Below are 71,771 nucleotides of genomic sequence, written 5' to 3'. Positions count from 1 at the left end.
CCCTTTACTCACAGTCACCGTGGCCGACTTGCTTTCCGTGTTGATCGGCTCACTTACCACCGTGGCAGAAGGGACAATCCGTGCCTGTTGCTGATGGAAGACTTCGTGTTTGAAATCTTCCTCCTTTCTTGGTCTGCAGACTCGAGTTTTCTCTTAGCAAAACGACGAGGGCGGGTGCCTCTTCTCGACGCTCGTTTACTTCTTCAGAAGTATTGTTGCCGCAGGGTAAGATCGAACTCGTCGCCACTGTAAAGTCTGTGGGTTGTATAGCGAAGTAATACACAGACTACAAGAGTAACTTAAACAGGACTTTACTATTCGAAGGTCAGGGCGAATCTGCCCAATAAATTCTGCCACAGCACTTATATACCGGTGTGGTCACCGTCGGTATTACAGTATACAGCAGCCAGGATAAAGTAGTGCCACACCTAAAATAGTTCTCTTAAAGGTGGACGGTTACATACAATAGTTCTCTTAAAGGTAGAACAGTTACATACACTACACCTCTGATCTCCACTTTACCTGCCATCTATTAGATCAGCATGGGTGCCGCTTATGCTGTCTCACCTTGGACCTCAGAATCAGACCAAGATGAGCCCCAGCACCAACAACACCAGCCACACCAGCAGCAGCAACTACATCAGCAGCCTTCTGCTCAATGACCTGATGCTCACAGGAGAGAGAGGGGATCAGCACAGGGCTGCACCACGCCGGTGGCGATACCCCCAACACAAGGTATGCAGGCAGAGGATGAGTTTCCTGGACATGACTGAACAGCAGTGCTTCAGGAGGCTCAGGCTATCGTGCCAGGTCGTCGCAGACATTTGTAGCTTGCTGGAACAAGACCTGCTGCCCAGAGGACCTGGTGGACAGCCCTTACCAGTGGCTGTCAAAGTCAACACTGCCCTCAACTTCTTCACCTCAGGCTCCTTCCAGGGATTTGCAGCAGACAATTTCAGGATCTCGCTGTTGGCCGCCCATAAATGCATTACTCAGGTGACCGATGCCATGTTTCACAAGTCAGCCAATTATGTCAACTTTGCCCCTGATTAAACCAGTGTTACTGAGCGGGCGCTCAGCTTTGCAGCTCTGGATTGCTTCCCACAGGTGCAGGGCATCATCGACTGCACACATGTGGCCATCAAGGCACCCCAGATCACCCAGGAGTGTTTGTGAACCACAAGGGCTTCCACTCCCTCAATGTGCAGCTCGTCTGCAACCATAAAAAGATCATCTTGCATGTGTGCGCCAGATTCCCTGGCAACTGCCATGACTCCTTTGTGCTGCACCAGTCCACCCTCCTTCAGCTCTTCACACCTCCAAACAGACTTACTGGCTGGCTGCTTGGAGACAAGGGCTATCCACTGAAGGCGTGGCTGATGACACCGTTGAGGAGGCCTAGCAATGAGGCTGAGGAGGGCTATAATGACAGCCACATAGCCACCAGATGTGTCATAGAGCAAGCAATCAGCATGCTGAAGATGCGCTTCAGATGCCTTGACAGATCTGGAGGAGCCCTTCCGTACACAGCAACCAGGGTCTCCAGAATCATCGTCATAAGCTGTGCACTGCACAACCTAGCGCAGCAGCGAGGATTAGAGCTACAGGAGGAGCAAGGCGCAGAGCGCATAGCCTCTTTGGAGGAAGAGGAACCTGAGGTGGAGATGGCACCAGCAGTGGCGCACATTGCTGCCCGGGAGGCCCAGGATATCCTCATATTGGCCCAATTTACTTAACTTGCACCAGTTCACTCATATGGCTCCCAGATGCTGTAATAACTTCCCCCGCCACCACCCAACAACACCACAAACAGTCCTACAATGACAAAGCTATTCCTGTCAACCAAACCCCCATTGCTTGAAGTTAACCAATGTCTCACCATTCACTCCATGTGACAAAGCCACTTCCCAGGTAGCAGGCAAAAATGGACAAGCGGAAAAGTGGTGCAAAGAAATAAATGTATGTGTGTCATTAATAGAACTGAAACTTAACACTAACATTTTGGCAAACACACATGTGCAACCCTTGTGCATCTAGAATTGTGTCTTTTTTCATTTCCAAGTGCCTCTACGAGGTGCAACCCCTGTGGCTTCAGCAGAGGTAGAGGCAGGCTGCTCACTTCCCTGCTGTGACTGCTGTGACACTTTTGGTGGATGTCCTCAGGGTTTCGAAACCTGTGAGGGCCCCACCAAAGACTGCTCCTCCTGCAACTGTGCAGGGGCAGACGTGGTGATCGGGATCCAAGGCAGCATGTGGGGCTGTGAGTGAGGGGGAGGGAATGCGGGAGAAGTGGGAGCACTTTGAGCAGAGCCCCCACTTCCATATCCCCTCTCATCAGCACCCCTGTCATGGGCCACCTGCACTTCCCTGCTAGCAAGGAGCTGGAGAGCACCTTGCTGCACATCAGTGGGGAATTAAGGCCAAAGTCTGTGTTGGTCTCCCTTCGAGAGATGAGTTCAGTAAGAGTCTGCAATCTGTTGTTCACAGCAAGCATGTTCTCGTTCAACTGGCGCATTTGCTGCTCCAAGCAGGTGGCCATCCTTTCCATGGAACAGCACATTATCACCATGGCTTGCGAGATGGTGGTGCTCATGTTGGAGATGGACCATTCTCTGGGTGCGCATGGGTGTGCTGACGGTGCACACTCATATACTGGAGCTTCCTCTGAGGAGTCGTCTTCCTCTGCCGGCAGGACAGTGGTGTGGCGGGGGGTGGGGGTGGGGGCACTTGATGGACCTGTGGGAGAGTAAAGAGATGAATGAGAAATGTAATAATGAGAATGTGCAATGTTACCATGATGCACATGATGACATTTCAATGGCTGCTGACATCAAGTCACCATGAGTGACTGTTGAATGCCATGTGGCTGTATGATATTTCATTCTGTCACCAGGTTGCTGGGAGGTCCCACTCTCTCCATCTCCCACTGCCAGCAGCTCTGCAACTCTACTGATTTCCAGCGCCTCCTCCTCTACAGGAGTCAAGTTGGTGTAAATTGGAGGGCCACCACCGGTTCTCTGTCTCTCCCTATTTTTGTGGGTTCTCTCCTCCTACAAGGAGGGAAAGAAGAAAACTTTAAGTGAGAGTGATGGAATGAGTGTAAGCAATGGATGGGCTACATCTGTAGAGGGTGACTGTGAGGGAGTGGTGTGACATTGCCAAATGGCCTTCTTCTGTGGCGTTACTTCCTATGATTGCATTAGGATGAGGGGGAGAATCAGTGGTGGTTAGTCAGAAGGGAATGTGAGTAGGTGCATAGAGAGTGAGTGATGGTTGCACCTTGCAAGGTAGGTTGGTGTAAGGATTGGTGTGCAGGAGTAGGCTTGGGAAGGCAGAGTGATGGAGTTGGGGTGACACGCACTCAGGATGTAGTTGAATGTGGCATTGTACTCACCTTTCCTGATCTCATGAGATCATTAAATCTTTTGAGGCACTGGATCCAGGACCGCCTTACGACATCCCTGCTGCTGACCTCCTCCACGATCTCCAACCATGCGCTCTTGGTCTCACTGGAAGGTCTCTTGCACCCATCCCCAGGGAACAGGATGTCCCTGCATGCTCAAAATCCCTGTAGCAGGACTTTCAGGGAGGAGTCAGAAAATCTGGGCGCTGCCTTCTGCCGCGGGGACTGAATGCTTCCCTCGAGCATCAGATGGAAAATCTTTCGTTTCTGAACAGTACCACCTCTGCCAAAGAGCTCTGATTCTCCTCCAAAAATCTTCAAGTGTGATATGTGGAAGGCTCCTTTATATATCTGAGCTCAAGGCGAGTCATCGATGACATTATCAGACCCGCTCCATTTAAGTGGCCGGGAAATCCGCATGCCTAACTCAAATGATCCAATTCAGTTAAAGACAAGGTGAACAGCGTGCTGCTGAGTGCTGCCTGAGGGCTGTAGTGATCAATAACATGTCATTCTGTGGTGGACACTAGGTGGAGCAGTAGAGCTGTATATAGCTGTATGTATAAAACTACACTACCCAGCTATACATACATTAAGACTACATTACCCATGAGGCTAGGCTACCCACAAGGCAGCTTTCAAGATGGCAGCCTGCAGACAGGAGCACACATGCAGCATCACTACAGATACTGTACCTAGAGAATGTGTACTGAATAAATGACTAGCTAGAAGCTAGCAGTGTTCATAATAAGAATGTCTATTAATTAATGACCATAACATGGTACCAGGGTGCTGAAGATCTGCTGAAAATTGTGAAAAGCGACATGGAGAATTTGAAGCCACCAGAGCGTTTGAATTTCGAGGGAAATGTCGACTACAATTGGCGGATTTTTAAACAACAATTCGAACTCTACATTGCAGCCATCGGATTCGGTACGAAGCCAGATGCAAGGAAGATAGCGTTGCTGCTTACGGTTGCAGGCCCACAGGCGATAGAGGTATTTAATACATTTGTATTTAATCCAGCGGAGAACAGAGAAAAATTAGAAGATGTGCTAAAAAAATTTGATGCACATTGCTCTCCCAAAACGAATGAGACGTATGAAAGATCCATCTTCCGTTCTCGGACACAGCAACAAAATGAGACTTTTGTTAGCTTTATAACTAATCTGAAACTGAAAGCACAGACATGTAATTTCTCTGAGCTCAAAGCATCCATGATTCGTGATCAGATTGTGTTTGGTATTCATGATAATAAAAGTCAGGGAACGTCTGTTGAGAGAAACCGAACTAACATTGGAAAATGCTGTGACAATATGCAAAGCCAGCGAGCTAGCTCGAAATCACGCGAAGACTTTTCGTGAAATCAATAATGATGCGAATGTAATGAGTGATAATGCTGCTGTCGGTGCTGTGTCCTACAAGGGGAAGAAACGTGGGCAGAACAGAAATGAAAAGCAATCGGAGGATGAAATTTTTAATTGTAAACGCTGTGGTTACAAACACCAGTTAAGACAATGCCCAGCATTTGGAAAAATGTGCACAAAGTGTAATGGAAAGAATCACTTTGCCAAACAATGCTTTTCAAAAGTAAAAACGACGAAAGGGCAACGAGTTAATGTGATTGAGGACACTGATTTAAGTGAGACATTTTTTGTAGGAATGGTGTCATGTGACGATATCAAAAAAGATACAGAAAATGTGCAGCCCTCAGAAATAGACAATGCTGAACATAAAGTTAATGCAGTAAAAGAGGACAATGGAGTTTGCACATTCTCCCCGTGTTTGCGTGGGTTTTCTCCGGGTGCTCCGGTTTCCTCCCACAGTCCAAAGATGTGCGGGTTAGGTTGATTGGCTATGATAAATTGACCCTTAGTGTTAGGGGGATTAAATACGTGGGGTTACAGGGATAGGGTGGGATATGTGTTGATGTAGGGGTTACGGGGATCGGGTGGGATATGTGTCGGTGCAGGCTCGATGGGCCGAAATGGCCTCTATCTGCACTGTGGGGTTTCTGTGTGATTCTGTGTGTGAAATGGATTATCCCACTGCAGATAAATGGAGCATTAGTTACATTGAAACTGGACACTGGGGCAAAAGCAAACTTATTCAGTATGAGTGACATTAACAATATGAAAGAAAAGCCCAAAATACAGAAAAAGTCAGTACTACTGAAGGACTATAATGGACAGAAAATAGATAGCTTAGGTGTATGCAGACTTAAAGTGACAGTCAAAGACAAAGTGCATCATCTCATGTTTTCTGTTGTGGCTGAAAGACTTGATTCACTATTAGGTGACAAAGCTTGTGAAGACTTAGAACTGGTCAAGAGAGTCTACCGTATAAACTGTGCCATAAGCAGACCAGATGACTCAGGTAATGAAGCAGAGAGCCCATCAAGGATGAAAAGGCCAAAGGGTATCCATGTCTTCAAAAAGCCTAGTTTCTCCAAGAAGAAAGAAAAAGACATTATGGAGAAAGGCGATGCAGACATAGAAATCGGGCAAGGGGACTGTGACATACTTGAACATATTAGCATCGAGAGGGAGGAGGTACTAGCGGTTTTAACAGGCCAAAAAGTGGATAAATCCCCAGGCCCGGACGAGATGTATCCCAGGCTGCTGTGGGAGGCAAAGGAGGAGATTGCAGGGGCTCTGACACAAATTTTCAGAACCTCTCTGGCCACAGGGGATGTACCAGAGGACTGGAGAACAGCTAATGTAGTACCGTTATACAAGAAGGGTAGCAGGGATAAACCAGGGAATTACAGGCCAGTGAGCCTAACATCTGTGGTAGGGAAATTATTGGATAAAATTCTGAGGGACAAAATTAGTCTACACTTGGAGAGGCAAGGATTAATCGGGGATAGTCAGCATGGCTTTGTCAAGGGTAAATCATGTCTGACAAATCTGATTGAATTTTTCGAGGGGGTGACTAGGGGGGTGGATGAGGGAAATGCTGTGGATGTGGTTTACATGGACTTCAGTAAAGCTTTTGACAAAGTCCCGCATAGGAGACTGGTCAAGAAGGTAAGAGCCCATGGGATCCAGGGTGCCTTGGCGCGTTGGATCCTAAACTGGCTGAGTGGCAGGAGGCAGAAGGTGATGGTCGAAGGTTGCTTTTGTGACTGGAAGCCTGTGTCCAGTGGGGTACCTCAGGGATCGGTGCTGGGTCCCTTGTTGTTTGTGATCTACATAAATGATTTGGATGAGAATGTGAAAGGTATGATCAGTAAGTTCGCAGATGACACGAAAATTGGTGGGGTGGTAAATTGCGAGGAGGAAAGCCTCAGGCTACAGGACGATATAAACGGGTTGGTCAGATGGGCGGAAAAGTGGCAAATGGAATTTAACCCTGAAAAGTGCGAGGTGATGCATTTTGGACGGACAAATAAGGCAAGGGAATACACAATGAGTGGTAGGACCCTAGGAAGTACAGAGGGTCAGAGGAACCTTGGTGTACATGTACATAGATCCCTGAAGGCAGCGGAACAGGTAGATAAGGTGGTTAAAAAGGCATATGGGATACTTGCCTTCATTAGCCGAGGCACAGAATATAAGAGCAGGGAGGATATGATGGAGCTGTACAAAACGCTGGTGAGGCCACAGCTGGAGTACTGTGTGCAGTTCTGGTCGCCTCACTATAGGAAGGATGTGATTGCCTTGGAGAGGGTGCAGAGAAGATTCACCAGGATGTTACCTGGGATGGAGCGCCTCAGCTATGAAGAAAGACTAAACAGGCTGGGGTTGTTTTCCTTGGAGCAAAGAAGGCTGAGGGGGGACCTGATTGAGGTGTACAAAATGATGAGGGGCATAGATAGGGTAGACAAAGAGGAACTTTTCCCCTTAGTAGGGGGGTCAATAACAAGGGGGCATAGATTCAGGGTAAGGGGCAGGAGATTTAGAGGGGATTTGAGGAGGAACTTTTTCACCCAGAGGGTGGTTGGAATGTGGAACTCAATGCCTAAAAGGGTGGTAGAAGCAGGAACCCTCACAACATTCAAGAAGCATTTGGATAAGCACTTGAAATGCCATTGCATACAAGGCTATGGACCAAATGCTGGAAAATGGGATTAAACTGGACAGGGATGGATGGGCGGCGCAGACACGATGGGCCGAAGGGCCTCTTTCTGTGCTGTAAAACTCTATGGCCTAGAAATTGGGTTTTGGCTTAGCCAGGGCTTTAGCGCCGGAAGTTAGTGCCGGCGCTAAGTCCCCCTGCGCGCGCCAAAAATTCAGCAGGGCCGCGCCCAAACGGCTGCCGGCGCTACTGAAGGGTCTTTGCGGCGGTAAATCGGCGCTAACTGCCGTTTCGCGCCGCAATTCCGGCGCTGCGGCACCCGATGCAGTGCGGCCGGCTCGGGAAGTGCAGGCCTCCTCCTTCCGTTAAGGAGGAGCTGCCTGCACCCGGCCGCGGCCCGCGCAAATCTGTCTAAAAATGAGCCCGGCACCTCGGACAAGTGCCGGGCTTGCATCTGTTCCGGGGGGTGGGGGGGAGAAGTCCGGGGAGGGAGCTGCGGGCAGGCGGCCGGCGGGAAAGCGGCCGGCCGCCGCGGGGCCTTTAATGCGCCGGCGCAAACTCATGCAAGACTCTGTTGCCAGAGTCTTAGTTGCGGCTGCCACGGGCGAGGCGGCCGCAACTGAATTTCGGCGCTAGGGCCCGTCGGCATGGCAACCGGGACGCTGCGCACACCGATGACGTCATCGGTGCCGGCGCAGCGCTACCGGTGCAACGCCGATTTAGGGCCCCAGGGAATTTTTAAACTGGCCATAACTCTGGCGCTAGTCCCTCTAGCGCCTCAAAAGCGGCGCTAAGGCTAGTGAATTTCTAGGCCTATGACTCTATGGCCTAGAAATTGGGTTTTGGCGCAGCGACAGCTTTAGCGCCGGAAGTTAGTGCCGGAGCTAAGTCGCGCTGGGCGGGCCAAAAATTCACTAGTTCTGCGCCCAAACGGCTGCCGGCGCTGCTGAAAGCTGTTTGCGCCTGAAAACTGGCGCTACGCGCTGAATTGCGGCGCTATTCCGGCGCTGCGGCGCCCGCTGCGGTGCGGCAGGTTCAGAAAGTGCAGGCCTCCTCCTTCCCTTAAGGAGGAGCTGCCTGCATCCGGCCGCGGCCCGCGAAAATCATTGTAAAAATGAGCCCGGCACCTCGGACAAGTGCCGGGCTTGCATCTGTCCCGGGGGGGGGGGGAGAAGTCCGGGGAGGGAGCTGCGGCCAGGCGGCCGGCGGGAAAGCGGCCGGCCGCCGCGGGGCCTTTAATGCGCCGGCGCAAAGTCCAGTAAGGCACCTCTGCCAGAACGTTGCTTGCGGCTGCCACGGGCGAGGCGGCCGCAAGTCAATTTCGGAGTTCGGGCGGGTTACCATGGCAACCGGGACGCTGCGCACAACCGATGACGTCATCGGTGCCGGCGCAGCGCTAACGGCCTAACGCCGATTTAGGGACCCACTCAATTTCCAAACTGGCCATAACTCTGGCGCTAGGCCCTCTAGCGCCTCAAAAGCGGCGCTAAGCCTACCGAATTTCTAGGCCTATGACTCCAGGGGCTAGATTTTCAGTAGCTTGCGCCAGCAGTTAGCGCCTTAAGAGAAGTGATTTCCGGGCGCTATGCGTGTAGCGCCCGGGCGCAGCGCAGTTTGCGCTCCGCCCCAAATTAAGTTGCCCGTTAGCGCCGGCGCAAAGTTTAGCGCCCGCCCGGATGCGCGCGCAGAAAATGACGTCACATCCTCGTGCAACGCCCTTTGGCCGCCCCGATTGCAAACTTCAGTCGGACCGCCCCATTGTGCGGCGGGCGGCCGGAGCGTTTGGAAAAAGGAACGCAACACAACCAGCGCGGGCCCCGGGGGGCGCTAATTAAAGGGAACGTCCTCTCCAGTATAAAGGCCATCCTTTTTTCAGAAAACAGTCTTGTGCAATGCATTTCTGGAGACACAACAAGGAGGATAGCTAACTGGTTTCAAGCAGCAAGAGCCAGGTATTTTTGGACTCAGGCAACAGCGCTGCAAGTGGCCATTTGGAAATTAGAGTGTTTGCCAGGATTTGATGGGGGTTGCATGGGGTGCCAACGCGGAGCTGCAGCTCCATGTCCGTAGGGCTCGCAGACGCATTGTGAGAGGGGCAGCCCTGGCTAGAGGCAGAGGGGGCTACAGGCGTCGGCCACGTAGGCCTTACCCAGTCAGGCTATACCGCCAGCAGCGCTCCTACCTAAACATGAGTGCCGCGCGATGTGTTAAAAGGCTCCGATTCCGAAAGGGGGTGATTGCAGAGATCTGCCACCTGCTTCGCCGAGATCTGCGGCCAAAGCTCAGGTGCAGGACGTCTCTGTCGGTGGAAGTGAAGGTGACAGTGGCATTGAACTTCTATGCCACCGGCTCCTTCCAATACGCTGCTGGGGACATAGCAAACATCTCCCAGTACGGCGCGCATCGCTGCATCCGCCAGGTGACCGAAGCACTGTTCAGAAGGAGAAGCCAATTCATCTCCTTCCCCATGGCCCTGGAGAGCCAGCATCAGCGCGCATTGGGATTTTCCAGACTCGGGGAATTCCCCTTGGTGCAGGGCGCCATTGACTGTACGCATGTGGCTTTGCGGGCCCCTCTGGAGCATGGCGAGCAGTATCGCAACAGGAAGGGCTACCATTCTCTGAATGTGCAGCTGGTCTGTGACCACAAGCAGCGCATCATGGCAGTCAATGCCAGCTTCCCAGGCAGCAGCCACGATGCCTTTATCCTGCGGCAGAGTACTGTGCATGACATGTTCCAGGCACAGCCTCCCCCAAGAGGATGGCTACTCGGGGACAAAGGCTATCCTTTGTGCACCTGGCTCATGACCCCGCTCCGCGCGCCCAGGACCGCTGCTGAAGAGGCCTACAACGAGAGCCATCAAACCACCCGCAACATCATCGAGCTAACTATTGGGGTCCTCAAGCAGCGGTTCCGCTGCCTTGATCGCTCCGGAGGAGCTCTCCAGTATTCGCCGGACCGGGTCTCCCAATTTGTGGTGGTTTGCTGCATGCTACACAACCTGGCTATCCGCAGGACTCAGGCACTGCCACCTGACGTTGGACCAGCACCTCAGGAGGAGGAGCAGGAGGAGCATGAGGAGGAGGAGGAGGAGGAGCAGGAGTACGTTCCCAGGAGGGAGCGACCAGGGCCAAGGGCCGCACGACGCCACCTTATTACACGGTACTTCTAAGCCCCCTGTCAGGGAATGGCCAGGGGCCATGAGGGAAGATGAATGCAGCCGCTCCGCAAGCCCTCAGCCGGCGAAGCCAACAAACACTAAGAAGAACAACCATGGAGACTGCATGAATAAAGATAATTTTTTATTACACAAAAATGAAAAGCCCTTCCCACATGAATCCCCAAAAACAATAAACGGGCCCCACAAAAAGCCCAACAAACGACTCACTCCCACAAACTGGGGAGGAGCCACTCCACCTTTATTGAAACCGGGCCTCAACGTCGGCCTAACGCAAAAAAAAAGCCCTCCAAAAGCACAACCATGGGCAAAATAAAGATGGCCACCGCCATATTAAAGGAAAGCTGGCCACACCCTCTACTGAGTGGCCCGCGAGGGCGAGACCTTGGCCAGCATTTTGCCTCCCCTGCCCTGCCTGCTGCTCCTTCGCAAGCTCTGCCCAGTGGCTGCTGCGAGGCTGGGGGAAGGCGCCTGAGGCTCAGATGCCCTTCCGCCAGATGCCGCTGGGGGGCGGCCTACACGGCGTTTGGGCCTCGAGGGGCCGTCTGCTGAGTGGCGCACCTGAGACTGGCCACCATCAGCTGCAGCCGCTTGCCGTCGACGCCCCAGAGGGGGAATGGCGGCGACGGATGGCGCAATGTGGGCCAGCTGGCGTCTGGGATGCGCTGGCTGGTGCTGTGGCGCGGTGGCACTCGGCCGGGCCCGCACTGCAGGATCCGCAGCAATCAGCCGACGGCCGGCTTGCTGGGATGGTCCAGTGCGGCGCCTGCCCTGGCGATGCCTGCCTGAGACAGCGCATGTGGCAGCAGTGAGTGGCCCTGTGGTCCTGGTGTGCGCGCGCATCACATCCGCCAGGGTCTTGACGGCATCAGTTAGCATGCGGCCAGTCGCGGCAGTTGCTGCCCCGAACTCGCGCACACTGGTCACCAGCGACTCGATGGCCTCAGGCACGCGCCCCACCACGCTCATGAGCTCCGTGTGGCGCCGGTCCGAGTCGTCGGCCATCTGATCGAGCTTCCGCACCTCCTCCGAAGTGAAGGTGTCCGGACTGGAGTCGCGACTCTCCCGCTGGGGAGGAGGGGGCCGAACTAGGGGACCCTTGCCGCGTTGGTGACGGCGAGTGTGCCGAGCAGCAGCACTCCCCTCTGATCCTTCCCCCCTTTGGGGGGAAGGCCGCGGGCCACGCGCACGGCTGCTGGGTGGCTGGACGCCACTGGTCCCAGAAGCTGCATTGCCCTGCGACAGTTCCTCCAGGCACTCGTCCAGTGAGGAGGTGTCAAGCATTTCCTCCTCTCCTGCGGGACGTGACTGTTCCCCCGAAGGTCCGGCTTGCTCCTCCTCCTCCTCCTGGTTGGAGGTGCTGTCACTGGCAGCCTCAGGGTCCTGGTCGTCACCAGCTGAAAGCAGGAATGCACAAGAGTAGCTTCAGAGTGAGGAGACGGCGTCAGCGAGGGAGTTAGGACTGGTGGGATTCAGCGCATTGGTGGGACAGTGGCAAAGGAGGTAGCTCGGATGGGCCAGTGCGACGCGAGAGGGCCAAAAGGCGAGGTCCTTACCATTGCCGGGCAGTGGAGGGTCGGATACACCGCACGCTGTGGGGACAATCACACGGGCTCCCATGAGCACACACACGCGCTCCTCCAGCCGAGTGAGCTTCTGCAGCTTGGCGCGGCCACCCCTGGCACGGGCCTGGCGATTAAACGCTACTTTAGCCTGCAAGAGAAAGGACGGGCTGTAAGTGCGCAATGAAGCCCTGATGTAGTGTGCACTGCCTCCCATGGTGGAATAGCTTGGACAGAGTGAAGCCCTGATGTAGTGTGCACTGCCTCCCATGGTGGAATAGCTTGGACAGAGTGAAGCCCTGATGTAGTGTGCACTGCCTCCCATGGTGGAATAGCTTGGACAGAGTGAAGCCCTGATGTAGTGTGCACTGCCTCCCATGGTGGAATAGCTTGGACAGAGTGAAGCCCTGATGTACTGTCCACTGCCTCCCATGGTGGAATAGCTTGGCCAAAGTGTAGAGTGCCGAATGGCCATTTGATGCTCATGACTGTCCCAATGCTGCTGGCTGAGGACTGGCCAAAAGGACTTTCAGGTCCCTTTGCCCATCATGTCAGGTGTACATGCAAGAATGAGGAGGAGACTGGAAAGGCTACTCACCCTCACAATCCTGGTCAGATCGTTGTATTTCTTACGGCATTGTTTGTGGGTCCTGGGGGCCTCGCCGGTGAACGTCACCCTCTGGGCGATCTGCTTCCAGGCTTTGGTGTAGTCGTGGTGGGTTGGATTCCTCCCACTCTCTGGAAACAAGATCTTGCGCCTCACCTCCAGAGCTGTGACCATTATGTCCAGATCACCCTCTGAGAAGCGCAGGGCACGCTGACGGGCCTTCTCTGGCGTTGCCATGACTCCCTGGGGCTGAGCAGTAGTGTTGAGGCCTCTTTGCAAGGCTGCAGTGTGCAGGGCGTGGCAGCAGACCAATTCGTCCCTTCCCCCTTTAAGAGCTGGTCGGCACCACGGGGTCTGCTGTCAGTGCAAAAATGACCGCACCCGTGCTGCGCCCCGCCTGGGCGCTATCCCTCTGGACTGCCGGCTTAGCGCCTAAAGAGAGTAGTGGAACGCCTCTTTTAGCGCTCCACCAACCTCTTAGGGCGAAGCCACTGAATTCCCGGCAACGGGGCGCTACTTTGGGGCGGGCGCTAACTTCGGGCGGGCGCTAAAGCTAGCGCCCCAAAACTGCCTATACTGAAAATCTAGCCCTATGACTTTAAGGTCAAAGAGAAGCCAAAGGAAGAAAAGCACAATGAGGAAAAAAACAAGGAGAAAAAGTCCAAAGATATAACCGCAGCAGATGTTGTTAAGCAGTGGAAAGAGAAAAAGAAAAAGAAGAAGCCTGCACCAGAGCAGGAAGCAGTTCCGGTGGATACTCCTTCTTCCCTCAGGCCAATCTTTGGTGTTCCATTAGCCGAGGCTGCTGAGAGGACTATGCTGTATGATGGGATCCAGCTGCCAGCAGTTTTTCGAGAGTGCATTGACTACATTGAGAGTTATGGCATGAAGAGTGAAGGAAACACTGAAACCCTCTCCAAGCAAAGATCGCAAGGAGACCTCGATCTATACAAGAGCAGATTGATGACAATGCCGCAACTGCATCTTGTCATTCACCACCAGAACAATCTCATGAAGACACATCAGACTTACCCGTGTTGAGAAGATCCACACGTGAAGTAAAAGAGCCTGATAGACTTAATCTTTGAGTACAATGTAAAGCTTTGAAAATGTGTTGACTGTTTTGAAAATGTTTATGTTTATAGAGCACTAACAAAAGTGTTACTGATATTATCTTTATTGTTTTCTTGAAAGTTGAGTGATATTGATTTTGTTAAACCTCCAAAGAAAGGGGGATGTAGTGATCAATAACATGTCATTCTGTGGTGGACACTAGGTGGAGCAGTAGAGCTGTATATAGCTGTATGTATAAAACTACACTACCCAGCTATACATACATTAAGACTACATTACCCATGAGGCTAGGCTACCCACAAGGCAGCGGTCAAGATGGCAGCCTGCACACAGGAGCACACATGCAGCATCTCTACAGATACTGTACCTAGAGAACGTGTACTGAATAAATGACTAGCTAGAAGCTAGCAGTGTTCATAATAAGAATGTCTATTTATTAATGAACATAACAAGGGCGACCCGCTACACAGCCCAATTTGTTGTCAACCTCTGAGGGAACAGCATCAGCAGAATTCAGCGCACCCAGCACCAGCGCAGAGATGCACACCTCGGTGGGTCATTCGCGAGATAGAGTAGTGTTGTCACCTGGTGTATCACAGCTCACAAGTGAGCATCAGCAGATGGTGGAGACAGGGACAGTAGTGGAGCGTCCTCATCAGAGGGCGTGGGGCGCTCCTAGCTCTGCTCAGTTGCATGTAGACGCTGTGCCTCTGGGGCCATCCAGAAAGAGGGTGGTGCTGGAACATCAGGAACAAGTGCAGGAGTCTCTGAATGAACATCGTGACTCTTCTAAATAGATGGTCTGCTATGGAGGATAGATGGGCATCTAATGAGGAGAGGAACCAGGGGTACATGGACAGCCCCGTTATGAGGACAGTCAGTACAGCGACGGGAATTTTATATTCAATTTGAAAGTGATCAGAAACTAGGGACTTAAATCTAAACAAAGCAAACTATGTAGGTATGAGTGGTGAGTTGGCTACGGTAAATTGGGAAACTACATTAAAAGGTATGATGGTAGACAAGCAATGACTAGCATTTAAAGAATTAATATAGAGCCCTGGTGAGACCACACCTGGAGAATTGTGTACAGTTTTGGTCTCCTTACCTAAGGAAGGATATACTTGCCATAGAGGGAGTGCAGCGAAGGTTCACCAGACTGGTTCCTGGGTTGGGGGAATTGTACTATGAGGAGAGATTGAGTAGACTAGGCCTATATTCTCTAGAGTTTAGAAGAATGAAACATATCATTGAAACATATAAAATTCTTATAGGGCTTGACAGGGTAGATGCTGTTTCTGTTTCTCTCTCCATGGATGCTGCCTGACCTGTTGAGTGTTTCCAGCATTTTCTGTTGTTATTTCAGATCTCCAGCATCCGCAGTATTTTGCTGTTGTAATAGATGCTGGAAGAATGTTTCCGCTGGCTGGAGAGTCTAGAACCAGGGGTCACAGTCTCAGAATAAGGGGTCAGCCTTTAGGACTGAGATGAGGGAAATTTCTTCACTCAGAGGGTGGTGAATCTTTGGAATTCTCTAACCCAGAGGGCTGTGGAGGCTCAGTCGTTGAGTATATTCAAGACTGAGATCAATAGATTTTTGAATATTAAGGGAATTAAGGGATATGGTGATAGTGCGGGAAAGTGGAGATGAAGTCGAAAATCAGCCATGATCTTATTGAATGGTTGAGCAGGCTTGAAGGGCTAAATGGCCTACTCCTGCTCTTATTTCTTATGTTCTTATGTTCTTCTGTTCTTAATGCATAATTCACAACAAATATGCAGTCCTTTAAGGCAGAAAAACCCCACAGGAAAGGTGGTCCAATCATGGTTAACAAGAGAAATTAAAGATCATATTAGATCAAAGGAAGAGGCTTATAATGTTGCCAAAAAGAGTAGTAAGCCTGAGGATTGGGAGGATTTTAAAATTCAGCAAAGGAGGACCAAGAAATTGATAAAGAAAGGGAAAGTAGAATATGAGAGTAAATGAGCGAGAGACGTAAATCCAGATTGTAAAAGCTTCTATAGGTATGTAAAAAGGAAAAGCTTAGTGAAAGTAAATGTGGGTCCCTTACAGGCTGAGACAGGAGAAATTATAATGGGGAATAAGGAAATGGCAGAGAAATTAAACAAATACTTTGGACTCGATTTTCCAAGCCCCGAGGAGGCGGGTTTGGAGGCGGGAGTGGTGGGAAAATTGCAGAATCGGGGGGCAGGAACCCATCCCGCCCCAACCCGCCTCCATGTCAATGTCCCAGGAGGCGGGTACCGGACCTGTGCTGGGAGCTGCCTCCCCGAGGCGGGAAGGGGATTAGTGCCAATTAACTGCCTGTTAACAGGCAGTTTTTTGCCTAATCCCTATTTTTAGCCCTGAAGTGTGGGCCGTCCGACAGCTCCGAACCACACCAAGTTAGCGAGGCGGACCGTCGGTCTGCAGGGGTTGGAGGGGTCAAGATGTCTGTTGTGCAGGTGAGTGATGGGTGCATGTGTGCAGAGGTAAGTGTGTGAGGTAAGTGTAAAGTGTTTTAATAAGTTTTACTTACCTTTACTTTCTCCTGCAGGCTTCCTTCCTTCAGTTCTCGGGAGTCCTTCAGCTCACCGGCACAGAAAGCAGAATGGCCGCTGAACTGTCAAAAGCTGCAGCCTCTGCTTTCTGGTCTGAGTAGATCTCTAACTGAGTCTGAGTAGAAGGAATCAAGTTAGAAGACAGATTGTCAGTATTTGACAGCTTCACAGGGCTGTCAAACGCTGATTTTTCATCTGTCAAAAGTTCTTGACAGATGAAATGTCAATCGCTGATGTCACCAGTAACCAGGTGTCCCTTAATTGGCCTGCTGAGCCCACTGGGTGGGCTTAACAAGGTCAATCAAGGGAAAATAGCGTGGGTTGGCCACAAGTCGATGGAGGCGGGACTACAACCCAAAAAGTGGGAGTCCCGCCTCCAAAAGCTCCCCATTGACAAAATCGAGCCCTTTGTGTCTGTCTTCATGGGAGAAGATGCAAAAAACTTCCCAGAAATAGTGGAGAACCAAGGCTCTAGCGAGAATAAAGAACTGAAAGAAATTAGTATTCGTAAAAAAATAATACTGGAGAAATTAATGGGACTGAAAGCTGATAAAACCCCTAGACCCAATAGCCTACATCCTAGGGTTTTGAAAGAGGTGGCTATAGAGATAGTGGCTGCATTGGTTGTCATTTTCCAAAATTCCATAGATTCTGGAACGGTTCCCACGGATTGGAAGGTAGCAAAGGTAACCCCACTATTTAAGAAAGGAGGGAGAGAGAAAACGGGGAACTACAGACCAGTTAGCCTGACATCAGTAGTAGGGAAATTGCTAGAGAATCTGTTATTAAGGACGTGGTAGCAGGGCACTTAGAAAATAATAATAGGATTGGGCAGAGTCAACACGGATTTATGAAAGGGAAATCATGTTTGACAAATCTGTTAGAGTTTTTTGAAGTTGTAACTAGCAGAATAGATAAGGGGAACCAGTGGATGTGCTGTATTTGGAATTTCAGAAGGCATTCGATAAGGTGCCACACAAGAGGTTATTAAACAAAATTAGGGTTCATGGGATTGGGGGTAATATACTAGCATGGATTGAAGATTGGTTAACTGACAGAAAACAGAGCACAGGAATAACCGGGTCAGCCTGAGGATTGGGATCGTTTTAGAAATCAGCAAAGGGGGACCAAGAAATTGATAAAGAAAGGGAAAATGGAATATGAGCACAAACTAGCGAAAAATATAAAACCAGATTGTAAAAGCTTCTATAGGTATGTGAAAATGAAAAGACTGGCGAAGCTAAATGTAGGTCCTTTACAGTCAGAGACGGGAGAATTTATAATGGGGAATAAGGAAATGGCAGAGAAATTAAATGAATACTTTGTTTCTGTCTTCACGGAGGAAGACACAAAGAATCTCCCAGAAATACGAGAAAACCAAAGATGTGACGAGAATGAGGAATTTAAAGAAATTATTATTAGTAAAAAAACAGCACTAGCAAAATTAATGTGATTAAAAGTCGATAAATCCCAAGGACTGGATGACCTACATCCTAGGGTTTTGAAAGAGGTGGCCATTGGAATAGTGGACGCATTGGTTGTCATCTTCCAAAATTCTATAGATTCTGGAACGGTTCCTGCAGATTGGAGGATAGCAAATGTAACCCTGCTATTGAAGAAAGGAGGGAGAGGGAAAACAGGGAACTACAGACCTATTAACCTCACATCAGTAGTTGGGAAAATGCTGGAATCAATTATAAAGGATGCAATAACTGGGCACTTAGAAACTAATAGTAAGATTGGACAGAGTCACATGGATTTATGAAAGGGAAATCCTGTTTGACAAACCTATTGGAGTTCTTTGAGGATGTAACTAGTGGAGTAGACAAAGGGGAACCGGTAGATGTGGTGTATCTGGATTTTCAGAAGGCCTTCGATAAGGTCCAACACAAGAGGTTGGTGAACAAAATTAGGGCACATGGAATTGGGGGTAATATACTAGAATGGATTGAGAATTGGTTAACAGACAGAAAACAAAGAGTAGGGATAAACGGGTCCTTTTCAGGATGGCAGTCTGTGACTAGTGGGGTGCCACAAGGATCGGTGCTTGGGCCCCAGCTATTCACAATCTATATCAATGATTTGGTTGAGGAGACTAAATGTAACATTTCCAAATTTGCTGATGACACAAAGCTAAGTGGCAGTGTCCGTTGCGATGAGGATGTGAAGAGGCTTCAAGGGGATCTCGACAGTCTCAATGAGTGGGCGAGAACATGGCAGATGGAAAATAATGTGGATAAATGTGAAATTATCCACTTTGGTAGAAAAAAACAGAAAGGCAGAGTATTTCCTAAATGTTGAAAGATTGGGGAATGCAGATGCTCAAAGGGACCTGGGTATCCTTGTACATGAGTCACTGAAAGTGAATGTGCAGGTGCAGCAAGCCATAGATCCTTGATGAGATCACACCTGGAGTACTGTGTATAATTTTGGTCTCCTTACCTAAGGAAGGATATACTTGCCATAGAGGGAGTGCAACGAATGTTCATAAGATTTATTCCTGGGATGACGGGACTGTTGTATGAGAACAGATTGAGTAAAGTAGGCCTGTATTCTCTTGAATTCAGAAGAATGAGAGAGGATCTCATTGAAGCATACAAAATTTTTACAGGGCTTGATAGGATGGATGCTGGGAGAATGTTTCCCTTAGCTGGGGAGTCTAGAACCAGGGGTCACAGCCTCAAGATAAAGGGTAGGCCATTCAAGACTGAGATGAGAAGAAATTTCTTCACACAGAGGGTGGTGAATCTTTGGAATTCTCTACCCCATAGGGCTGTGGAGGCTCAGTCATTGGGTATATTCAAAACAGAAGTCGATGGCCTAGAAATTCATTGTAGCCACTTTTGGGGCGTTAAGGTCGGGCGGCCGCTAAAGTTTGCGCCCGCCGCCAAATCGAGGCCACTTCTCCGATATTCATGAGCTTCGCCCTAAGAGTTTGCTCGAGCGCTAAAACTGGTGCTGGACGCCTCTCTTTAGGCGCTAAGCCGGAGGTGCTGAGCGAGAGCGCCCAGGCCGGGCGCAGCGCAGGTGCGGCCATCTCGTGATTGACAGCAGACACCCTGGCGCTGGCCAGCTCTTAAGGGGGAAGGGTCGACTTTGTCTGCTGCCACGCCCTGGATAGTGGAGCCCTCCAGCTAGGCCTGAACACTGCTGCTGGACCCAAATAGCGCCAGAAGCCATGCAGAGGGCCCGTGAACGAGCGCAGCGCTTCTCAGAGCGTGATCTGAGTGTGCTGGTTGGTGGTGTGGAGAAGAGGCGCCATATTTTGTACCCGGACAATGGCAGGAGGGCGCCGCTCCGCGCCTACCGGAGAGCCTGGAGGCATGTCGCCAGCAAGGTGTCAGCCAACAGCGAGGTCCCCAGGACCGGTGTCCAATGCCGCAAAAAGTTTAATGACCTCACGCGGATTGTCAGGGTGAATACCCTTTCCAGTGACCTCCTCATCCTTGCATGTGCACCTCACATTATGGGCAAAGGGACCTGAAAGCCCTAATGGCCAGCCCTCATCCAGCAGCTATGGGACAGGCATGAACATCAATTGCACATTCTGCACTTAACACACTGGCCAAGCTATTCCACCATGGGAGGCAGTGCACACAAGATCAGGGAGACACACTGGCCAGGCTATTCCACCATGGGAGGCAGTGCACACAAGATCAGGGCGACACACTGTACTTAGAGGCCGTCCTTTCTTTTGCAGGCCAAGCTGGCTAATAATCGGAAGAGCCGGACTGCGACCGGGGGAGGCCGACCCCAGATCCAGCCGCTCACCGAGCTTCAACATCGCGTGGAGCGCATCATGGGTGCCCGGGTGATTGGCGCTGTTGCATGTGGAGATGCCGACCCTGTTCTGGGCACCAATGGTTAGGACATCCACGTTTGGACCTCTCTCGTCCCACTTGCGCATCAGATCTACATCCTTTGCCACTGTCCGACCAATGCGCTGAATGCCACCACTCATGCATCCCTCGCTGATGGCCTCTCCTCACTCTAAAGCTACTCTTGTGCCTTCCTGGTTTCAGATGGTGAGGAGGAGGTCCCTGAACTTGCCAGTGACAGCCCCTCAGAGGAGGAGGAGGAGGAGGAACAAGAGGAAGGCGGCCCATCAGGGGAACCCTCAGCCGTGGCAACCCATGCCAATGTAGGGGACACGTCTTCCCTGGAGGGGAGCGTCGCGGAAGTGTCGGAGGGGAGGGGAGCTCATGGGACCTGCGGCCTGCAGAAACGCGGGAGGGGGGTGCCAGGTCGGCGGCCTTCTCCCCAGAGGGTGGAAGGGTCGGAGGGGAGTCCAATTGGTGGGCCCAGCGGCCTCCAGCAACGCAGGAAGGGTCGGCCAGCTCGGCAGCCTTCTCCCCAGAGGGAGAGTCCGGCCTCCAGTCCGGAGATGGTCTTCGCCGAGGAGATGGAACGCCTCGAGGACTTGTCCGCTGACTCGGAGCGCCGGCACACGGAGCTCATGGGGGTAGTGGCACGGTTGCCTGAGGCCATCGAGTCCCTCTCTCGGAGTGTCACCGACGTCGGGGCCTCACAGGCCACCAGTCGGGCGGAATTCGGGGCAGCTCAGGCAGCGAGTGGCCAGGTGATCAGTGGTGCCGTGCAGTCACTGGGTGCTCTGATGCGGTCACTGAACAGGTCAACACGGGCACTCACTGCTGCCACACTTGCTGTGTCAGCCAGGCATCGCCAGGGCACCCGGCGCGCTGCAGCACCACAGCGGTCTGTCCCTCGGCAGATTGGCGCGCATGCTGCAGTGCTGGCCCGGGCGAGTGCCAGTGTCTCAGGCGACCAGCGAGCGCCTGCCATCCGCCAGCTTGCCCCCATTCCTCCAGCCGCCACTGCCACTCCCCCAGTGGAGCTGCCAGGAGCTGCTGCAGCGACTGATGCTGGCCAGCCACAGCTGCAACATTCAACAGCCGCCCTCTCGACGGCCAGACAACGACTAGGCCGACCCCCAAGGGCATCTGCCGTCACGACATGTGCCCCTCTGGAGCCTGCCCCCAGCCTTGCAGCAGCCAATGGCCTTACTTTGAGGAGGAGCAGCAGGGCGGGCAGGGGCCACACAAAGATGGCCAAGGCATCGACCTAGCTGGCCAAAAAGTCGAATGTGTGGCCAGTTGTGTTTGTTTTTTGAAGGCCAAGAATTGGATGTTTGTTTTTTGAAGGCCGAGGATGTGATGTTTGTTTTTTACGAAGGCCGAGGATGACGGCCATTTTAGTTGCACTGTTTTGTTAATCCTCTCCAGGTTGTGGGAGCGAGTAATGTGTTTGAATGTTTTTTGGGGGTTTCGTCTGTTTTTGGTTTTCATGTGGGAGGGGCCCTGAGTTTGTACAATAAAGCATTTTATTTATTAACATTGTCCATGTTTGATCTTTGAAGTGTTTGTTGCCTTAACCGGCTGAGGGCTTGCGGAGCGGCTGCAATCATGTTCTTTCATTGGCACAAGCCATTCCCTGACAGGGGGCCGAGAAGTGACGTTCAATAAGCCGCCGACGGGCGGCCCTTGGACCTTCTGCCTCCCTCCTGGGCTGGCACTCCTCGTCCTCCTCCTCCTCATGCTCCTCCTGCTCCTCCTCCTGAGGTGGGGGTCCAACGTGAGGTGGCAGTGCCTGAGTCCTGCGGATAGCCAGGTTGTGCAGCATGCAGCAAACGACGACGAATTGGGAGACTCGGTCCTGCGAATACTGGAGTGCTCCCCCGGTGCGATCGAGACAGCGGAACCGTTGCTTGAGGACGCCGATTGTTTGTTCTATGATGTTCCTAGTCGCTTGATGGCTTTCGTTGTATGCCTCTTCAGCAGGGGTCGTGGGCGCGCGGAGTGGGGTCATGAGCCAGGTACACAAAGGATAGCCTTTGTCCCCGATAAGCCATCCTCTTGGGGGAGGCTGTGCCTGGAACATGTCAGCCACAGTTGTCTGTCGCAGGATAAAGGCATCGTGGCTGCTGCCTGGAAAGCGGGCATTGACAGCTCGGATGCGCTGCCTGTGGTCACACACCAGCTGTACGTTGAGGGAATGGTAGCCCTTCCGGTTGCGGTAATCCTCGGCATGCTCCAGAGGTGCCCGCAAAGCCACATGCGTGCAGTCAATGGCGCCCTGCACCATGGGGAAGCCCGCTGTTCTTGAAAATCCCACTGCACGCTGCTGCTGCTTGTCCAGGGTCATGGGGAAGGAGATGAATTGATGTCTCCTTGTGAAAAGGGCTTCGGTCACCTGGCGGATGCAGCAATGCACGGCGAACTGGGAGGTGTTAGCGATGTCCCCAGCAGCGGATTGGAAGGAGCCAGTGGCATAGAAGTTGAGAGCCACCGTCACCTTCACTGCCACCGACAGAGACGTCCTGCGCATCAGCTGTGGCTGCAGATCTCTCTGAAGCAGCTGGCAGATGTCTGCAACCACCTCCCTTCTGAATCGCAGCCTCCTAACACACATCGCGGCAGGCATGGTCAGATAGGAGGACTGCTGGCGGTATACCCTGGGTGGGTAAGGCCTCAGTTGGCGACGCCTGTTGCCCCCTCTGCGTCTAGCCAGGGCTGCCACTCTCTCACGGCGTCTGTAAGCCCTTCTGGCATAAGGCTGAAAGTCAGTGTTGGCACCCAATGCAGCCCCCATTATATGCTGGCAAACAATGAGCTCTCAATGAAGGCAAAGATAATTGCTAAGCTCTGGCCTGAGCCAAAAATACCTGTCCTAGGGTTGGTCCAAACCAGTAAGCTCTCCTCCTTGGTCTCTCTCCAAAAAACCGTTGCACAAGAGTGAATGCTGCAAAATGGCTGCCCTTTATAGTGCAGGGTAAGTGCCCTTTAATTAGCACTCCCCGCGGCCTGCCTCGGCTGTGTACCGTTCCACTTCACAGTCGTTCGGGCCGCCCGGCGCACAATGGGGCGGCGCAAGTGAAGTTCCGGTTCGGGGCGCACAAAGGGCGTTGCACTAGTAAATGATGTCATGATCTGCACGCACAGCAGGGCGCGCGCTAAGACTTTGCGCCGGCGCTAAATGTGTACTGAAGTTGGGGCGAGGCGCAGATCGCGCTGCGCCCGGGCGCTAAGCGCCTAGCGCTCGAGATCTACTCCTCCTAAGGCGCTAACGGCTGGCGCGCCCAACTGAATTTCTAGGCCGATAGATTTCTGACTAGTAAAGGCATCAAGGGATATGGCGATAGGGCCGGTGAATGGAGTTGAGGCAGAAGATCAGCCATTAAAACTATGCTGCCTTTATTACATGTTTGCCTAATCTCTGCATTTACACATCCTACCACTTCACAACTCCCACTATAGTCTTAAAATCCTTTACTATTTCTTAATTCTACCCATATAGTCTTCAGTGCCTGTTACCTCTCGTTATATTGTCTCTTATCATTGGAGTGATTTCATTCTTAATCACTAAGCTACTCCTCCCCCTTTCCCATTTGCCCTATCTTTCCTGTAAGCATTGTAACCTGGTATATTTCGTTCCCAGCCTTGACCGTCTTGCAATCATGTCTCAGTAATGGCTACCATGTCATATGGGTAGGTGGAGCCCATCCCAATGGTACAGTTCCTTCCTGTCCCAGTACTGGTGCCAGTGTCCCAGGAAATGGAACCCCTCTTTCCCACACCACTCCTTCAGCCACGTGTTCACCTCCCTAATCTCCTTATTCCTACACCAATTTGCATGTGGCTCAGGTAATCCAGAGATTATCACCCTTGAGGTCGTGTTCTTTAATTTAGTTCATAGTTCCTGGTACTCTCCAAACAGGACCTCTTGCCTACCCTTTCCTATGTTGTTGGTCCCAACATGGACCACAACAACTGGATCCTCCTCCTCCCTCTCCAATATTCTTTCAAGCCGTTTTGAGATGTTCCTCACCCTGGCACCAGGTAGGCAACATACCATGTGGGACTCTCAACCCTGCGTACAAAAGATGCTATCTGTCCCCCTAATTATTGAATCCACAACAACTACCACATTATGCTTCCCCTCCTCCTTCTCCACCCCCTTTCGACAGCTCCTGCTCCAAGGAACCATGGTCAGCATTCTGGCTGTCCTTCTGCCAGTTTTTATCCTTATTCTCATAGGTACCAAGTTCATTGTTGGATAGGATCAGTTTCTGTGGATCCTTGTTCCCTATCTCACTTGGGTTCCCCTTACTCTGTATACTATCGGTCACACCAACCCCATTCTGATCCTGCACATCTCTACAAGGTGTGATCGAGGTCTGGATCAAACTGTCCAGATACTCCTCACCCTCTCTTTTGTGTCGGAGTGTCTCCAACTCGCACTTCAGCTCAATGACACTGAGCCGGAGAGATTCGAGATGGAGACATCTACTGCAGACGTGTTCGCTCAGGACTGTCTCGCTGTCCACAAACTCCCACATATTGCAGTCCAGACACACAACCTGCTCTGCCATATCTTAGTCTATATTATTTATATTTACTTTTTAGTCTGTTACAAGGTTTTCTTTTTACACACTATCTTGGGTCAGTTTCCAGATGCGCTGGATCATTTGGGCACAGCAGATTAAGGAAAATCGGGCTGGTCTGTAAAGGAACCCACCCAATTTTATGATATTTGCTGCGCCAAGGCAATTTATTTTCTGATATTGATTTAGCATAAAATCTGGAAACAAATTTCACTGCAAACTTGAGATATGATTTACGCTGTTATTGTTGGATTTAAGCTGTCTCAAAAGAGGTTTGTTTTGGGCCTCTGCACTAATAGTGTGAACATAAGCTAGAAATGCAGATCATCTGAGTGAAAAGAGGATAATTGTCAACTATGAACTTTATATAAATATCCCAATATTCCTCCCGCTACAAAGGTAAGATTAACAGGCCTCCAATTCACAGACATACTGACACATTTTTAATAGAAAACAATTCTCTCAGCCATGTACTATTAACCTGAAGTACTTGACTTTCTGAAAGTGACATGTAACCGGTTCCCAAGAAGAACAAAACGCTGACCAGCTAACCAGACCTGAAATTGAAAATTTAAATGTTTTATTGCTGGATGATGCGAATACGATTCTACTCTTTAAAGAATATAGTTCTACAGGTGGCTGCTATTGAAGGCAAGTAGATCAGCTCCATGAATTGACTTTGTTTAAATTAACTTTAATCCCATTTAACAGATTTTTCAGAAAACAGGTGTTTCATCAAGTAAAATATGCATAGTTCCAGAGTGAAATATTTATCGTTGTAAGTCTCCTCAGGCTTCTTGCATTCCATAACATTAACATCAGTGGAATTATTGCATTTTAGTCACTGATCACAGGCCATCTGTTTATTTTCACACCTGTTTTCAGGACCTTAATTTCTATATGAGCAGGAAGCATATAGAAATGAAGGGGACAGGCTTGCTTTAAAAAATGCATGGAGGCATTACAAAAGTCTGTTGATTCTGTATCCAGCTTACAAATTCTATCCTACAGTGGATAATACATTGCACATTCTATCAACATGAGCCTTCTCGGCAAGATCTGAATACGTCAACGTTGAATTTTAAAATTACCCATGTTTCAATATGAAGTGTATTTAATTCTCGATTCATAAGTAACTTCCTTTAAAAAATTGTGTTTTTGAGAACATACCGACATATTTCTGAATTAAATCAAATTTGACCAAGTACCTGTAGTAATAATGGACTCATCCTTTCTGTATCAGAAGGAAAGTGAGGACAGCAACAGAGTGATTGAATACTTGGACAAGTATCAGCTAATGAAAGAGAGTCAGCATGAATTTGTGAGGGTAGGTCATGTCTGACTAAGCTAATGGAATTATTTGAGGTCACTAACATGGCAACGGCAGTGCTATGGACCTCACCTAAATGGTGGCCGCTGTGTACCACACCGGAAGCGAGGCGGCCGCCATTTTTTTGTAGAAATACAGCACTAACGGTCAGCGGTAAGGTAGGGAATTTCTAGGCCAGAGACTATGGATAAAAGGAACATTCTCTGATTGACAGAATGTGACAAGTGCTGTTCTTCAGGGATCTGTACTGGGGCCTTACCTTTTCACCATATCTATACATATATATAGATATATAAATGACTTGGATGAAGGAATAGAGGGTTGTACATCCAAGTTTGCAAATAACACCAAGCTAGGAGGTACAGTAAGGTATGTAGATGGGAGTAGGAAGTTGCAAAGGGACATGGACAAATTGGGAGTGAAATTGGTCTTCGGGGGTAGTGCAAAATGGGCGATAGCATATCGCCACCCTGTTTTACAGCCTGCCTGATTTTCTTTTCCAATGTAAAATGGATTGCTGATTCACAATAGTTAATTTTGTGCTACCACCCAAAACCAATTTCACCCCCATTAAGTGAATAGGCAACACTGTGGCAGATGAAGTTCAGTGTGGGGAAGTGTGAGGTCATCCACTTTGGTTCCAAGAACGACAAATCAGAATATTTTCTGAATGCGAGAGAATAGGTGCAGTAAAGGAAACATAGAAACATAGAAGGTAGGAGCAGGAGTAGGCCATTCGGCCCCTCGAGCCTGTTCCGCCATTTAATGAGATCATGGCTGATCATCCAAATTCAGTACCCTGTCCCTGCCTTCTCCCCATATCCCTTGATCCCATTAGCCTTAAGAAATATATCTAACTCTTTCTTGAATATATTTAATGAATTGGCCTCAACTGCCTTCTGTGGTAGAGAATGCCACAGGTTCACCACTCTCTGGGTGAAGAAATTCCTCCTCATCTCTGTCCTAAATGGCTTACCCCTTATCCTTAGACTGTGACCCCTGATTCTGGACTCCCCTGCCATCGGGAACATCCTTCCTGCATCTAGTCTGTCTAGTCCTGTTAGAATGTTATAAGTTTCAATGAGATCCCCTCTCATTCTTCTAAACTGTAGCGAATATAAGCCTAATCGACCCAATCTCTCTTCATACGTTATTCCTGCCATCCCAGGTATCAGTCTGGTGAATCTTCGCTGCACTCCCTCCATGGCAAGAACATCCTTCCTCAGATAAGGCGACCAAAACTGCACACAATACTCAAGATGTGGTCTCACCAAGGCCCTGTACAACTGCAGCAAGACAGCCTTCCTCCTGTACTCGAATCCTCTCACTATGAAGGCCAGCATAGCATTTGCCTTCGTAACCGCCTGCTGCACTTGCATACTTACCTTCAGCGACTGGGGCACAAGGACACCCAGGTCTCGTTGCACTTCCCCTTTTCCCAATCTATTGCCGTTCAGATAATAATCTGTCTTCCTGTTTTTGCCACCAAAGTGGATAACCTCGCATTTATCCACATAAGACTGCATCTGCCATGCATCTGCCCAATCAACCAATCTGTCCAAATCATACTGGGGTTTCTCTGCATCCTCCTCACAGCACACACGCCCACCTAGCTTTGTGTCGTCTTCAAACTTGGAGGTATTACATCTAGTTCCCTCGTCTAGATCATTAATATATATTGTGAATAGCAGGGGTCCAAGGACCGATCCCTGCGGTACCCCACTAGTCACTGCCTGCCAATCGGAAAAAGACATGTTTATTCCAACTCTTTGCTTCCTGTCTGCCAACTGTAGTGTCCACGCCTTAATAATACACGGACTGCAGGAGAACAATAACAACAGGTATTTACTTGAACAGAGGGTACTCTTTTATTTGGACCCAAAAAAAAACAATTCGACTGTAAATAAACAAAAGTTCAACTAAAGCTTAACAAATCAAATTAAAATTTGGTTTTCCGTGTTGATGATGCACTCCAGTCCCCGCGGCGCCCACCGGTCGCGGAAATACTCAAGCGCACCGGCGGACACCGCGTGCTCCATCTCCAGGGCCACCCGGGCGCGAACATGGCCGCGGAAGAGATGCAGGCAATCCGGCTGGACGACCCCCTCGACCGCCCGCTGCCTGGACCAATTGATGGCTCTTTTAGCCAGGCCCAGGAGCAGGCCCACAAGGAGGTCCTCCAACCTGTCCGCTCCCCTCCGCACCGGGTGACTGTAGATCAAGAGCGTGGGACTGAAGTGCAACCAAAAATCGAGGAGCAGCCCCTTCAAGTAGTGAAAGAGGGGCTGCAACCTCTCACAATCCATATAAACGTGAAACACGGACTCCTCCAGGCCGCAAAAAATGCAGGCGGCCTGGGAGTCCGTGAACCTACTTAAAACCTTATTGCACGGGACCGCTCCGTGCAACACCCTCCAGGCCAAGTCCCCGATGGAACAAGGGAGGACTCCCGCATAGAGAGCCCTCCATTGGGGACCTCCGCTACCGCCGGTCGGCAAAACGCCACGCCAAGGCGTGTCTGGACGGTAGACGAAGATGGCAAAGTGGAGAGTGTGCAGGAGCAGCCCGTACAGGAAACCCCTCCGCGCGGAATGAAAAGGCACGGAGGGTATTTCCTCGAGACGGCTCAAGTTGTGAGGCGCCAGTTCCCGAGGGGAGTTTCGGGGCCGGGCGCCGATGAGGAATTCCGTCCGAACAGGGGTAAGCTCGGACGGGATCGCCCCACGTGCTTGAGCCGCCTCGATACACCTAGTGGAGTCGGAGCCCAGTGCCGCTTTTACCGATTCGATGGTTTCGACCGCGAGCTGGACGTTGGCCCAGGACAGGCGCCGCGCCAGCTCCTCCGGCGCCATCCAGCCCGCTCCTCCGCCATCGAGCAGGTCCCCGACTCTGGTCACCTTGCCAGCCACAGCCCTACCCTCCGCCAGCCGCCCGAACCCGTGTTCGTGGAGGTGCGGATTCCTGAGCAGCGGCTCCCGAAGGAGAGCCGCCGCTCCTGACGGGGGAGAGCTCCGCCTGGAAGCGGCGTAGTTCCAAACCCATAGTAGTTCCTGGTAGAAGACAGGCAGCTCCCGTAGGCCGGCACGCCTGCTGCCCACTTTCGCAAACAGGAGCTGCGTGTCGTAATTGAGGCCATGCAGCTGGCGGAAGAAAAACGTCGCCAGCGCACACCATCTCGGAGGATTCTCGACGTACAGGTATCTCTGCAGCGTCTGAAGACGGAAAGTCGCAGCCTGGGTGCGAAGGCACACCAGCGCCTGACCGCCCTCCCTAAGCGGGAGACACAGAACCGCGGCAGAGACCCAGTGCTTCCTTTTGTCCCAGAAGAAGTCGATGAGCTTCTTCTGAATCTTGGCGACAAACGCAGGAGGAGGGATCAAAGTGACCAACCGGTACCACAACATGGTGGCCACCAGCTGGTTTATGACCAGCGCTCGACCCCTGTAGGACAACACTCGGAGCAGTCCTGTCCAGCGTCCTAGGCGAGCGGTGACTTTGGCCTCCAGCTCTTGCCAGTTCGCCGGCCAAGCGTCCTCGGCAGGGCTAAGGTAGACTCCCAAATAGAGGAGGTGCGTGGTGCTCCAGGCGAAAGGCCTGAACTCCTCCGGCAGGGAGTCCACCCGCCACTGACCCACCAGGAGTCCGGAACATTTCTCCCAGTTGATCTTGGCGGAGGATGCGTCCGAGTAAATCTGCTGGCATTCCTGCATCCTCCGCAAGTCAGCGGGATCCGTGACCATGAGGAGCACGTCATCGGCGTAAGCCGAGAGGACCACCTCCACGCCCGGCCCTTGCAGAGCCAGTCCCGTCAACCTCTTCCGCAAGAGGCGCAGGAAAGGCTCCACGCAAATGGCATATAACTGACCGGACATGGGGCATCCCTGACGCACCCCCCTCCCGAAGCGAAGGGGCGCCGTCAAGGACCCGTTAACTTTAATCAGACACTCCGCGGCGGCGTACAGAAGTCGGATCCGGGCGACGAAATGCGTCCCGAACCCGAATGCGCGCAGAGTCCCGAAGAGATACTCGTGATCCACCCTGTCGAACGCCTTCTCCTGATCCAGGGAAAGGAAGGCGACCGACAGACCAGCCCTCTGGGAGTGGTGGACCAGGTCCCGGACCAGATGGATGTTATCGTGGATGGTCCGGCCCGGGACCGTGTAGGACTGGTCGGGGTGGATCATGTGGGCCAGCACGGTGCCAAGGCGAGCAGACATGGCCCTGGCAAAGATTTTATAGTCCGTGCTGAGGAGGGAGACCGGGCGCCAGTTCTTAAGGAGGCGGAGATCGCCCTTCTTAGGCAGCAGGACAATGACCGCCCTGCGCCAAGAGAGGGGCATCTCCCCGGTCGCCAAACTTTCCCCCAGGACCCGCGCGTAGTCGCCCCCCAAGACGTCCCAGAACGCCCTGTGGAACTCCACGGTCAGCCCGTCCAGCCCCGGGGACTTTCCTCTAGAGAGCTGGCGGAGGGCGCCGGTCAGCTCCGCCAGACTTAGCGGAGCGTCCAATTTTTCGGCGCCCTCCGGGCCAACCTTCGTCAGGTCCTCCCACAAAACTCTGCGCGCATCCTCGCTGGACGGATCCGGAGAGAACAGAGCCCCGTAATAGGCGCGGGTCTCCGCGCTGATTCCCTCCGGATCCGAGACCAGAGATCCGTCGTCGGCCAGCAGCCCCAAGAGCTGCTTACGGACCCCCCGTCTTTTTTCCAGCGAGTAGAAGAAGGGGGAGCCGCGGTCCAGGTCCCGCAGGAGCTGGATCCGCGACCTCACGTACGCGCCTCGGGACCCGACGAGCTGCAGGTCCTTCAGCGCGCCCTTCTTCTCTTCGTACACCTTCCGCAGGGCCGGGTCCTCGACGACCTGACCGAGACGGGACTCCAGGTCGAGCACCTCCTTCTCCAACCGCCCGACCCGGGCCTCCCGCCTCTTGGTCGACCCCTTCGCGTACTCCTGACAGAAGAGACGGATGTGAGCCTTGCCCACATCCCACCACAGCCTCAAGGAGGGGAAGCCCCCCTGCTTCCTTCTCCAGTCGGCCCAGAATCGACGAAACGAATCCCGGAACCGTGCGTCCTCCAGCAGCAGGTTGTTAAAATGCCAGTACATGGACCCCCCCCGCGCGCGCAGCGGAGCGAGCTCCGCCCACACCAGGTGGTGGTCCGTGCACGGCACCGGCCGCATGGAAGCTGCGGGAACGCAGGAGACGAACGCCCGGGAAATGTAGAGGCGGTCGATTCTGGACCTTCCTCCCCCAGACCTCACGCTAGTGAAGGCGCTGGAGTCGGGGTGGAGATTTTGCCAGACGTCCACCAAGTCGAAGGACCCAACCAGGTCCCTCAACTTCTCCATCGCCGCCGGGCTTCGCGGGGGACCCGAACGGTCCCTCGCCTCGAGGGTGCAGTTAAAATCCCCCCCGAGGATGACGCACTCGCCCACGTCGATGGAGCCCAAGAGAGCGGACACTTCTTCGAAGAAGCGCACTTGCTGCGCACTGGTCTGAGGGGCGTACACGTTCACTAGATGGAGCGGCACGCCCCCCAGGCGAACAGCGACATGGAGCAAGCGGCCCGGCACGTTCTCCTTGACCCCCAAGATCTCCGGCTGAAAATGCGGGGCCAGCAAGATAGCCACCCCGCTGTAATTGTTGGAGAGGTGACTCATGCTGACCCCTCCTTGCCACTCCAGGAGCCACGTGGCTTCGTCTCCCGGAACGGTGTGGGTTTCTTGCAGGAAGCACACCGCATGCTTCCCGTCCCGAAGGACCGAGAAGTTATTGAATCTGCGGCGCGTCTCCCTGCTGCCGTTGATGTTGAGGCTGGCTATGGTTATCTTCATGTCAGAAGCATAGTGCAACCTCTACCTACACCTAACGGGGCGAGGAAGCGCAGCTGCTGGTCCGCCGCCACTTCCTCAGCAGCCCAGTGAGAAACGTTGTGAGCCGACGCAGCTCGAGCGGGTTCACACCCTCGTCCGCGCCCAAGATCTTAACGGCGGCGCGGACGGAATCGATGAGCAGCGCCAGCTCCGACCACCTGTCGAGGGCCAGCCGGACCTTATTGCGCTGACCCAGGCACGTGGCCATAAAATCCCGGAGTTCCCTTACGGAAATGAGGGGAGACTCGGCAAGGGGCACGAGGTCATCCATCGCCACGTCAGCGCTGGAGTCCGAATCGTCCTCCGTGCCCATCACCGAGTCCCCATCCTCCTCCAGGGGGTCGTCACCAGCGGCCGACCCGTCCGCCGCGCAGTGCGAAGCGAACGACTCGGCCGCGCCAGCCAGCCCCGCCTCCGCCCGGATCCCACCCCCAGGATCGGCGGCAGAGGATTTCTCCCTGGGCTCCTCTAGGGGTGCCGGGCCAGAAGACGGCGGCGGTTCAGAGCTCCCCTCCGCCTCAGACGCCGGAACGACCGGAGAAACCGGGGAGAGAACAATTTCCAGCTCCTCCAGTACGTCCGGCACCAGAGACGCAGCCAGGGGGCCATCCTCCTCCCCGCCACCAACCTCCGACCCAGCGGACGGGGGGTTTTGAATTAAAAGCTCTACCAGGACGAGCATCCCCTGGGAGACGTCCGGGTCGCATTGGGCGAGCTCATTATCCTCGAGCTCGCCCGACCCAGCCCCCAGGCTGCCCGACCCGGCGAGGGGTAACGACACCGATAAAAGGTCAACTTCAATTACTGCCGCGGGTTGTTCCGCAACCCCCCCCACGGGTAGGGTCTCATCCCCATCCCCGGGAGGCACGTGCTGGACAGACACATCTGCCTCAGCTTCCCGAGGGACAGGCGACCCCTGCCGATCGCTGGTGATGACGACAGCGCTGGGGGGGTGGGGGGGCGCAGTACCCGCGGCGGGCGACGACTCCCCCTGCTCGGAGGGACCTTCCTCCTCCCGGTCCTCCTCCTCATCCAGGGGGTCGCGCCTTCTTTTTAGCACGGAGGGAGCGAGGGAGACCTCCATGTCTGCAAAGGCCTCCTCCTCGACTCCCTCCGGCGGAGCAGGTTTGTCGGGTTCCTCGGGCCCGAGCCCGGCCGCAGGTATTGGCATTACTGCTGCGGCGGTTACGGCCACAGGCTCGGGCACGGGGCTCCTCCCGCTCACATCTGCCCTGATCAACTCCGCGAGGAGCGCGGGTGTAAGTGGCTCAAGGGGCAAGGGCTCACCATCCACGGGGGGACCTGCCCTAAGGTGCTTCTTTTTTCCCCGCGCCTTCTTTCCGGCCGGACACGCTCCCTCCCCCCCGCCGGAGGCCTTGGTGGCATCGGCCCCCGATGTCAACCGCGCATCAGACGTACTTGGCGCGCGGGCAGATCCGGGGGGAAGGGCGGCGGCGGCGGCGCCAGCCTCGGCCGCACGAGATGATCCGGCGGCCTTGGAGGCAGGGCAGTTCCTCCTGATGTGCCCCACCTCCCTGCAGGCATGGCACCTCACACCGTCCGACGTCCAAAAGGCGCGGTAGGCGGTCCCCTCGTGGAGGACGACGAACGCCCCTTCAGTGTCCTCCTCCCGCGCCAGCTGGATAAACAGCTGGCGCCGGAAGGAGAAGACGTGGCGAAGGCTGGCCTCCCGGAAGCCGAGCGGGATGGGCGTGATCCCCGACCTCACCTCCCCAAGTTGTCGCAAATGGGGAAGGAGGAGCTCACCAGGAACATAGGGCGGGACGTTGGAAATAATTATCCTCTGCGCGGTGGCCTCGAGAGGATCCACCGGCAGGAAGGTCCCGCCCACGGTGAGCCCCTTGGCGACAGCCAGGGACACCGCCCGCTCCGACCCCAGGAAGAACACAGCCTTCCCATACATTTTCGAGGCCGCGACGATGGCTGAGGGGCCGACAACCCCAGCCATGGCCTTGACGCAGGCCTCGATGGTCATAGTGGGGTGAGTGTAGCTCTTCACCCCAAGCTTTTTTGTTATTAATCGAAAAGGTGACGGGGCAGCAGGAACAGCGGGAGCAGCTGTGGCTGTGGCTACCACTCTCGCATAGGTCCCGGCTGGCCCCGCCACTGGCGAAGACGCAGTCGCCATTCTGGGGTGCTTTTTTTTTTAAGGGCTACTCTCACCCCAAGTCACAGGCCTGAAGGTGTTAATGGCCTCGGTGTATATATATATTTTTTGTCCTCTATTGAGCAGAGGGAGCTGATTAAAATGAGGACACACCTCTCTCCTTATTGATTTAAATTGGGAGAGGAGCCCTCGCCCCGCTGCTCAATTGGCAATTAATAAAATAGATGAAACTAAGGTGCCTTAGAAAGACAGGCAGAGAGAGACAAAGAGAGAGAGAGAGGTGGGGGGGTGGGAAGGAGGGAGGCCGCAAAGGGCAGTGTTGCCACTCAGGATGGTGGGTGGGTGTTGGCAGGGTTGCACTCTCCGATGGAAAAAGTCTTTGGTGATGGTGGTCTTCTGGCAGGGGGAGAAGACGTCTTCACCTGGAAAAGCTGGAGAAGCCCAGGCTTAGTCCTGCAACAGGTCTTAACGATGTAATTAAATTAAATTAAGGACTTCACCTTGGGCAGCTCCAAGCTCTCCCAGGGCAGGCAATAGAAGGGATGCTAATTAGTGGTGTGTGTGGCCTTGCTTTTAACAAGAGCCACACACACACACTACACCCCTTGATGATCCGGCCTTGCTTCTTCTTTTCTCCCCCCACCTAAAATACAAAGTCTTGGGAGAGTGCCCCAAATAACACCCACCTGTAGATGTTCCGGATGAAGTTTTCTTCCCTCCTTTCAAGCAGTTGGTTTCTCTCCCCTCTCTCCCTCTCCTGAAGTGGAGGCCAATTTGGGGAGGCAGTGATAGAAAGGCCTCTCCCCTGGTTGATGTTGATGTAGGCCTCCTTTCTCCTTCTCCTCCTCTGTCCTCTCTCTCCAGGCACCTCAGTTGATGTAATGATGGTGGAGTTGGTGGTGGTGGTCCAACGTTCTCCTCCTCTTCCTGGTCAGGGGACCACCACTTTAATCCACTCTCCAAAGTCTGGCTGCTCCCTCTGCTCGTGCTTGCAGCTGAACAGAGGGTACTCTTTTATTTGGACCCAAAAAAAACCAATTCGACTGTAAATAAACAAAAGTTCAACTAAAGCTTAGCAAATCAAATTAAAATTTGGTTTTCCGTGTTGATGATGCACTCCAGTCCCCGCGGCGCCCACCGGTCGCGGAAATACTCAAGCGCACCGGCGGACACCGCGTGCTCCATCTCCAGGGCCACCCGGGCGCGAACATGGCCGCGGAAGAGATGCAGGCAATCCGGCTGGACGACCCCCTCGACCGCCCGCTGCCTGGACCAATTGATGGCTCTTTTAGCCAGGCCCAGGAGCAGGCCCACAAGGAGGTCCTCCAACCTGTCCGCTCCCCTCCGCACCGGGTGACCGTAGATCAAGAGCGTGGGACTGAAGTGCAACCAAAAATCGAGGAGCAGCCCCTTCAAGTAGTGAAAGAGGGGCTGCAACCTCTCACAATCCATATAAATGTGAAACACGGACTCCTCCAGGCCGCAAAAAATGCAGGCGGCCTGGGAGTCCGTGAACCTACTTAAAACCTTATTGCACGGGACCGCTCCGTGCAACACCCTCCAGGCCAAGTCCCCGATGGAACAAGGGAGGACTCCCGCATAGAGAGCCCTCCATTGGGGACCTCCGCTACCGCCGGTCGGCAAAACGCCACGCCAAGGCGTGTCCGGACGGTAGACGAAGATGGCAAAGTGGAGAGTGTGCAGGAGCAGCCCGTACAGGAAACCCCTCCGCGCGGAATGAAAAGGCACGGAGGGTATTTCCTCGAGACGGCTCAAGTTGTGAGGCGCCAGTTCCCGAGGGGAGTTTCGGGGCCGGGCGCCGATGAGGAATTCCGTCCGAACAGGGGTAAGCTCGGACGGGATCGCCCCACGTGCTTGAGCCGCCTCGATACACCTAGTGGAGTCGGAGCCCAGTGCCGCTTTTACCGATTCGATGGTTTCGACCGCGAGCTGGACGTTGGCCCAGGACAGGCGCCGCGCCAGCTCCTCCGGCGCCATCCAGCCCGCTCCTCCGCCATCGAGCAGGTCCCCGACTCTGGTCACCTTGCCAGCCACAGCCCTACCCTCCGCCAGCCGCCCGAACCCGTGTTCGTGGAGGTGCGGATTCCTGAGCAGCGGCTCCCGAAGGAGAGCCGCCGCTCCTGACGGGGGAGAGCTCCGCCTGGAAGCGGCGTAGTTCCAAACCCATAGTAGTTCCTGGTAGAAGACAGGCAGCTCCCGTAGGCCGGCACGCCTGCTGCCCACTTTCGCAAACAGGAGCTGCGTGTCGTAATTGAGGCCATGCAGCTGGCGGAAGAAAAACGTCGCCAGCGCACACCATCTCGGAGGATTCTCGACGTACAGGTATCTCTGCAGCGTCTGAAGACGGAAAGTCGCAGCCTGGGTGCGAAGGCACACCAGCGCCTGACCGCCCTCCCTAAGCGGGAGACACAGAACCGCGGCAGAGACCCAGTGCTTCCTTTTGTCCCAGAAGAAGTCGATGAGCTTCTTCTGAATCTTGGCGACAAACGCAGGAGGAGGGATCAAAGTGACCAACCGGTACCACAACATGGTGGCCACCAGCTGGTTTATGACCAGCGCTCGACCCCTGTAGGACAACACTCGGAGCAGTCCTGTCCAGCGTCCTAGGCGAGCGGTGACTTTGGCCTCCAGCTCTTGCCAGTTCGCCGGCCAAGCGTCCTCGGCAGGGCTAAGGTAGACTCCCAAATAGAGGAGGTGCGTGGTGCTCCAGGCGAAAGGCCTGAACTCCTCCGGCAGGGAGTCCACCCGCCACTGACCCACCAGGAGTCCGGAACATTTCTCCCAGTTGATCTTGGCGGAGGATGCGTCCGAGTAAATCTGCTGGCATTCCTGCATCCTCCGCAAGTCAGCGGGATCCGTGACCATGAGGAGCACGTCATCGGCGTAAGCCGAGAGGACCACCTCCACGCCCGGCCCTTGCAGAGCCAGTCCCGTCAACCTCTTCCGCAAGAGGCGCAGGAAAGGCTCCACGCAAATGGCATATAACTGACCGGACATGGGGCATCCCTGACGCACCCCCCTCCCGAAGCGAAGGGGCGCCGTCAAGGACCCGTTAACTTTAATCAGACACTCCGCGGCGGCGTACAGAAGTCGGATCCGGGCGACGAAATGCGTCCCGAACCCGAATGCGCGCAGAGTCCCGAAGAGATACTCGTGATCCACCCTGTCGAACGCCTTCTCCTGATCCAGGGAAAGGAAGGCGACCGACAGACCAGCCTTCTGGGAGTGGTGGACCAGGTCCCGGACCAGATGGATGTTATCGTGGATGGTCCGGCCCGGGACCGTGTAGGACTGGTCGGGGTGGATCATGTGGGCCAGCACGGTGCCAAGGCGAGCAGACATGGCCCTGGCAAAGATTTTATAGTCCGTGCTGAGGAGGGAGACCGGGCGCCAGTTCTTAAGGAGGCGGAGATCGCCCTTAGGCAGCAGGACAATGACCGCCCTGCGCCAAGAGAGGGGCATCTCCCCGGTCGCCAAACTTTCCCCCAGGACCCGCGCGTAGTCGCCCCCCAAGACGTCCCAGAACGCCCTGTGGAACTCCACGGTCAGCCCGTCCAGCCCCGGGGACTTTCCTCTAGAGAGCTGGCGGAGGGCGCCGGTCAGCTCCGCCAGACTTAGCGGAGCGTCCAATTTTTCGGCGCCCTCCGGGCCAACCTTCGTCAGGTCCTCCCACAAAACTCTGCGCGCATCCTCGCTGGACGGATCCGGAGAGAACAGAGCCCCGTAATAGGCGCGGGTCTCCGCGCTGATTCCCTCCGGATCCGAGACCAGAGATCCGTCGTCGGCCAGCAGCCCCAAGAGCTGCTTACGGACCCCCCGTCTTTTTTCCAGCGAGTAGAAGAAGGGGGAGCCGCGGTCCAGGTCCCGCAGGAGCTGGATCTGCGACCTCACGTACGCGCCTCGGGACCCGACGAGCTGCAGGTCCTTCAGCGCGCCCTTCTTCTCTTCGTACACCTTCCGCAGGGCCGGGTCCTCGACGACCTGACCGAGACGGGACTCCAGGTCGAGCACCTCCTTCTCCAACCGCCCGACCCGGGCCTCCCGCCTCTTGGTCGACCCCTTCGCGTACTCCTGACAGAAGAGACGGATGTGAGCCTTGCCCACATCCCACCACAGCCTCAAGGAGGGGAAGCCCCCCTGCTTCCTTCTCCAGTCGGCCCAGAATCGACGAAACGAATCCCGGAACCGTGCGTCCTCCAGCAGCAGGTTGTTAAAATGCCAGTACATGGACCCCCCCCGCGCGCGCAGCGGAGCGAGCTCCGCCCACACCAGGTGGTGGTCCGTGCACGGCACCGGCCGCATGGAAGCTGCGGGAACGCAGGAGACGAACGCCCGGGAAATGTAGAGGCGGTCGATTCTGGACCTTCCTCCCCCAGACCTCACGCTAGTGAAGGCGCTGGAGTCGGGGTGGAGATTTCGCCAGACGTCCACCAAGTCGAAGGACCCAACCAGGTCCCTCAACTTCTCCATCGCCGCCGGGCTTCGCGGGGGACCCGAACGGTCCCTCGCCTCGAGGGTGCAGTTAAAATCCCCCCCCGAGGATGACGCACTCGCCCACGTCGATGGAGCCCAAGAGAGCGGACACTTCTTCGAAGAAGCGCACCTGCTGCGCACCGGTCTGAGGGGCGTACACGTTCACTAGATGGAGCGGCACGCCCCCCAGGCGAACAGCGACATGGAGCAAGCGGCCCGGCACGTTCTCCTTGACCCCCAAGATCTCCGGCTGAAAATGCGGGGCCAGCAAGATAGCCACCCCGCTGTAATTGTTGGAGAGGTGACTCATGCTGACCCCTCCTTGCCACTCCAGGAGCCACGTGGCTTCGTCTCCCGGAACGGTGTGGGTTTCTTGCAGGAAGCACACCGCATGCTTCCCGTCCCGAAGGACCGAGAAGTTATTGAATCTGCGGCGCGCCTCCCTGCTGCCGTTGATGTTGAGGCTGGCTATGGTTATCTTCATGTCAGAAGCATAGTGCAACCTCTACCTACACCTAACGGGGCGAGGAAGCGCAGCTGCTGGTCCGCCGCCACTTCCTCAGCAGCCCAGTGAGAAACGTTGTGAGCCGACGCAGCTCGAGCGGGTTCACACCCTCGTCCGCGCCCAAGATCTTAACGGCGGCGCGGACGGAATCGATGAGCAGCGCCAGCTCCGACCACCTGTCGAGGGCCAGCCGGACCTTATTGCGCTGACCCAGGCACGTGGCCATAAAATCCCGGAGTTCCCTTACGGAAATGAGGGGAGACTCGGCAAGGGGCACGAGGTCATCCATCGCCACGTCAGCGCTGGAGTCCGAATCGTCCTCCGTGCCCATCATCGAGTCCCCATCCTCCTCCAGGGGGTCATCACCAGCGGCCGACCCGTCCGCCGCGCAGTGCGAAGCGAACGACTCGGCCGCGCCAGCCTGCCCCGCCTCCGCCCGGATCCCACCCCCAGGATCGGCGGCAGAGGATTTCTCCCTGGGCTCCTCTAGGGGTGCCGGGCCAGAAGACGGCGGCGGTTCAGAGCTCCCCTCCGCCTCAGACGCCGGAACGACCGGAGAAACCGGGGAGAGAACAATTTCCAGCTCCTCCAGTACGTCCAGCACCAGAGACGCAGCCAGGGGGCCATCCTCCTCCCCGCCACCAACCTCCGACCCAGCGGACGGGGGGTTTTGAATTAAAAGCTCTACCAGGACGAGCATCCCCTGGGAGACGTCCGGGTCGCATTGGGCGAGCTCATTATCCTCGAGCTCGCCCGACCCAGCCCCCAGGCTGCCCGACCCGGCGAGGGGTAACGACACCGATAAAAGGTCAACTTCAATTACTGCCGCGGGTTGTTCCGCAACCCCCCCCACGGGTAGGGTCTCATCCCCATCCCCGGGAGGCACGTGCTGGACAGACACATCTGCCTCAGCTTCCCGAGGGACAGGCGACCCCTGCCGATCGCTGGTGATGACGACAGCGCTGGGGGGGTGGGGGGGCGCAGTACCCGCGGCGGGCGACGACTCCCCCTGCTCAGAGGGACCTTCCTCCTCCCGGTCCTCCTCCTCATCCAGGGGGTCGCGCCTTCTTTTTAGCACGGAGGGAGCGAGGGAGACCTCCATGTCTGCAAAGGCCTCCTCCTCGACTCCCTCCGGCGGAGCAGGTTTGTCGGGTTCCTCGGGCCCGAGCCCGGCCGCAGGTATTGGCATTACCGCTGCGGCGGTTACGGCCACAGGCTCGGGCACGGGGCTCCTCCCGCTCACATCTGCCCTGATCAACTCCGCGAGGAGCGCGGGTGTAAGGGGCTCAAGGGGCAAGGGCTCACCATCCACGGGGGGACCTGCCCTAAGGTGCTTCTTTTTTCCCCGCGCCTTCTTTCCGGCCGGACACGCTCCCTCCCCCCCGCCGGAGGCCTTGGTGGCATCGGCCCCCGATGTCAACCGCGCATCAGACGTACTTGGCGCGCGGGCAGATCCGGGGGGAAGGGCGGCGGCGGCGGCGCCAGCCTCGGCCGCACGAGATGATCCGGCGGCCTTGGAGGCAGGGCAGTTCCTCCTGATGTGCCCCACCTCCCTGCAGGCATGGCACCTCACACCGTCCGACGTCCAAAAGGCGCGGTAGGCGGTCCCCTCGTGGAGGACGACGAACGCCCCTTCAGTGTCCTCCTCCCGCGCCAGCTGGATAAACAGCTGGCGCCGGAAGGAGAAGACGTGGCGAAGGCTGGCCTCCCGGAAGCCGAGCGGGATGGGTGTGATCCCCGACCTCACCTCCCCAAGTTGTCGCAAATGGGGAAGGAGGAGCTCACCAGGAACATAGGGCGGGACGTTGGAAATAATTATCCTCTGCGCGGTGGCCTCGAGAGGATCCACCGGCAGGAAGGTCCCGCCCACGGTGAGCCCCTTGGCGACAGCCAGGGACACCGCCCGCTCCGACCCCAGGAAGAACACAGCCTTCCCATACATTTTCGAGGCCGCGACGATGGCTGAGGGGCCGACAACCCCAGCCATGGCCTTGACGCAGGCCTCGATGGTCATAGTGGGGTGAGTGTAGCTCTTCACCCCAAGCTTTTTTGTTATTAATCGAAAAGGTGACGGGGCAGCAGGAACAGCGGGAGCAGCTGTGGCTGTGGCTACCACTCTCGCATAGGTCCCGGCTGGCCCCGCCACTGGCGAAGACGCAGTCGCCATTCTGGGGTGCTTTTTTTTTAAGGGCTACTCTCACCCCAAGTCACAGGCCTGAAGGTGTTAATGGCCTCGGTGTATATATATATTTTTTGTCCTCTATTGAGCAGAGGGAGCTGATTAAAATGAGGACACACCTCTCTCCTTATTGATTTAAATTGGGAGAGGAGCCCTCGCCCCGCTGCTCAATTGGCAATTAATAAAATAGATGAAACTAAGGTGCCTTAGAAAGACAGGCAGAGAGAGACAAAGAGAGAGAGAGAGGTGGGGGGGTGGGAAGGAGGGAGGCCGCAAAGGGCAGTGTTGCCACTCAGGATGGTGGGTGGGTGTTGGCAGGGTTGCACTCTCCGATGGAAAAAGTCTTTGGTGATGGTGGTCTTCTGGCAGGGGGAGAAGACGTCTTCACCTGGAAAAGCTGGAGAAGCCCAGGCTTAGTCCTGCAACAGGTCTTAACGATGTAATTAAATTAAATTAAGGACTTCACCTTGGGCAGCTCCAAGCTCTCCCAGGGCAGGCAATAGAAGGGATGCTAATTAGTGGTGTGTGTGGCCTTGCTTTTAACAAGAGCCACACACACACACTACACCCCTTGATGATCCGGCCTTGCTTCTTCTTTTCTCCCCCCACCTAAAATACAAAGTCTTGGGAGAGTGCCCCAAATAACACCCACCTGTAGATGTTCCGGATGAAGTTTTCTTCCCTCCTTTCAAGCAGTTGGTTTCTCTCCCCTCTCTCCCTCTCCTGAAGTGGAGGCCAATTTGGGGAGGCAGTGATAGAAAGGCCTCTCCCCTGGTTGATGTTGATGTAGGCATCCTTTCTCCTTCTCCTCCTCTGTCCTCTCTCTCCAGGCACCTCAGTTGATGTAATGATGGTGGAGTTGGTGGTGGTGGTCCAACGTTCTCCTCCTCTTCCTGGTCAGGGGACCACCACTTTAATCCACTCTCCAAAGTCTGGCTGCTCCCTCTGCTCGTGCTTGCAGCTGAACAGAGGGTACTCTTTTATTTGGACCCAAAAAAAAAACAATTCGACTGTAAATAAACAAAAGTTCAACTAAAGCTTAACAAATCAAATTAAAATTTGGTTTTCCGTGTTGATGATGCACTCCAGTCCCCGTGGCGCCCACCGGTCGCGGAAATACTCAAGCGCACCGGCGGACACCGCGTGCTCCATCTCCAGGGCCACCCGGGCGCGAACATGGCCGCGGAAGAGATGCAGGCAATCCGGCTGGACGACCCCCTCGACCGCCCGCTGCCTGGACCAATTGATGGCTCTTTTAGCCAGGCCCAGGAGCAGGCCCACAAGGAGGTCCTCCAACCTGTCCGCTCCCCTCCGCACCGGGTGACCGTAGATCAAGAGCGTGGGACTGAAGTGCAACCAAAAATCGAGGAGCAGCCCCTTCAAGTAGTGAAAGAGGGGCTGCAACCTCTCACAATCCATATAAACGTGAAACACGGACTCCTCCAGGCCGCAAAAAATGCAGGCGGCCTGGGAGTCCGTGAACCTACTTAAAACCTTATTGCACGGGACCGCTCCGTGCAACACCCTCCAGGCCAAGTCCCCGATGGAACAAGGGAGGACTCCCGCATAGAGAGCCCTCCATTGGGGACCTCCGCTACCGCCGGTCGGCAAAACGCCACGCCAAGGCGTGTCCGGACGGTAGACGAAGATGGCAAAGTGGAGAGTGTGCAGGAGCAGCCCGTACAGGAAACCCCTCCGCGCGGAATGAAAAGGCACGGAGGGTATTTCCTCGAGACGGCTCAAGTTGTGAGGCGCCGGTTCCCGAGGGGAGTTTCGGGGCCGGGCGCCGATGAGGAATTCCGTCCGAACGGGGGTAAGCTCGGACGGGATCGCCCCACGTGCTTGAGCCGCCTCGATACACCTAGTGGAGTCGGGGCCCAGTGCCGCTTTTACCGATTCGATGGTTTCGACCGCGAGCTGGACGTTGGCCCAGGACAGGCGCCGCGCCAGCTCCTCTGGCGCCATCCAGCCCGCTCCTCCGCCATCGAGCAGGTCCCCGACTCTGGTCACCTTGCCAGCCACAGCCCTACCCTCCGCCAGCCGCCCGAACCCGTGTTCGTGGAGGTGCGGATTCCTGAGCAGCGGCTCCCGAAGGAGAGCCGCCGCTCCTGACGGGGGAGAGCTCCGCCTGGAAGCGACGTAGTTCCAAACCCATAGTAGTTCCTGGTAGAAGACAGGCAGCTCCCGCAGGCCGGCACGCCTGCTGCCCACTTTCGCAAACAGGAGCTGCGTGTCGTAATTGAGGCCATGCAGCTGGCGGAAGAAAAACGTCGCCAGCGCACACCATCTCGGAGGATTCTCGACGTACAGGTATCTCTGCAGCGTCTGAAGACGGAAAGTCGCAGCCTGGGTGCGAAGGCACACCAGCGCCTGACCGCCCTCCCTAAGCGGGAGACACAGAACCGCGGCAGAGACCCAGTGCTTCCTTTTGTCCCAGAAGAAGTCGATGAGCTTCTTCTGAATCTTGGCGACAAACGCAGGGGGAGGGATCAAAGTGACCAACCGGTACCACAACATGGCGGCCACCAGCTGGTTTATGACTAGCGCTCGACCCCTGTAGGACAACACTCGGAGCAGTCCTGTCCAGCGTCCTAGGCGAGCGGTGACTTTGGCCTCCAGCTCTTGCCAGTTCGCCGGCCAAGCGTCCTCGGCAGGGCTAAGGTAGACTCCCAAATAGAGGAGGTGCGTGGTGCTCCAGGCGAAAGGCCTGAACTCCTCCGGCAGGGAGTCCACCCGCCACTGACCCACCAGGAGTCCGGAACATTTCTCCCAGTTGATCTTGGCGGAGGATGCGTCCGAGTAAATCTGCTGGCATTCCCGCATCCTCCGCAAGTCAGCGGGATCCGTGACCGTGAGGAGCACGTCATCGGCGTAAGCCGAGAGGACCACCTCCACGCCCGGCCCTTGCAGAGCCAGTCCCGTCAACCTCTTCCGCAAGAGGCGCAGGAAAGGCTCCACGCAAATGGCATATAACTGACCGGACATGGGGCATCCCTGACGCACCCCCCTCCCGAAGCGAAGGGGCGCCGTCAAGGACCCGTTAACTTTAATCAGACACTCCGCGGCGGCGTACAGAAGTCGGATCCGGGCGACGAAATGCGTCCCGAACCCGAATGCGCGCAGAGTCCCGAAGAGATACTCGTGATCCACCCTGTCGAACGCCTTCTCCTGATCCAGGGAAAGGAAGGCGACCGACAGACCAGCCCTCTGGGAGTGGTGGACCAGGTCCCGGACCAGATGGATGTTATCGTGGATGGTCCGGCCCGGGACCGTGTAGGACTGGTCGGGGTGGATCATGTGGGCCAGCACGGTGCCAAGGCGAGCAGACATGGCCCTGGCAAAGATTTTATAGTCCGTGCTGAGGAGGGAGACCGGGCGCCAGTTCTTAAGGAGGCGGAGATCGCCCTTCTTAGGCAGCAGGACAATGACCGCCCTGCGCCAAGAGAGGGGCATCTCCCCGGTCGCCAAACTTTCCCCCAGGACCCGCGCGTAGTCGCCCCCCAAGACGTCCCAGAACGCCCTGTGGAACTCCACGGTCAGCCCGTCCAGCCCCGGGGACTTTCCCCTAGAGAGCTGGCGGAGGGCGCCGGTCAGCTCCGCCAGACTTAGCGGAGCGTCCAATTTTTCGGCGCCCTCCGGGCCAACCTTCGTCAGGTCCTCCCACAAAACTCTGCGCGCATCCTCGCTGGACGGATCCGGAGAGAACAGAGCCCCGTAATAGGCGCGGGTCTCCGCGTTGATTCCCTCCGGATCCGAGACCAGAGATCCGTCGTCGGCCAGCAGCCCCAAGAGCTGCTTACGGACCCCCCGTCTTTTTTCCAGCGAGTAGAAGAAGGGGGAGCCGCGGTCCAGGTCCCGCAGGAGCTGGATCCGCGACCTCACGTACGCGCCTCGGGACCCGACGAGCTGCAGGTCCTTCAGCGCGCCCTTCTTCTCTTCGTACACCTTCCGCAGGGCCGGGTCCTCGACGACCTGACCGAGACGGGACTCCAGGTCGAGCACCTCCTTCACCAACCGCCCGACCCGGGCCTCCCGCCTCTTGGTCGACCCCTTCGCGTACTCCTGACAGAAGAGACGGATGTGAGCCTTGCCCACATCCCACCATAGCCTCAAGGAGGGGAAGCCCCCCTGCTTCCTTCTCCAGTCGGCCCAGAATCGACGAAACGAATCCCGGAACCGTGCGTCCTCCAGCAGCAGGTTGTTAAAATGCCAGTACACGGACCCCCCCCGCGTGCGCAGCGGAGCGAGCTCCGCCCACACCAGGTGGTGGTCCGTGCACGGCACCGGCCGCATGGAAGCTGCGGGAACGCAGGAGACGAACGCCCGGGAAATGTAGAGGCGGTCGATTCTGGACCTTCCTCCCCCAGACCTCACGCTAGTGAAGGCGCTGGAGTCGGGGTGGAGATTTCGCCAGACGTCCACCAAGTCGAAGGACCCAACCAGGTCCCTCAACTTCTCCATCGCCGCCGGGCTTCGCGGGGGACCCGAACGGTCCCTCGCCTCGAGGGTGCAGTTAAAATCCCCCCCCGAGGATGACGCACTCGCCCACGTCGATGGAGCCCAAGAGAGCGGACACTTCTTCGAAGAAGCGCACCTGCTGCGCACCGGTCTGAGGGGCGTACACGTTCACTAGATGGAGCGGCACGCCCCCCAGGCGAACAGCGACATGGAGCAAGCGGCCCGGCACGTTCTCCTTGACCCCCAAGATCTCCGGCTGAAAATGCGGGGCCAGCAAGATAGCCACCCCGCTGTAATTGTTGGAGAGGTGACTCATGCTGACCCCTCCTTGCCACTCCAGGAGCCACGTGGCTTCGTCTCCCGGAACGGTGTGGGTTTCTTGCAGGAAGCACACCGCATGCTTCCCGTCCCGAAGGACCGAGAAGTTATTGAATCTGCGGCGCGCCTCCCTGCTGCCGTTGATGTTGAGGCTGGCTATGGTTATCTTCATGTCAGAAGCATAGTGCAACCTCTACCTACACCTAACGGGGCGAGGAAGCGCAGCTGCTGGTCCGCCGCCACTTCCTCAGCAGCCCAGTGAGAAACGTTGTGAGCCGACGCAGCTCGAGCGGGTTCACACCCTCGTCCGCGCCCAAGATCTTAACGGCGGCGCGGACGGAATCGATGAGCAGCGCCAGCTCCGACCACCTGTCGAGGGCCAGCCGGACCTTATTGCGCTGACCCAGGCACGTGGCCATAAAATCCCGGAGTTCCCTTACGGAAATGAGGGGAGACTCGGCAAGGGGCACGAGGTCATCCATCGCCACGTCAGCGCTGGAGTCCGAATCGTCCTCCGTGCCCATCATCGAGTCCCCATCCTCCTCCAGGGGGTCATCACCAGCGGCCGACCCGTCCGCCGCGCAGTGCGAAGCGAACGACTCGGCCGCGCCAGCCTGCCCCGCCTCCGCCCGGATCCCACCCCCAGGATCGGCGGCAGAGGATTTCTCCCTGGGCTCCTCTAGGGGTGCCGGGCCAGAAGACGGCGGCGGTTCAGAGCTCCCCTCCGCCTCAGACGCCGGAACGACCGGAGAAACCGGGGAGAGAACAATTTCCAGCTCCTCCAGTACGTCCGGCACCAGAGACGCAGCCAGGGGGCCATCCTCCTCCCCGCCACCAACCTCCGACCCAGCGGACGGGGGGTTTTGAATTAAAAGCTCTACCAGGACGAGCATCCCCTGGGAGATGTCCGGGTCGCATTGGGCGAGCTCATTATCCTCGAGCTCGCCCGACCCAGCCCCCAGGCTGCCCGACCCGGCGAGGGGTAACGACACCGATAAAAGGTCAACTTCAATTACTGCCGCGGGTTGTTCCGCAACCCCCCCCACGGGTAGGGTCTCATCCCCATCCCCGGGAGGCACGTGCTGGACAGACACATCTGCCTCAGCTTCCCGAGGGACAGGCGACCCCTGCCGATCGCTGGTGATGACGACAGCGCTGGGGGGGTGGGGGGGGCGCAGTACCCGCGGCGGGCGACGACTCCCCCTGCTCGGAGGGACCTTCCTCCTCCCGGTCCTCCTCCTCATCCAGGGGGTCGCGCCTTCTTTTTAGCACGGAGGGAGCGAGGGAGACCTCCATGTCTGCAAAGGCCTCCTCCTCGACTCCCTCCGGCGGAGCAGGTTTGTCGGGTCCCTCGGGCCCGAGCCCGGCCGCAGGTATTGGCATTACCGCTGCGGCGGTTACGGCCACAGGCTCGGGCACGGGGCTCCTCCCGCTCACATCTGCCCTGATCAACTCCGCGAGGAGCGCGGGTGTAAGGGGCTCAAGGGGCAAGGGCTCACCATCCACGGGGGGACCTGCCCTAAGGTGCTTCTTTTTTCCCCGCGCCTTCTTTCCGGCCGGACACGCTCCCTCCCCCCCGCCGGAGGCCTTGGTGGCATCGGCCCCCGATGTCAACCGCGCATCAGACGTACTTGGCGCGCGGGCAGATCCGGGGGGAAGGGCGGCGGCGGCGGCGCCAGCCTCGGCCGCACGAGATGATCCGGCGGCCTTGGAGGCAGGGCAGTTCCTCCTGATGTGCCCCACCTCCCTGCAGGCATGGCACCTCACACCGTCCGACGTCCAAAAGGCGCGGTAGGCGGTCCCCTCGTGGAGGACGACGAACGCCCCTTCAGTGTCCTCCTCCCGCGCCAGCTGGATAAACAGCTGGCGCCGGAAGGAGAAGACGTGGCGAAGGCTGGCCTCCCGGAAGCCGAGCGGGATGGGTGTGATCCCCGACCTCACCTCCCCAAGTTGTCGCAAATGGGGAAGGAGGAGCTCACCAGGAACATAGGGCGGGACGTTGGAAATAATTATCCTCTGCGCGGTGGCCTCGAGAGGATCCACCGGCAGGAAGGTCCCGCCCACGGTGAGCCCCTTGGCGACAGCCAGGGACACCGCCCGCTCCGACCCCAGGAAGAACACAGCCTTCCCATACATTTTCGAGGCCGCGACGATGGCTGAGGGGCCGACAACCCCAGCCATGGCCTTGACGCAGGCCTCGATGGTCATAGTGGGGTGAGTGTAGCTCTTCACCCCAAGCTTTTTTGTTATTAATCGAAAAGGTGACGGGGCAGCAGGAACAGCGGGAGCAGCTGTGGCTGTGGCTACCACTCTCGCATAGGTCCCGGCTGGCCCCGCCACTGGCGAAGACGCAGTCGCCATTCTGGGGTGCTTTTTTTTTAAGGGCTACTCTCACCCCAAGTCACAGGCCTGAAGGTGTTAATGGCCTCGGTGTATATATATATTTTTTGTCCTCTATTGAGCAGAGGGAGCTGATTAAAATGAGGACACACCTCTCTCCTTATTGATTTAAATTGGGAGAGGAGCCCTCGCCCCGCTGCTCAATTGGCAATTAATAAAATAGATGAAACTAAGGTGCCTTAGAAAGACAGGCAGAGAGAGACAAAGAGAGAGAGAGAGGTGGGGGGGTGGGAAGGAGGGAGGCCGCAAAGGGCAGTGTTGCCACTCAGGATGGTGGGTGGGTGTTGGCAGGGTTGCACTCTCCGATGGAAAAAGTCTTTGGTGATGGTGGTCTTCTGGCAGGGGGAGAAGACGTCTTCACCTGGAAAAGCTGGAGAAGCCCAGGCTTAGTCCTGCAACAGGTCTTAACGATGTAATTAAATTAAATTAAGGACTTCACCTTGGGCAGCTCCAAGCTCTCCCAGGGCAGGCAATAGAAGGGATGCTAATTAGTGGTGTGTGTGGCCTTGCTTTTAACAAGAGCCACACACACACACTACACCCCTTGATGATCCGGCCTTGCTTCTTCTTTTCTCCCCCCACCTAAAATACAAAGTCTTGGGAGAGTGCCCCAAATAACACCCACCTGTAGATGTTCCGGATGAAGTTTTCTTCCCTCCTTTCAAGCAGTTGGTTTCTCTCCCCTCTCTCCCTCTCCTGAAGTGGAGGCCAATTTGGGGAGGCAGTGATAGAAAGGCCTCTCCCCTGGTTGATGTTGATGTAGGCATCCTTTCTCCTTCTCCTCCTCTGTCCTCTCTCTCCAGGCACCTCAGTTGATGTAATGATGGTGGAGTTGGTGGTGGTGGTCCAACGTTCTCCTCCTCTTCCTGGTCAGGGGACCACCACTTTAATCCACTCTCCAAAGTCTGGCTGCTCCCTCTGCTCGTGCTTGCAGCTGAACAGAGGGTAACTTAAGACTGATGTACAGAAGCCTGCTATGGCTTTATATACAGGGGTGGTCACTGCCGGTACTGCAGTATAGAATCAGTTCTTCTCTTAAAGGTACATACATAACAATTCCTCCCCTTTTAGATAAACAGTACATAACATTCATTTAACAACTAAATAATAACTAATTACAATTACAATTTTCTCTGTACTATATACATTAATTGAAATAATCATTTATAAGTTCAGTCTTTGAGGAGGCTTCCTGATCCTGACTGGATAGCGCCTTTCTCGAGTATCCTGTTCTTGCGGCGGAGTTGATTCTGGTTCATTGTCATTGGTTGGTTCGTCAGCTTCCAATGCCACTGCTTCTGAGGTAGACGCAATCTGTACTTCGGGTTGATTACCAGGTGCCCCTGCTCATGGTATGGGTTTGGCTTGTTCCTGTGACTCTAGAATCTGGTCAGCATGGCATCTCATGATGCTCTCTCCAACGTCCACTGTGTACATTAGTGGTCCCTGCTGTGTGCATATCGTTCCTGGCTGCCATTTTTCTGTTCGGTAGTCGCGGGCCAAGACTGGTTGCCCTATCTTGAAGCTCCTGGTTGGCGCAGCTCCCGGTGTTTCTCCTTGGCCGCACCCTTCTCTTTGTCCTTGTAACGCTCTCGCGTGAGTCTGAGACGTCCTGTGATTCTCAGTGGTCCGATTCAAGCACCGGAGCGGGTGTCCGCCTCTCGAGCCCGAAATCTTGTGGTGCGGGAGTGTGCTCATTGCGTCCCGTTCTGGTAGCTGAACACACGATTTCTCTGGCAAATTTGAGCAAAGAAACGCGCACGCATACAGACACACGCACACGTGGTGTAGGATGTTGTTGTGTGAGTGGTTTTTCTTGCCTTGATGGTTACCGGTTGCAAACACAATAAGTTGAACCCGGCACCAACCTCCCTGTCATGAGGAGGCCATGTGCCCAGCAAGACAAAGCAATTGTTGGTGGTGGTGGTGGTGGCTAATTTAAAAAGGTCATATTTCGCTAGCTTTACCCCGAGCATGTTCTCGCGACTTGGTTGGTCTTCCATCCTGACGGTGGTTCCGCGCGCGTGCGCGAGCTCAGCCTGATGCAAAAACACCAAAAAACTGTCGGCCTCACACAAACTGGTGCACTAATGGTCCGAGTTGTGTCGTTTGCATCGTAATGGACGGTCGGCCTTTTTAAACGTCTGAACAAACCTCTCGGCCAATCCATTTGTGGCTGGATGATATGGGGCAGATGTGTAATGCTTCACCTCATTATTCCTCAGAAACCTCCGGAAATCCTCTGACACAAACTGTGGCCCATTGTCGGAGCAAATCTGTTCTGGCAAGCCATTCCTGGCGAAGATGGTCCGTAGGACTGCAATAGTTTTCTCCGTGGTGGTGGAGGACATTTTGATGACCTCTGGCCATTTCGAATGGGCGTCCACAGCGATTAGGAACATTGAGTCCATAAATGGACCAGCAAAATCAATGTGTACCCGTTGCCATGGAGATGAGGGCCACTCCCATGGATGTAGCGGGGCCTGTGGTGGAGCGTTTTGGACCTTCTGGCATCCTGTGCATCTCTTGGTCATATCCTCAATTTCTTTATCGATTCCCGGCCACCACACAAACGCCCTGGCTAGGCTCTTCATTTTTACCCCTCCCAGATGACCCTCATGAAGCTCATTGAGCACTCTATCTCTCAACTTGGGTGGAATTACCACTCGGGATCCACACATCAAGGTCCCCCGGCACACTGACAGCTGTTCTCTCCTTGGCGAGAATGCTGGCAACAGTGAGTCGCCATGTGCTGGCCATCCCTTCACCGTCAAATCATAGACCCAAGAGAGTGTCGGGTCATTTCGGGTTTCCTTCTCTATACTTGAGTTTGTAACAGGTAGACATTCGACTATGGTCGCATGGAATATCTCAACAGGGTCCACTGCAGGTGCTTCCTCTACCATAGGCAACGGTAGGCGCGACAGCCCATCAGCATTTCCATGCTGTTTCGTACCCTTGTACTCTATGTCGTACTGATGTGCCCCTAGAAAAAGTGACCATCTTTGCAGCCATTGCGCTGTCATCACCGGAACGCTCTTCTTTGGGTTAAAAATGGAGACCAGGTGCTGATGATCAGTCAGTAGGGTGAATATCTGCCCGTGCAGATAGTGATTGAAATTCTTCACCCCCCACACCAGGCTGAGGGCCTCCCTGTCAATCTGGGCGTAGTTACGCTCGGCTGAGGTTAACGAGCGCGACGCAAAGGCCATTGGCCTCTCTGAACCGTCAAGGAATTTGTGTGACAGCACCGCTCCGATGCCATAGGGAGACGCATCACATGCTAACCGAATCGGTAGTGTTGGATTGTAGTGGGCCAATACTTCTTTTGAAGTGATTAGGCATTTACATTTCTGAAAGGCACGCTTACACTCATCACTCCATTTCCATGTTACTCCAGATTGCAGCAGGGCATTCAGTGGGTGCAGAATTGTAGATAAATTCGGCAAGAACTTATGGTAGTAGTTCACCAACCCGAGGAACGACCTCAGTTGCAACACATTTTCCGGTGCTGGAGCCTTGACTACAGCCTCAATCTTGTCCGGCGACTTATGCAACCCTTCCTCATCAATCATGTGGCCACAATACGAGATTTGTCTCCTGAAGAACTCGCATTTGGGGCGGTTGGCTTGTAGCCCATATTCCTGCAATCTCGTGAGCACCTGCTCCAGTTTGGCAAGGTGTTCACTGTCATTTTCGCCCGTAACCAGGATGTCGTCCAAATAACACTGGGTCCCCGGGATCCCTTGCAGGACTTGTTCCATCACCCTCTGCCAAATAGCCGGGGCTGATGCTACCCCGAATACCAGTCGATTGTACTGGTAAAGGCCTTTGTGAGTGTTTATCGTGAGGTATTTCCTAGATGCTTCTTCCACCTCCATTTGTAGATACGCTTGGGCCAGATCAATCTTTATAAAGCGTTTCCCTCCAGATAGTGAGGCGAAAATATCTTCTATCCGTGGAAGTGGATATTGTACTGTGTGCAGGACTGGGTTCACAGTTACCTTGAAGTCCCCACAGATGCGAACCTTCTTCGGTTCCCCAGGCGTGCTGCTCAATGATTTCTTCATTACAGGAACGATGGGTGTGGCCCACTCGCTCCAGTCCACCTTGGACAGCACACCCGAAGGCTCCAGACTCTCCAGCTCTGCTTCAACGGCTGGGCGGATTGCGTAAGGTACCGGTCTGGCCTTAAAAAATTTTGGGTTTGCGTTATCTTCGATTTTTATCGTTGCCGTTACCCCTTTTAGAGTCCCAAGTCCTTGTTGGAACACCTCTTTCGCGTTAGTTAGAATCTTTGACAGTCGTCCAGGTGTGACGTCATCATCCTTTTTATCAGTCACAGTTAGCGCCTGAATGGAATGCCAATCCAATTGTATTTTTCGGATCCATTCATGTCCCAATAATGGTGGTCCTCCATCTGGTAGTATATATAGATACAGGTTCTGTGTTTCCTTGCCGTTGTATTCAACTGGCACCCTTATTTTTCCTCTGGGGTAGACTTTTTGCCCCGTGTATGTCTTCAATACAATGGACGTGTCCTTCAAGGGTATGTGTGGGAATAGCCGCTCATAGTCTCGTCGATTCATGACAGTTAGGGCTGATCCTGTATCCAATTCCATCTTTACTGGGGACCCTGCTATCATGAGGGTGACCCAAATGGTTCGGTGATCCTCCTTTGCGATCACGTTGTGTAACTTTAGACAACTGAGTCTCCTGCTCCCGGAGTCCTTATCACTCTCCTGATCTTCTGAACTACTGTCTGTCAATTTCTTTACTTTCTTGTACTTTTCCTTAGTAGTTCTTGTAGTGTGGGTTTTCTTTCCCGACCTGCAGACTCTTGCTATGTGTCCCATTTTCCCACATTGCCTGCATACTTTGTGCTTAAACCAGCAGTCCTTCTGATCATGGGTTGTTCTGCCGCAGTGATAGCAGTTTTCTGCTCCATACGCCATTTCGTTAGCGCTGTATTCCTGTGGTTTCTGTTATATTTCCGCAGCTCCCCATGCTGCTGCTTCGTAGGACACTGCCACGCTGAAAGCCTGTTCTAGCGTCAGGTCCTTTTCCGAAAGTAGTCGTTTCTGGGTTCCTTCACTCTGGAGCCCGCAGACAAACTTATCCCGTAAGGTGTCTGCCAGTCCTGCTCTGAACTGGCAGTGCTTCGATAACTTGCGTAGTTCCGTAAGATAGTCAGCATTGCTATCATCTTTGTGCTGGTTTCTTTTATGGAACTTGAATCTTTCTGCTATCAGCAGCAGTGTAGGGTTTAGGTGTTCCTGTAAGATATTAACAATCTCCTCAAAACTTTTCTCCATTGGTTTACCTGGGGTAATTAAATTCCGCAATAGGCCGTACGTTCTCGCGCCCATCAAATTTAATAATACCGATGCCTTCTTTCCATCGGCCACCTCATTTGCCTTGCAGTACACTTCAATTCTTTCCACATACGTGGTCCAGTCTTCTACCTCGTTGTCGAAAGCAGTGATACTGCCACTTTTCGGCATCTTGGGTGATTTAAAATGACGCCTCCCGCGCTTTTTCTTCTTCACCAATGGATTAAAATGGCGCCTCCCGCGCTTTTCCTTCTTCCCCAATGGAATAAAATGGCGCCTCCTGCGCTTTTCCTTCTTCCCCTTGCTGCCACGCTGTTCCTAGCGTTCTGCAGGGTAGTGGCAGTGACCCGCGGCTTCGGCGCGTCTCACTTTTCCTTCCCCTTGTTTTATTTTCGCTACGCTGCCCGGTTCTTGAGCACCGACCGCGCCCTGTGCGCTCCACCCTCTCTTTTCCTCCCGACGACGCTGCGCGGCCCCTTTGCAGAGCTGCTCGATCGAGCTCAAGCCCGCCGCAGTCCGGAAGGGTCAGCGCACTACCTGCTACCAGCACGATTTGCTGGAACACCTTGACTGGGGAGCCAAGCCCAGCTCTCCACAGCCTCTCCTGCAGCTCTCCGAACTCTGATGGATCCTTGGGCGGTTGCCCGCCGTCGACGCCTGTTGTTCTGACTTCGACCTCCAAAAGCTTCTTCTCAGGGAAAGATCTCCGTGAGGTGATGCAGTGCTGCAGGTGAGTTCGAACCTGCTCGTCGCCACTGTAGTGTCTGCGCCTTAATAATACACGGACTGCAGGAGAACAATAATAACAGGTATTTACTTGAACAGAAGCCTGCTATGGCTTTATATACAAGGGTGGTCACTGCCGGTACTGCAGTATAGAATCAGTTCTTCTCTTAAAGGTACATATACAACACCAACCAGTTCTATATCCAAGACAGTACCTTACCCCCAATCTCATGTGCTTTAACTTTGCACGCCAATCTCTTATGCGGGACCTTATCGAAAGCCTTCTGAAAGTCCAAATACACCACATCCACTGGTTTACCCTTATCTATTCTACCAGTTACATCCTAAAAAAATTCCAGTAGATTAGTCAAGCATGATTTACCTTTTGTAAATCCATGTTGACTTTGTCCCATCCTGTCACTGTTTTCCAAGTGCTCTGCTATTACATCTTTTATAATGGACTCTAGCATTTTCCCCAATGTTAGGCTTACCGGTCTTTAATTCCCCATTTTCTCTCTACCACCTTTTTTAAATAGTGGGGTAACATTAGCTACCCTCCAATCCATGGGAACTATTCCAGAGTCTATCGAATTTTGGAAGATGACCAGCAATGCATCTACTATTTCTAGGGCCACTTCCTTAAGTACCCTGGGATGTAGATTATCAGGCCCTGCGGATTTATCGGCCTTCAATCCCGTCAATTTCCCTAACACCATTTCCCTACAAATACTGATTTCATTCAATTCCTCCCTCTCATTAGACCCTATGGCCTAGAAATTCAGTTGGGCGCGCCAGCCGTTAGCGCCTTAGGAGGAGTAGATCTCGAGCACTAGGCGCTTAGCGCCCGGGTGCAGCGCGATCTGCGCCTCGCCCCAACTTCAGTACACATTTAGCGCCGGCGCAAAGTCTTAGTGCGCGCCCTGCTGCGCGCGCAGATCATGACGTCATTTACTAGTGCAACGCCCTTTGTGCGCCCCGAACCGGAACTTCACTCGCGCCGGGCCATTGTGCGCCGGGCGGCCCTAACAACTGTGAAGTGGAACGGTACACAGCCGAGGCGGGCCGCGGGGAGCGCTAATTAAAGGGCACTTACCCTGCACTATAAAGGCCAGCCATTTTGCAGCATTCACTCTTGTGCAATGGTTTTTTGGAGAGAGACCAAGGAGGAGAGCTTACTGGTTTGGACCAACACTAGGACAGGAATTTTTGGCTCAGGCCAGAGCTTAGCAATTATCTTTGCCTTCATTGAGAGCTCATTGTTTGCCAGTATATAATGGGGGCTGCATTGGGTGCCAACGCTGACTTTCAGCCTTATGCCAGAAGGGCTTACAGACGCCGTGAGAGAGTGGCAGCCCTGGCTAGATGCAGAGGGGGCAACAGGCGTCGCCAACTGAGGCCTTACCCACACAGGGTATACCGCCAGCAGTCCTCCTATCTGACCATGTCTGCCGCGATGTGTGTAAGGAGGCTGCGATTCAGAAGGGAGGTGGTTGCAGACATCTGCCAGCTGCTTCAGAGAGATCTGCAGCCACAGCTGATGCGCAGGACATCTCTGTCGGTGGCAGTGAAGGTGACGGTGGCTCTCAACTTCTATGCCACCGGCTCCTTCCAATCCGCTGCTGGGGACATCGCTAACATCTCCCAGTTCGCCGTGCATTGCTGCATCCGCCAGGTGACCGAAGCCCTTTTCACAAGGAGACATCAATTCATCTCCTTCCCCATGACCCTGGACAAGCAGCAGCAGCGTGCAGTGGGATTTGCAAGAATAGCGGGCTTCCCCATTGTGCAGGGCGCCATTGACTGCACGCATGTGGCTTTGCGGGCACCTCTGGAGCATGCCGAGGATTATCGCAACCGGAAGGGCTACCATTCCCTCAACGTACAGCTGGTGTGTGACCACAGGCAGCACATCCTAGCTGTCAATGCCCGCTTTCCAGGCAGCAGCCACGATGCCTTTATCCTGCGACAGACAACTGTGGCTGACATGTTCCAGGCACAGCCTCCCCCAAAAGGATGGCTTATCGGGGACAAAGGCTATCCTTTGTGTACCTGGCTCATGACCCCGCTCCGCGCGCCCACGACCCCTACTGAAGAGGCATACAACGAGAGTCATCAAGCGACTAGGAACATCATAGAACAAACAATCGGCGTCCTCAAGCAACGGTTCCGCTGTCTCGATCGCTCCGGGGGAGCCCTCCAGTATTCGCAGGAGCGAGTCTCCCAATTCGTCGTCATTTGCTGCATGCTGCACAACCTGGCTATCCGCAGGACTCAGGCATTGCCACCTCACGTTGGACCACCACCTCAGGAGGAGGAGCAGGAGGAGCATGAGGAGGAGGAGGACGAGGAGTACCAGCCCAGGAGGGAGGCAGAAGGTCCAAGGGCCGCCCGTCGGCGGCTTATTGAACGTCACTTCTAGGCCCCCTGTCAGGGAATGGGTTGTGCCAATGAAAGAACATGATTGCAGCCGCTCCGCAAGCCCTCAGCCGGTTAAGGCAACAAACACTTCAAAGATCAAACATGGACAATGTTAATAAATAAAATGCTTTATTGTACAAACTCAGGGCCCTTCCCACATGAAAACCAAAAACAGACGAAACCCCCAAAAAACACTCAAACACATTACTCGCTCCCACAACCTGGAGAGGATTAACAAAACAGTGCAACTAAAATGGCCGTCATCCTCGGCCTTCGTGAAAAACAAACATCACATCCTCGGCCTTCAAAAAACAAACATCCAATTCTCGGCCTCAAAAAACAAACACAACTGGCCACACATTCGACTTTTTGGCCCGCTAGGGCAATGCCTTGTCCATCTTTGTGTGGCCCCTGCCCGCCCTGCTGCTCCTCCTCAAAGTAAGGCCATTGGCTGCTGCAAGGCTGGGGGCAGGCTCCAGAGGGGCACATGTCGTGACGGCAGATGCCCTTGGGGGTCAGCCTAGTCGAGGTCTGGCCGTCGAGCGGGCGGCTGTTGAATGCTGCAGCTGTGGCTGGCCAGCATCAGTCGCTGCAGCAGCTCCTGGCAGCTCCACTGGGGGAGTGGCAGTGGCGGCTGGAGGAATGGGGGCAAGCTGGCGGATGGCAGGCGCTCGCTGGTCGCCTGAGACACTGGCACTCGCCCGGGCCAGCACTGCAGCATGCGCGCCAATCTGCCGAGGGACAGACCACTGTGCTGCTGCAGCGCGCCGGGTGCCCTGGCGATGCCTGGCTAACACAGCGAGTGTGGCAGCAGTGAGTGCCCGTGTTGACCTGTTCAGTGACCTCATCAGAGCACCCAGTGACTGCACGGCACCACTGATCAGCTGCCCACTCGCTGCCTGAGCTGCCCCGAATGCCGCCCGACTCGCTGCCTGCTCTGCCCCGAATTCCGCCAAACTGATGGCCTGTGAGGCCCCGACGCCGGTGACACTCCGAGAGAGGGACTCGATGGCCTCAGGCAGCCGTGCCACTACCCCCATGAGCTGCGTGTGCCGGCGCTCCGAGTCCGCGGACAAGTCCTCGAGGCGTTCCATCTCCTCGGCGAAGACCATCTCCGGACTGGAGGCCGGACTCTCCCTCTGGGGAGAAGGCCGCCGAGCTGGCCCACCCTTCCTGCGTTGCTGGACGCCGCTGGGCCCAGCAATTGGACTCCCCTCCGACCCTTCCCCCCTCTGGGGAGAAGGCCGCCGAGCTGGCACCCCCCTCCCGTGTTTCTGCAGGCCGCAGGTCCCATGAGCTCCCCTCCCCTCCGACACTTCCGCCACGCTCCCCTTCAGGGAAGACGTGTCCCCTACATTCGCATGGGTTGCCACGGCTGAGGGTTCCCCTGATGGGCCGCCTTCCTCTTGCTCCTCCTCCTCCTCCTCTTCTGAGGGGCTGTCACTGGCAACTTCAGGGGCCTCCTCCTCACCATCTGAAAGCAGGAAGGCACAAGAGTAGCTTTAGAGTGAGGAGAGGGCATCAGCGAGGGATGCATGAGTGATGGCATTCAGCGCATTGGTCGGACAGTGGCAAAGGATGTAGATCTGATGCGCAAGTGGGACGAGAGAGGTCCAAACGCTGATGTCCTTACCATTGGTGCCCAGAACAGTGTTGGCATCTCCACATGCAACGGGGCCAATCACCCGGCCACCCATGATGCGCTCCACGCGATGTTGCAGCTCGGTGAGCGGCTGGATCTGGGGTCGGCCTCCCCCGGTCGCAGTCCGGCTCTTCCTATTATTGGCCAGCTTGGCCTGCAAGAGAAAGGACGGCCTCTAAGTACAGTGTGTAGCCCTGATCTTGTGTGCACTGCCTCCCATGGTGGAGTAGCCTGGCCAGTGTGTCGCCCTGATCTTGTCTGCACTGCCTCCCATGGTGGAATAGCCTGGCCAGTGTGTCGCCCTGATCTTGTGTGCACTGCCTCTCATGGTGGAATAGCTTGGCCAGTGTGTTAAGTGCAGAATGTGCAATTGATGTTCATGCCTGTCCCATAGCTGCTGGATGAGGGCTGGCCATTAGGGCTTTCAGGTCCCTTTGCCCATAATGTGAGGTGCACATGCAAGGATGAGGAGGTCACTGGAAAGGGTACTCACCCTGACAATCCGCGTGAGGTCATTAAACTTTTTGCGGCATTGGACACCAGTCCTGGGGACCTCGCTGTTGGCTGACACCTTGCTGGCGACATGCCTCCAGGCTCTCCGGTAGGCGCGGACAGGCGCCTTCCTGCCATTATCCGGGTACAAAATATGGCGCCTCTTCTCCACACCACCAACCAGCACACTCAGATCACGCTCTGAGAAGCGCTGCGCTCGTTCACGGGCCCTCTGCATGGCTTCAGGCGCTATTTGGGTCCAGCAGCAGTGTTCAGGCCTAGCTGGAGGGCTCCACTATCCAGGGCGTGGCAGCAGACAAAGTCGATCCTTCCCCCTTAAGAGCTGGCCGGCGCCAGGGTGTCTGCTGTCAATCACGAGATGGCCGCACCTGCGCTGCGCCCGGCCTCGGCGCTCTCGCTCAGCACCTCCAGCTTAGCGCCTAAAGAGAGGCGTCCAGCGCCAGTTTTAGCGCTCGAGCAAACTCTTAGGGCGAAGCTAATGAATATCGGAGAAGTGGCCTCGATTTGGCGGCGGGCGCAAACTTTAGCGGCCGCCCGACTTTACCACCCCAAAAGTGGCTACAATGAATTTCTAGGCCTATGTTCCCTGACATCTCTGGAAGGTTATTTGTGTCCTCCTTTTTGAAGACAGAACCAAAGTATGTATTTAATTGTTCGGCCATTTCTTTGCTCCCCATTATATATTCCCCTGATTTTGACATGCTTGACTTCACCAATCTTTTTCTCTTCACATATCTATAGATTTAGGGATTTAGGTGTCCATGTACGCAAATCGCTAAAAGCTAGTGCACAGGTATAAAAAGTAATCAAAAAGGCTAATGGAACCACAAGTGAGCGGAATACAAGTGGAAGGATGTGATGCTTCAGTTGTCCAGAGCCTTAGTCAGCCCCCATCTGGAGTACAGTGTTCAGTTTTAGGGCACCATACCTCAGGAAGGATATATTGGCCTTGGAAGGTGTCCAGCGCAGATTCACCAGAATGATCCTTGGTTTTAAAGTGTTAAATTATGCGGACAGGTTTCATAAACTTTGCTTGTATTCCCTAAAGTTTAGAAGGTTGAGGGGTGATCTAATTGATGTGTTTAAAATGATAAAAGGATTCAATAGGGTGAAGATACTGAAAAACTATTTCATCTGGAAGGGGAATCCAGAAGTGGGTACAATCTCAAACAAAGGGTAATGGAAATGTGGAACTCTCTCCCCCAAAAGACTGTAGATGCTCCATCAATTGAAATTTTCAATACTGAGATTGATAGATTTTTCTTGGTAAGGGTAATCAAAGGATATCGATCAAAGGCAGGTAAATGCAGTTGAAGTGCAGATCAGCCATAATCTGACTGAATGGCCAACAGGCTCGATCGCTGAATGGCCAACTCCTGTTCCTATGTTCCTCCCTGCTGCCAATACGAGTGTGCCCGTACCATGGACCAGAACAGTCCTGGTTTAACTGGTGTTGCAAAAATATGGGACTTACATGCACTTTGCCATTCTGTTGTGACAGATGCACTTTAATTTCATGTTTGTTCATATCTGGGTTCTTCCTCTGTTGACGTACACTGTACTGAAAGAGAATAAATCTAAAACAGACTTGGAACACAACCCATGAGAATGAGAACTTAGTGCCAAAATAATACCTTTACGTAACTGTAATGGGGCCAGATAAAGGGATTAGCATTCATGAGATGGCTCTTGTCTTTCTAGAACACATTCAATACACAAAATAGTCAGCACCCATATCAAACACTAGCAAAGCACCTTCTCCGGTTTCAGTCTTAAAATGCTCTCCTACTTCTATTTCATGTTTTTCAGAGATCCTACATTCTTGTAGGAAATAATACTCTAGGATAAAAGTACAGGCGCTCTAACCGATAGTGTGACTGACAACAATTTACAAAAGATTTGTTTCTACGTTCCCTAACGAATCAGCATTATTGATCAAATTATACATTTTCATGATAAATGGGTACAATTCAGCATTGTGGTAAAACCTGAAGTAAGGGCAAGAGGATAACCAGGGAAAGAGTAGGGCCCATTAGGGACCAAAGTGGCAATCTGTGTGTAGAGCCGGAAGATTTGGGTGAGGTTTTAAATGAATATTTTGCATCTGTGTTCACTATGGAGAAGGACGATGTAGGCATAGAAATCAGGCAGGGGGATTGTGATATACTTGAACAAATTAGTATTGAGACGGAGGAGGTACTAGCGGTTTTAGCGGGCTTAAAAGTGGATAAATCCCCAGGCCCAGACAAGATGTATCCCAGGCTGCTGTGTGAGGCAAGGGAAGAGATTGCATGGGCTCTGACACAAACTTTCAGAACCTCTCTGGCTACAGGGGAGGTGCCAGAGGACTGGAGGACAGCTAACGTAGTGCCATTATTCAAGAAGGGTAGTAGGGATAAACCAGGGAATTACAGGCCAGTGAGCCTAACATCAGTGGTAGGGAAATTATTGGAAAAAATTCTGACAGACAGAATTAGTCTCCACTTGGAGAGGCAAGGATTAATCAAGAATAGTCAGCATGGCTTTGTCAGGGGGAGATCATGTCTAATCAATTTGATTGAATTTTTCGAGGGGGTGACTAGAGCAGTTGATGTAGTCTACATGGACTTCAGTAAGACTTTTGACAAAGTCCCGCATGGGAGACTGGTCAAGAAGGTAAGAGCCCATGGGATCCAGGGCAATTTGGCACATTGGATCCAAAATTGGTTTAGTGGAGGCAGAGGCTGATGGTCGAAGGTTGTTTTTATGACTGGAAGCATGTGTCCAGTGGTGTACCGCAGGGATCGGTGCTGGGTCCCTTGCTGTTTGTAGTGTACATTAATGATTTAGATATGAATGTAAGAGGTTTGATCAGTAAGTGGATCTGGAAAATGGGATTAGAATAGACAGGGCTTGATGGCTGTTGCGGACATGATGGGCCGAAGGGCCTCTTTCTGTGCTGCATAACTCTATGACTTCTAAAATCACATTGACCAAATGTAAACAACAACCTACAACTATTAGAAATTGTGCAATGTTAGTTATACCAAGACTGAATGTGCAACATGCAAGGTGTGCTTCCCTACTAATGTCAGGGATGGTGCTAACAGAAGGTTCTTCAGGGCATGTTGACTGCTGATACATTCTCCTAATATGGTAGATAAAAGCCAGCCCTACACCTTCTCACAGGCTGCGTCACCCATGAGAAGTTCTAAATATTGAAAATGTTATCTCCACATCTTGGTTATTCCTGAATCCATGCATAAAACCATTGGTAATCCAATTGGCCTGCCCCAAATTAATATGCTGCAAAACCTTTAAAAGGTGAATTATCCAATCCTGCTGCTGAAGTGCAGTGAGCTTAATACTTGCTGACATCATGCTGGGCCGAATTCACAGGATTTACCAAGGCCGGCCTTGATTGCTTATGTAGTGTCCGAGGATCAATAATACTCAGACTGCAGGAGAACAGTAAAACAGGTATTTACTGACAGAGAGTAATTCAAGACTGACGTACAGAAGCTTGCTTTGGCTTTATATACAGGGGTGGTCACTGCCGGTACTGCAGTATAGAATCAGTTCTTCTCTTAAAGGTACATACACAACAATTCCTCCCCTTTTAGATAAACAGTACATAACATTCATTTAACAACTAAATAATAACTAATAACAATTACAATTTTCTCTGTACTATATACATCAACTGAAATAATCATTTATAAGTTCAGTCTTTGAGGAGGCTTCCTGATCCTGACTGGATAGCGCCTTTCTCGAGTATCCTGTTCTTGCGGCGGAGTTGATTCTGGTTCATTGTCATTGGTTGGTTCGTCAGCTTCCAATGCCACTGCTTCTGAGGTAGACGCAATCTGTACTTCGGGTTGATTACCAGGTGCCCCTGCTCGTGGTATGGGTTTGGCTTGTTCCTGTGACTCTAGAATCTGGTCAGCATGGCATCTCACAATGCTCTCTCCAACGTCCACTGTGTACATTAGTGGTCCCTGCTGTGTGCATATCGTTCCTGGCTGCCATTTTTCTGTTCGGTAGTCGCGGGCCAAGACTGGTTGCCCTATCTTGAAGCTCCTGGTTGGCTTCTCATTTATGTGCTGGAATTGCTTATCCTCAACATCTCGTTTTATGTTTGGTTTGAGCAAATCCAGGCGACATCTTAGCCTTCGGTTGAAGAACATTATGGCTGGAGCTTGGTTGGTGACTGCATGTGTCGCATTCCGGTAAGCAAACAAGAAATTATCCACCTTGTATTGTAGTGGTATGTCATCATTATGCATTGCCTTTATTGCCTTTTTAAAGGTCTGAACAAACCTCTCGGCCAATCCATTTGTGGCTGGATGATATGGGGCAGATGTGTAATGCTTCACCCCATTATTCCTCAGAAACCTCCGGAAATCCTCTGACACAAACTGTGGCCCATTGTCGGAGCAAATCTGTTCTGGCAAGCCATTCCTGGCGAAGATGGTCCATAGGACTGCAATAGTTTTCTCCGTGGTGGTGGAGGACATTTTGATGACCTCTGGCCATTTCGAATGGGTGTCCACAGCGATTAGGAACATTGAGTCCATAAATGGGCCAGCAAAATCCATGTGTACCTGTTGCCATGGAGATGAGGGCCACTCCCATGGATGTAGCGGGGCCTGTGGTGGAGCGTTTTGGACCTTCTGGCATCCTGTGCATCTCTTGGTCATATCCTCGATTTCTTTATCGATTCCCGGCCACCACACAAATGCCCTGGCTAGGCTCTTCATTTTTACCCCTCCCAGATGACCATCATGAAGCTCATTGAGCACTCTAGCTCTCAACTTGGGTGGAATTACCACTCGGGATCCACACATCAAGGCCCCCCGGCACACTGACAGCTGTTCTCTCCTTGGCGAGAATGCTGGCAACAGTGAGTCGCCATGTGCTGGCCATCCCTTCACCGTCAAATCATAGACCCGAGAGAGTGTCGGGTCATTTCGGGTTTCCTTCTCTATACTTGAGTTTGTAACAGGTAGACATTCGACTATGGTCGCATGGAATATCTCAACAGGGTCCACTGCAGGTGCTTCCTCTACCGTAGGCAACGGTAGGCGCGACAGCCCATCAGCGTTTCCATGCTGTTTCGTACCCTTGTACTCTATGTCGTACTGATGTGCCCCTAGAAAAAGTGACCATCTTTGCAGCCGTTGCGCCGTCATCACCGGAACGCCCTTCTTTAGGTTAAAAATGGAGACCAGGGGCTGATGATCAGTCAGTAGGGTGAATTTCTGCCCGTGCAGATAGTGATTGAACTTCTTCACCCCCCACACCAGGCTGAGGGCCTCCCTGTCAATCTGGGCATAGTTACGCTCGGCTGAGGTTAACGAGCGCGACGCAAAGGCCATTGGCCTCTCTGAACCGTCAAGGAATTTGTGTGACAGCACCGCTCCGATGCCATAGGGAGACGCATCACATGCTAACCGAATCGGTAGTGTTGGATTGTAGTGGGCCAATACTTCTTTTGAAGTGATTAGGCATTTACATTTCTGAAAGGCACGCTTACACTCATCACTCCATTTCCATGTTACTCCAGTTTGCAGCAGGGCGTTCAGTGGGTGCAGAATTGTAGATAAATTCGGCAAGAACTTATGGTAGTAGTTCACCAACCCGAGGAACGACCTCAGTTGCGACACATTTTCCGGTGCTGGAGCCTTGACTACAGCCTCAATCTTGTCCAGCGACTTATGCAACCCTTCCTCATCAATCATGTGGCCACAATACGAGATTTGTCTCCTGACGAACTCGCATTTGGGGCGGTTGGCTCGTAGCCCATATTCCTGTAATCTCGTGAGCACCTGCTCCAGGTTGGCAAGGTGTTCACTGTCATTTTCGCCCGTAACCAGGATGTCGTCCAAATAACACTGGGTCCCCGGGATCCCTTGCAGGACTTGTTCCATCGCCCTCTGCCAAATAGTCGGGGCTGATGCTACCCCGAATACCAGTCGATTGTACTGGTAAAGGCCTTTGTGAGTGTTTATCGTGAGGTATTTCCTAGATGCTTCTTCCACCTCCATTTGTAGATACGCTTGGGCAAGACCAATCTTTGTAAAGCGTTTCCCTCCAGATAGTGAGGCGAAAATATCTTCTATCCGTGGAAGTGGATATTGTACTGTGTGCAGGACTGGGTTCACAGTTACCTTGAAGTCCCCACAGATGCGAACCTTCTTCGGTTCCCCAGGCGTGCTGCTCAATGATTTCTTCATTCCGGGCACGATGGGTGTGGCCCACTCGCTCCATGTCCACCTTGGACAGCACACCCGAATGCCCCAGACTCTCCAGCTCTGCTTCAACGGCTGGGCGGATCGCGTAAGGTACCGGTCTGGCCTTAAAAAATTTTGGGTTTGCGTTATCTTCGATTTTTATCGTTGCCGTTACTCCTTTTAGAGTCCCAAGTCCTTGTTGGAACACCTCTTTCGCGTCAGTTAGAATCTTTGACAGTCGTCCAGGTGTGACGTCATCATACTTTATATCAGTCACAGTTAGCGGCTGAATGGAATGCCAATCCAATTGTATTTTTCGGATCCATTCACGTCCCAATAATGGTGGTCCTCCATCTGGTAGTATGTATAGATACAGTTTCTGTGTTTCCTTGCCGTTGTATTCAACTGGCACCCTTATTTTTCCTCTGGGGTAGACTTTTTGCCCCGTGTATGTCTTCAATACAATGGACGTGTCCTTCAAGGGTATGTGTGGGAATAGCCGCTCATAGTCTCGTCGATTCATGACAGTTAGGGCTGATCCTGTATCCAATTCCATCTTTACTTGGGACCCTGCTATCATGAGGGTGACCCAAATGGTTCGGTAATCCTCCTTTGCGATCACGTTGTGTAACTTTAGACAACTTAGTCTCCTGCTCCCGGAGTCATTATCACTCTCCTGATCTTCCGAACTACTGTCTGTCCTTTTTTTTACTTTCTTGTACTTTTCCTTAGTAGTTCTTGTAGTGTTGGTTTTCTTTCCCGACCTGCAGACTCTTGCTATATGTCCCATTTTCCCGCATTGCCTGCATACTTTGTCCTTAAACCAGCAGTCCTTCTGATCATGGGTTGTTCTGTCGCAGCGATAGCAGTTTTCTGCTCCATACGCCATTTCGTTAGCGCTGTATTCTTGTGGTTTCTGTTGTATTTCCGTAGCTCCCCGTGCTGCTGCTTCGTAGGATACTGCCACGCTGAAAGCCTGTTCTAGCGTCAGGTCCTTTTCCGAAAGTAGTCGTTTCTGGGTTCCTTCACTCTGGAGCCCGCAGACAAACTTATCCCGTAAGGTGTCTGCCAGTCCTGCTCCGAACTGGCAGTGCTTCGATAACTTGTGTAGTTCCGTAAGATAGCCAGCATTGTTCTCATCTTTGTGCTGGTTTCTTTTATGGAACTTGAATCGTTCTGCTATCAGCAGCAGTGTAGGGTTTAGGTGTCCCTGTAAGATATTAACAATCTCTTCAAAACTTTTCTCCATTGGTTTAGCTGGGGTAATTAAATTCCGCAATAGGCCGTACGTTCTCGCGCCCATCAAATTTAATAATGCCGACGCCTTCTTTCCATCGGCCACCTCATTGGCATTGCAGTACACTTCAATTCTTTCCACATACGTGGTCCAGTCTTCTACCTCGTTGTCGAAAGCAGTGATACTGCCACTCTTCAGCATCTTGGGTGATTTAAAATGGCGCCTCCCGCGCTTTTTCTTCTTCCCCAGTGTAATAAAATGGCGCCTCCCGCACTTTTCCTTCTTCCCCTTGCTGCCATGCTGCTCCTAGCATTCTACAGTGTAATGGCAGCGACCCGCGGCTTCGGCGCGTCTCACTTTTCCTTCCCCACGTTCTATCCTCTCCACGCTGCCCTGTTCTTGAGCACCGACCGCGCCCTGTGCGCTCCACCCTCTCTCTCTCTCTTCCTCCCGACAATGCTGCACGGCCCCTTTGCAGAGCCACTCGATCGAGCCCGAGCCCGCCGCAGTCCGGAAGGGTCAGCGCACTACCTGCTACCAGCACGACTTGCTGGAACACCTCGACTGGGGAGCCAGGCCCAGCTCTCCACAGCCTCCCCTGCAACTCTCCGATGGATCCCTGGGCGGTTGCCCGTGGTCGACGCCCACCGTTCTGACTTCGACTTCCAAGAAGCTTCTCTTCAGGGAAAAGATCCCCGTGAGGTGATGCAGTACTGCAGGTGAGTTCAAACCTGCCCGTCGCCAGTGTAGTGTCCGAGGATCAATAATACTCAGACTGCAGGAGAACAATAAAACAGGTATTTACTGACAGAGAGTAATTCAAGACTGACGTACAGAAGCCTGCTATGGCTTTATACACAGGGGTGGTCACTGCCGGTACTGCAGTATAGAATCAGTTCTTCTCTTAAAGGTACATACACAACAGCTTATGCATCGCAAACTCCCAGCCTATATTGGGATTGGCACTGAGAATTCACAAAAAAAAAGGGAGGAGCAGGAAACTGAACAGTCATCGGCCTAGAAATTGAGTTTTGGCGCTGCCAGGGCTTTAGCGCCGGAAGTTAGTGCCGGAGCTAAGTCGCGCTGGTCGGGCCCAAAATTCACTGGTTCTGCGCCCAAACGGCTGCCGGCGCTGCTGAAAGCTGTTAGCGCCTGAAAACTGGCGCTATGCGCTGAATTTCGGCGCTATTCCGGCGCTGCGGCGCCCGCTGCGGTGCGGCAGGTTCGGGAAGTGCAGGCCTCCTCCTTCCCTTAAGGAGGAGCTGCCTGCACCCGGCCGCGGCCCGCGATAATCTTATTAAAAATGAGCCCGGCACCTCGGACAAGTGCCGGGCTTGCTTCTGTTCCGGGGGGGCGGGGGGGGAAGTCCGGGGAGGGAGCTGCGGCCAGGCGGGCGGCGGGAAAGCGGCCGGCCGCCGCGGGGCCTTTAATGCGCCGGCGCAAACTTGTTCAAGGCACCTCTGCCAGAACGTTGCTTGCGGCTGCCACGGGCGAGGCGGCCGCAAGTCAATTTCGGCGCTGGGGCCCGTCACCACGGCAACCGGGACGCTGCGCACACCGATGACGTCATCGGTGCCGGCGCAGCGCTACCGGTCTACCGCGGCGGAAGGGCCCCAGGCAATTTAGGCGCCGGCGCCAATTGCAGCGCTAGGCCCTCTAGCGCCGCAAAATCGGCGCTAAGGGCACTGAATTTCTAGGCCATCATCTCTTAAACGGCTACAGTCAAAATTAAAAGAGCTGCAACCATTTTAAGGTGCAGGGGCAAAAAGTGTTTCAGCCTTTCCAAAGACTGCAAATAGTTCAAATATATTCTTCAATCTTTCTAAAGATGGTAAGGGGTGAAAGAGGTGGCTGGAGAAACTCAAGGAAATGTGAAATAAATGTACAGACAGGAAGTGGATTCTGTGGCACAGCACTTGAACTCAGGGAGCTGCCATGATGTTTTTATACTCAGATATTCTACCATCACACCACTACTTGACCCGGGGAGGAGCGTGACAGGATAGTTCATGGAGAACAAGGGATCCTCCCTACAGAACTTGATACCCCCCCTGCACAACCCCACCATGCCCGAGCAGCACAGATGAAATTGAAGCCGGGGCACAACCAGGATTGTTATAGAGTGCACGATAGGACTGCTCAGAGCAGAGGAAGCAGCGGAGGAAGGAGAGCCACATCAGTGACTTACAGCCAGACATGTGAGGGATCAGCTCATAGCTCAGCAATTCAGCTGAGCTTCTTACACCCCTGGCCTGAGAATTTAACCCCTCTCCAGAACAGTCCTTGTTACATTCTTCCCCACTCACTAAATCCTGCATTAAAGAACATTCAATACCATTCAGACAACTTCTATATCCATGACATTCTGACAATGTAGACACAGAAGCTGCTGTTAAACCACACTGCAGACCAAATGTGATAAAGGTGATCACTTTAATGCCAAATATAATAAACACCTTCCTGTGGCGACACGCCACCATTGGACATAATCCGCTCACGGCGGCAGGGACAGTTTACGCAGGCGCACTGCCAGCAGCAGCCGCCCCCAGCCGGGGGCCCTTTCCTCCGGCAACTTGTTTCCCACAGGGACAGGCTGCCGGGAGCACTTCCTGTCTGGGGAGTATTTAAGTGGTTGCGCGGGCTTTTCAAGCTCTCTCTTTGCCATGATGTAGATTAAAGCAGTTGTGTTTCACCAACTCTGGTCTTGACTCCCATGTTTGCCGCGGTATCTCAACACTCCGTTCATTTCTCACTGAAGTGTTCAACCCATAGTGCTTTTCTTTAAAGAAGATTTCCTAACTCTATTACTCCTATGAGGTTCTCCTTTAGCAGTTTGAGCAGAGCTGGTGGAAGGCTGCTGTTCCTAATGTGGGGTCCCTTGAGATACTCATGGCCGCTGACTTGTGGGCAATTCGCTTGGGGCTGGAGCTCATCACTTTCATTGATCTGCTGGGGAGCAGATTGCAGAAGATGACCGACTCCTTCAAAGTCCCTATCAATTCGATCCACCAATCTCTTCATTGTGGCGCCCAGAGTCTGCATGGCACCTGTTTGAGCTTCAACCAAAGCTACAAAGCGTGTTAGCATGGGCTACTGCTGTGAAGGTCCGACTGCAGCTTCCCTGGAGGTGACCACACTATCCAGGGTAGATTATAGAGTGGTGATTCCATGTGAGATGACACCACAGAGGCTGGATGTGAATTCCCCCACACTCTCAGCCATAGTGATGAAAGTCCTTGGTGCACCTTGTAGGGGGTGGTGTGGTTGGCGCGTGCGTGCGCCCAGTCAGTTATGCCCCTGACTGTTTGTGAGCGGTTTGAATCGCTCCCACGCCCCTGGGTTCTAGACACTGGACTTAGGTACAGGCGGCGATACAGAGAAGACTCGAGTAGACAGGTGGTTTGGATGTAAGAAAACCAAAATTTTATTGAAATAGAAATTAACACAATCTTATGAGAAGTTACTAGTATAAAATTACAGGCAAATACAAAATAACTATACTTATACAGGGAATGGGGAACACACGGCACATCAAGGGAAAACAACTATCTTAACAATCCCCTTATCCTTATCCCACCCCCTATACCTAACTAGATTAATCTATGAGGGGCCAGAATTCATAGAAACATAGAAACATAGAGATAGGAACAGGAGTAGGCCATTCGGCCCTTCGAGCCTGCTCCGCCATTCAATGAGATCATGGCTGATCTTCGTCTGAGATCATAGCTGATCTTACCAGTTCAGTACCCCGTCCCCGCCTTTTCTCCGTAACCCTTAATCCCCTTAGCCTTCAGAAATATATCCAATTCACTCTTGAAAATATTTATTGAATTAGCCTTCGCAGCCCTCTGTGGCAGGGAATTCCACAGGCTCACCACTCTTTGAGTGAAGAAATTCTTCCTCATCTCTGTTTTAAATGATTTGCCCGCTATTTTTAGACTGTGGCCCCTGGTTCTGTGCTCCCCGGCCATTGGAAACATTCTCTCTGAATTCAGCCTGTCCAGGCCTGCCATAATTTTATATGTTTCGATGAGATCACCTCTCAATCTTCTAAACTCCAGTGAGTACAAGCCCAAACTATTTAATCTCTCTTCGTAGGTCATTCCCGCCATTCCAGGTATCAGCCTGGTGAATCGCCGTTGCACTCTTTCCATGGCAAGAACATCCTTCCGCAGATGGGGCGACCAAAACTGTACACAATACTCCAGATGCGGTCTCACCAGCACCTTGTACAGCTGTAGTAAGGTATCCCTATTCCTATACTCGAACCCCCTTGATATGAAGGCCAACATACCATTTGCCTTCTTAATCGCCTGTTGCACCTGCATGCTCTCCTTCAGTGACTGGTGCACAAGAACACCCAGGTCCCTCTGCACTTCCCCATCTCCCAATCTATTGCCGTTTAGATAATAATCTACCCTCCTGTTTTTACCCCCAAAGTGGATAACCTCGCATTTATCCACATTATAGTGCATCTGCCACGTATCCGCCCATTCCCCCAACCTGTCCAAATCACACTGTAGCCTCCTGACATCCTCATCAGAGCCCACCCCTCCTCCTAGTTTAGTGTCGTCAGCGAATTTGGAAATATTGCATCCAATTCCCTGATCCAGATCATTTATATATATTGTGAACAGCTGGGGTCCCAGGACAGATCCTTGCGGCACCCCGCTGGTCACTGCCTGCCACTCCGAAAACGAGCCGTTTATTCCAACTCTCTGTTTTCTATCCGCCAGCCAGTTCTCTATCCACGTTAATACTTTGCCCCCAATCCCATGAGCCTTAATTTTGCATGATAATCTTTTGTGTGGAACCTTATCGAAGGCTTTCTGGAAGTCAAGGTACACCACATCCACTGGCTCTCCCCCATCTATTTTACCAGTTACTTCCTCAAAAAATTCCAGCAGATTAGTCAAACACGATTTACCCTTTGTAAATCCATGTTGACTCTGTCCGATCCTTTCCCCATTTGTCAAGTGCTCCGCTATTTTATCCTTAATAATGGACTCTAGCATTCTGCCCACAACCGATGTAAGGCTTACTGGTCTATAATTCCCTGCTTTCTCTCTACCCCCCTTTTTAAATATTGGGGTAACATTAGCTACCCTCCAATCCACGGGTACTATTCCCGAGTCAATGGAGTTCCGGAAGATGATCCTTAGAGCATCTGCTATCTCCAGGGCCACCTCCTTAAGTAC

Source organism: Somniosus microcephalus, chromosome 5 (genome assembly GCF_052327205.1).
Source record: "Somniosus microcephalus isolate GS21.2 chromosome 5, FLI_Smic_1.0, whole genome shotgun sequence".
NCBI classification, from domain to species: domain Eukaryota; kingdom Metazoa; phylum Chordata; class Chondrichthyes; order Squaliformes; family Somniosidae; genus Somniosus; species Somniosus microcephalus.
This window is presented reverse-complemented; position numbering follows the sequence as displayed.